Source organism: Maniola jurtina, chromosome 4 (genome assembly GCF_905333055.1).
Source record: "Maniola jurtina chromosome 4, ilManJurt1.1, whole genome shotgun sequence".
Lineage (NCBI taxonomy): Eukaryota > Metazoa > Arthropoda > Insecta > Lepidoptera > Nymphalidae > Maniola > Maniola jurtina.
Genome location: NC_060032.1, coordinates 2,154,917 through 2,227,005, shown reverse-complemented (window position 1 = coordinate 2,227,005; position 72,089 = coordinate 2,154,917). Strand labels below are relative to the sequence as shown.

The window sequence follows — 72,089 nt, the reverse complement described above, 5'->3', positions numbered from 1 at the left end:
TGTTCTTAGCTATTATCTAAAAAAATTGGTTCAGCCGTTTAAGAGTTATCAGCTCTTTTCTAGTTTTCTTGTAGAAAAGAAGGTTAGATAACCGTTAGGTTCATAATATTATGTCAATAGACAAATGTCAAGCTGTCAAGATGGACGTTGCCTAAATACATAATTATTTATTTGAAAATGATGTTTTGGAAAACTCAAATACTTTGGAACGTCGGGGGGGGGGGGGGGGTTATAAATTTTTATTAACCCCCGACCCAAAAAGAGGGGTGTTATAAGTTTGACGTGTGTATCTGTGTATCTGTGTGTCTGTGTATCTGTGTATCTGTGTATCTGTGTATCTGTTTGTGGCATCGTAGCGCCTAAACGAATGAACCGATTTTAATTTAGTTTTTTTTTGTTTGAAAGGTGGCTTGATCGAGAGTGTTCTTAGCTATTATCTAAAAAAATTGGTTCAGCCGTTTAAGAGTTATCAGGTCTTTTCTAGTTTTCTTGTAGAAAAGAAGGTTAGATAACCGTTAGGTTCATAATATTATGTCAATAGACAAATGTCAAGCTGTCAAGATGGACGTTGCCTAAATACATAATTATTTATTTGAAAATGATGTTTTGGAAAACTCAAATACTTTGGAACGTCGGGGGGGGGGGGGGTATAAATTTTTAATTTACACTTGTTGTAAAATAAGATGATGAGATGAAACGTACTTTAAAAGTGGAGTAGGTGCGACAACAATAAAAACCAAAGCATAATTTACTTATTTATTGAAATGCGCCTTGCGGCTTTCGGAGGCATTCGAATTTCGAATGCACAAGCGAGCAGCGAGTGGGTAAGCTGGAGTTGGGTTATGACTCTAGGTCGGACTCTATGTGAACTTAAAACGCGCGAATTTTCAAATTAGTCCTAGAAACTTTTTTTGGTGTGGTTTTGGTGACGTGAGAGTGAGACGTGATGCCCTAAGGACGGATTTTTTTGTGCTTCGTCTGGTGCCCCCTCAGACGTGATGCACTAGGCAATTGCTTAATTTGATTAAGAGGGCTCTCTCCGTCACTCGTTTCATACAATCGTAGTTCCAATTTCATTTGAATGTTAAGCAACCAAAGTCCATGAAATTTTGCAGACATATTCTAGAAACTAATATCTATGTCTGTGGTTTTCCAGATTTCTGTTAAAATATTCGGTTTCAAAGTTACGCCGTCTTAAAAAATTTCATACAAATCTTTGAGTCCCTGTAATTTTAAAACTACATATATTTAGAAAAATCTAAAACACCACAGACACAGATATTAGTTTCTAGAATATGTCTGCAAAATTTCATGGACTTTGGTTGCTTAATATTCAAATGAAATTGGAACTACGATTGTATGAAACGAGCAGAAACGAGTGACGGAGAGAGCCCTGTTAAGGGTTAATCCGTCACTGACAACAATACGTGCAAAGTGCAAACCTGCGCACGTCAAGACAGTCGTGTTTGCACAAAATCAGAGCCCGCACGAAACCCAATAGTACAATGGCACATAGCAATAAATTCACGGAAAGCAAAGTTGCGCTTGTTGGCGCAGCTGCGCATTCGGGAACTATAAACTTGCTTCCTAATTGGAACTAGATAACAGTTATTTCTGATCAAATATTAAATTTGTGCAACGCTTGTGTACCGAGCTTTGTTTGAACACAACGCTCCCATTGTAATTTCTAATTATAAATAGTAATTTATAGTATGTAACTAGACGGCAAACGTGTATTTAGATTTTCAAACATTACTTGGCAAATCTTTAATTTCCCAGAATAAAAAGTATTCTTTAATATACGGTTCAATGGTGCAAGCTATTTTCTCTATTTACCTATTTATTTCATTTAATAGTGATCAGCAGACAAACTTACTGCATTCTGCCTATTCTGCCATAATAAACATGTTCTATACAATGTTTATAATGTTCTCAAAGACGAAATCTAACAATCCGTACTTGGCCTGGGTGGATTATGGCCAAAACCCTACTTATTCTGAGAGAAGACTCGTGCTCTGTAGTGAGCCGTAACATGTCAATGGAAAGCGAATGACCCTGAGCAATGAGCACTATAAGGTTGATAGAGAACTCTGTATATCCCTGCACCGAGTTAATTAGTTCAACTCAACTGATAAACTGATAACTGCGCGCAACGCTAACGATCGCGAATCGCTAATTATTTAATGTGACGACGTATCCTGTCGCACGATGCAGTTCATTGCTAATTAATAAATATGTATTTCGACGGTCCCTACGTACATAAAGACATGTCAAAAACCGAGGTTTACAGGAGAGCGTTATTTATGTTCAAACCGCTCTAGAAATAATTCTATGTACAATTATAATTATTATTTTTCTATAATGTTTTATTAGCTTTAGGAACTTTATAATGGTATTTCTACATATTTTCTTTTATTATATTTTCTTGGAAAAACTGATAGATGACTGTTTCTACGCTGATATTAAAATAAAAGCATGTCAGACATGTCTATGATACCTTTTTATACGCAGGAAAGAAGAAAACAGTTAATAAAATGTACAAACATGTAGGACATGACTTCATATACTTCGATAACAATAAAATCTTTGTTTTCTTTGTAATAATTATTTAGGAAATCATATTTTAAACAAGCATGTAACAGTATAATTATTTGTGAAATAATTATATTTTCATGACTATATCATAGTATAAGCGGATATGTCTGATATGACCGCTTTTACACTGATATTCTACTGGTCTAGGTTAGAAAAACAATAAAAATATTGATTTATATCGGTTTTGTATTTCATTGAGCTGGTAATGGGGACCCGTCTTATTGGGGAACTCCCGCCGTGAATGACGTTATGTCAGACAAGGCCGCGTCCGCACCGAGTGGTGCGCATTTTAAAACACCGTACAAAACGATACGTATAGAATATAGATATCCGCATCTACGACACTTATTCGTTGTAAATATAATACTTGTTCTCATATACGATTTGTAAATGACGTTAAATACGTAATATTAAAAAAAATATATACAGGTATGTGCATAAGGAAAATCTAAAGCCAATTGTGCAATAAAAAAAAAATGCCATTTTCGACATGTCTTTATGTACGTAGGGACCGTCGATTTATTATTACCTACGTATATTTCCGTTCCATACATAAATACGAAAGCTAAGGTGGTCCATGCGGTTTTTTGTATGGGTAGGTATGGAAGTAACAGCCTGGAGAATGACATAATATAGGATTTTGTTTCGGAAAGTCAAAGTGTTCCACTAGAATTTATAAAAACCTAAATCCACGCGGACGAATTCGTGGACATCAGCTAAAGTCTGAAAGGAAAAGCTGACTGACTGACTGATCTTCTCGTAACAACGCACAGCTCAAACTACTGGACGGATCGTGCTGAAAGGCATGCAGAATGCAGATACAAGTAGCTATTATGATATAGACGTCCGCTACGAAAGGATATTTGAAAATTCAACCCCTAAGGGCTGAAATAGGGGTTTTAGAATTACGTAGCTCATGCGGAATAAGTTGCGGGCTGACAGGAGTAATATATTGGCACTGTATTTTCGGCTGGCGTTAATAAAATAACTGTAAAACATGAAATTATAAGTCGCGAGAATCATCTTGAACAATATATTAATATTACGTTTTTTTTGGCTGGTGTGCATTCATGAATATGTTGAAAAATAACATTGGAACTGTAAAACATGAAATTGTAATCTCCAGGCAACATTTTATTTTTCCCTCGCTCCAGATCTCGCGGAAGGTCAAGGTCTATATTAATGCAGCCTAGATTTGCGCACAATAACTCATCCGGCTAACAAAGAAGGCGCCTTGCTCCCAAATTGGTTATTTATGTACTCATTTCTCGGATACAAACAACATCCATCATCGCAGTCTAGATGAAACGCTGGAACTACAACAACAGAAAATAATGTAAGGGATTGTTTTGACAAATAGGTACCAAAGCAATTGTATTCATCTATTATCAAAATTTTACTGCTAAAAAAGTTGTAACTTTTGTATGGTCTATTACATTATTGTCATACTTGTATGTCCACGGCTGGGCATAGGTCTGTTGCATGGATCTCCATCATAGAAATCATATTATTATGATTTTATTTAATTTGTAGACTTGCGGTATGATTGCTTGGATCTCAATATAAAACAGTCTTATGCCCGTGCCAGTGCCAGACCAGTAAAAATGACCTTAACTGTTTATTTTTGCTTGCGGTTTTTATTCGTATCCTACCCATCGGGAGTCAAACTAAAACCTTTTTGTTGACATTGATGCTAATTCGGCTACACAATCCTTTAAATTCAAAGGTCTGTTAGTAGGTATAACATTCTTAGACTTTTATAATTTAGGTACCCTGCAGAAAAGGATAGCACTATTTTAGACTTATTTAGTTTACATTTGAGTAGGTATAAAAAATAAGAACCTTTGTGAATGAAACTGGAAAATGTGTTTGAAGTTTTGAACAAAGTTGAAAAGATTTATTTACTTGCAAAAAAAATTTAAAGCCATACTAGCGCGTGAATGAAACTTTAGACAGTTCATTTGTCTGAATTAGCCGAGCCGGATAAAAAAAAAAAACAAAACTCCTAGTAGGTAGGTAAAGTGTAATCCATACTAATATTATAAATGCGAAAGTGTGTCTGTCTGTCTGTTTGTCTGCTACCTTTTCACGGCCCAACAGTTTAAGCGATTCTGACGAAAGGTACAAAGTTAGCTTATATCCCGGGGACGGACATAGGCTACATTTTATCCCGGAAAATCAAACAGTTCCCACTTGATTTTTAAAAACCTAAATCCACGCGGACGTAGTCGCGTGCATCCTCTAGTGGAAGTATAATGTTCCTTTTCCTTTTGAAATCGCATCAATTTGCCGGTGCGCCTAAAAATGTAAGCATTCATATTTTACAGTTGGACATATTGTATCCTCCTTAAGTAGCCTGTAAATCGTGCCCGGTTCTATTTCCACTTCTAGCACAGATAAGAGGAGTAAATAGACGGAGCTTTTGAGAATATAAAGATACAATTGGGTACAATTATTTTAAACTGCAATGTTATGCAATTTTCTAAGTTAACCTATCTCCATCATTGTCTCACTACTAAGTATAATAGCTCCAGGCTAAAAAACAACCAGGCTTTTTCATCGAATAACAAGTGTAAATTAAAAATTCATAACACCCCCGACAAGTGAAGGTTACAGTAACTAGAAAAGAGCTGATAACTTTCAAACGGCTGAACCGATTTTCTTGGATTATAGCTAAGAACACTCTCGATCAAGCCACCTTTCAAACAAAAAAAAAACTAAATTAAAATCGGTTCATTAGTTTAGGAGCTACGATGCCACAGACAGTTACACAGATACACACGTCAAACTTATAACACCCCTCTTTTTGGGTCGGGGGTTAAAAAAATGAGTTTCGCCACTGCTGGCCAAAGGTCTTTCATCTTCCGCATCACCGCAGCTTCTGCGACAGATATTCTGGCTAGAAAATTGGAAAAAGAAACAACACAGTTTCTACACCTATGACTTAATAGCTTATCTTGAGTTTCAGTTCAGTTTTATCTGATTAATGCTTACCCGTTCTCTTCTTGCCACCCATATCTGATTTCAGGTAAAATAAATCGAGTATTGTACCGATTTAATTTTCACTATGGATTTTCACCCTTTCATTTTTCGGCTCTTCCAAAATTGTTTCATGTAAGTATTAATGGAGACCGCGTATCAGCAAGCGCAGTGTGGGACGACCATTGAGCCGCTGGACTGATGACCTTAAGAGAATAGCGGGAAGTGGGTGGATGAGGAAGGCGGAGGATCGTGTGTGGTGGCGCGCTCTTGGGAAGGCCTGTGTCCAGCAATGGACGTAAACAGGCTGATTGATTGATTGAAGTATTAATGAAAACTTGACCATCTATATTTTTTCTTCAGTCCATGATTTCTGAAGCCAACGCCTCCCAAGGCGTATTTTAAGTGCCGCGGCATTTACGCTGGTGCTGGGCCAAGAGTCGCTTCATACCAGTTCGTATGTCTACAATTCCTAGACGTTTAGACTGAGCTGGATTACGAAATTACTACGCGCCAGAAATGCTTGCCATGCTTTTGATATATTTTTGCTGTTTAAATTAAGCGTGAAGTCGTTAAAATTGAATGAATTGCATCTGCAGCACGCATAAAATTACTTAAGTACATAATTTATTCAAGTAGGCCTTCGTTATAAGAACTTTTGTTATTGTGGTATATTTGGTAGTTATTTTGTTGTATACACATATTGTATGTTACCTCCTATTATAATTTTCATGAATGCAAACTTTTTCATAGTAAGGTGTTTGCAAGGAGAATCTACCTGCTGGGACAAAACTCTGAATGTAACCAATCTGACTCTCTTTTGACTGAAACTCTTTTGGAATCGTATTATAAAAGCGAGTCAACTTTAATGATGTTGTAATGTGAGATATTCCTTTTCAGCATCCATGATTTCCCTACATATTTCACAGGCAGGCATCTTGCACCCCACACACGTAGCTCGTAATTCGCACCCTGTTCTAAATACGACGCAGGCCTGAATTGAGGCTAGATGGATTAACAAAATTACTGACCTGGAATGCCTGTGATCTCGCTGAAATTCCAGTTTATTCCATTTTACATTTCCATTTTTTTCCAGCTTATTTCCACCTCGTTTTTCTTTCCCAATTTTTATTTTCACATAACCTTGTCCATTTTTACGTGTTTGCATAATTTTCCAAGGTCTGCATGGTTTTTCTAAGCCAAAAGCAAGAAAAATAAACTGAAGCTTTTGAGTTAATTAAAATTAGACTTAACGATTATAATATACTTACGTCATGTTTTTAAGTATATTAGGTACATCTATGGAACAGTAATTGTAATACATTTTTACTTTTATATTTTTTCAAATAGCCTTTTTTTTCATTCGTTGATTCGCTTTCAGATTATTATGAACATAAAATCATATTTTATCTCATCTTTTACGTATTTTTGCTTCGATTGTATTGCCTGCCATTTTGGATTTATAATCTCAGTGCCAAATTCCCTTAAGAACAGACAGACAGACAAAGACACTTTTGCATTCATAATTATTATAAATAGGATAGATAAGTAAATAACAGGTATAATTGTACCTTTTTTATAATCGTAACAGGTATTATTGTATAGAGTGCTAGAACAACCTTTAAATAATTTACTGAAGATCTTTTTAATAAAAATAGTAAAAGAATTTAGGGACAGCAGGTAAGGGCCTAGGGGTCTGATGTATACGACCTTTCTGTCGCTTTTCACATAGCTTAGCGTAAGAAAAGAATTATTTAGGATGACCAATTCCAGAAGACGAGGGACCGGTCAAGTGTCGAATCTTACAATATACGAATGGTAAAACATTTTATTACCATTTGACATTTTTAGAAAACGAATAGGTATCTGTACTTTAATTATTATGATGAATAAAATTTATTACAGCTACTACGGATTCTATGATTAAGAGATTTTGTCAAAATGTGGGCATCCACTAACCAATAGTTAGTGCCCATCTTTTTTTTACTCCGTTAAAGTTAGTCCTTGACTGCGATCTTATCTGATGGTAAGTGATGATGCAGTCTAAGATGGTAACTGGCTAACTTGGAAGGGGTGTGGTGGTATTAATTACACCTATAATTGGTACCTCTTATTAGTCGCCAGTGCCACAGTTTTACGATGTACTATCCCGCAATGGATTAGCGCGGAGGCGGTCCGCCTGTGCGTCTGTGTGTGTCCCCTCGCCTCATATTCCGATTGCCATCTCGATCTGTCGCGTTCTATACCTATCTATTTGTACAGTTGTATAAATAGGTAATTAGTATTGTGATCGATTTAAATGTCAAATTTGTTAGTAAGACTTCCGAATATTCCCTATAGTAATTGTTTAGTGCAAGACCAATACAACGTTGCACTGGAAGCGTGTGCAAACTAACCTTAGGGTCGATTCACACTGACACAGTGTCGAAGCGAATTGAAGTGACAGGCAAAATTTGTCTTCGACTCTGTCAGCCAGGGACCGAATTACACCGGTATTTTTTTCGTAGCGTTACAAAAGTAGCTTTGTGTTAACGTGATGATGCAGATAATGTACTTAAACTAAAAAACAAATAGGTACCACTCTTCACACCACTGTCCTCAACTAGAGCATTGACCAGACTAAAATAATAATATACCGAAGCCTTTTTTAACGACGAAAATGTAGTAACGGTAGTCAGACATCAGTGTGTATCGACCCTTAGTTGCAAGGACGGGGTGGGACCTGCATTTCAAGTCGAACAATTGTCTGTTCAAGTGAAGCAACTTCAGTACTGTAGTGCGGAATACGGGGCGGAATCACGTACGGGACTCGAGGTGCAGTTTCGTTAGCGATTCACCAAGTTTTCGTCTAAAGTAAAGTGGATTTGTGTGGACTTTGGGATTTGTTGAAATTATTTTTGTACCTGGTATCATGATAATCTTTTGTTTTCTCAGGATAAAAACTATCTTTTGCCCCACTGGCTTGGAAACTGCTTCATAATAATAGCTGACATTTGACTTGAAATATAATATACATAAATATTGACTTTAAAGTATTTAAGAGGGGTCTCTCCGTCACTCGCTTCATACAAACGTAGTTCCAATTTCATTTGAATATTAAGCAACCAAAGTCCATGAAATTTTGCAGACATATTCTAGAAACTAATATCTATGTCTGTGGTTTCCCAGATTTCCTGTTAAAATATTCGGTTTCAAAGTTACGCGGTCTTAAAAATTTACATACAAATCTTTGAGCCCCTGTAATTTTAAAACTACATTTTTTTAGAAAAATCTAAAACACCACACCAGACTTTGGCTGCTTGATATTCAAATGAAATAGGAACTACGATTGTATGAAGCGAGTGACGGAGAGCCCTTTTAATTATATGATACGCTTATTAAAAATCAAATACATAACGCCCACTCTCCTGTAACCACGAGTATAACTATTACCTCCAGTATGCCTTTTTTTCTTGATTTTTTTTTCGAAAATTACGAAAATTTCTTTAGGAATTACTTATACCTACCTAATTATTTATTATGACTATTTTATGGTCAGTCAAAGCTTTGTCTACAAGTAACAAAACTCCTTCACTTTGTTACTAAGAACTTTAAAGGACAATGAACTTTAGAAGCGCCGAAACTAAGCGCCGAAATTTAAATTCCCTCCCCCACAAGTAGTTACAAACCGCAGTTTAATTACCATCAGCTTCACACTTCCCGCAAACTGTAAACTACAACGCCCACTCTCCTGTAACCACGAGTATAACTACCCCCGGTACGCTTTTGTACTTGGATTTTTTTTTTTCGAAAATTACGAAGATTTCTTTTCAAATTCAAATTCAAGATATTATTTTTATTCAATTAAACTTTTACAAGTGCTTTTGAATCGTCAAAATAATCTACCACTGGTTCGGAATGCCGTTCTTACCGAGAAGAACCAGCAAGAAACTTTAGAAATTGCTTATACCTACCTATCTAAATATAGTACTAAACCGGGGGACACTAAATCTTGAAGGGATTATTAGTGGGCATACTAAATGTAGTGACAATAAAGGGTATATTTGTCCTTTGACGTAAGCCGTAAAAGCCGCCCTTGAGGGTAATAAAGGAAAGTGCCCAAAGCACTTCGTGAGGCCTTGTATGTGCTCATACCAAATCTGCCATGCCTATACCAGAATTCGTTAAGTAACTCAGTTATTACTGAATGAAAGCTGAATGAAAGCCACCAAGTTCATTTGACACTTATTTTTAATCTATTGAAGGCTTGCTGCGATGTATTACTTTTATATCTATATCTATACTAATATTATAAAGAGGAAACCTTTGTATTTTTGTATTTTTGTATGTTTGTATTTTTGTATTTTTGTATGTTTGTATTGAATAGGCTCAAAAACTACTGGACCGATTTCAAAATTTCTTTTACCATTACTTAGAGGGATTCTTCCGAATCCGTATAGGCTATATTTTATCCCGGAAAATAGATAGGATTTTTCGTGGTAGTGAAAATTGTGGAGTAAGGCGTCGAAAAAACTGCCGTACGTTAGCGATTCTCGCGAACGCTGCCTAAATGGTTAGAGATGAACGTTTGTATGAAACGAGTGACGGAGAGAGCCCTGTTAACCTTCAAACACTGGCACTATATCTTTTCGAACTGTATTTTATTTGTCATGGGAGGAAACTCGAATTGCATACGTCTAACGGCGTATCAGAAAAGTTTGAAACTTATACAGTTTTAAACTTGTTTGTACTTGAGAATTTCTTTCATCCTTTCACGTGAGTTTTATACAAATAATCTTTATTTTGTTTGGGAAATCGAGTCCTTGAAAGAAAAATTTTCCATTCGGGTCGTCTCATACTAAGGAAGCCCTCTTGGAAACCTTTATCTGTTTGACCCGTATATCGAAACTTTGGGATCTTTTTAACCCCCGACCAAAAAAGAGGGGTGTCATAAGTTTGACGTGTGTATCTGTGTATCTGTCTGTGGCATCGTAGCTCCTAAACTAATGAACCGATTTTAATTTAGTTTTTTTGTTTGAAAGGTGGCTTGATCGAGAGTGTTCTTAGCCATAATTCAAGAAAATCGGTGCAGTCGTTTGAAAGTTATCAGCTCTTTTCTAGTTATTACTGTAACCTTCACTTGTCGGGGGTGTTATAAATTTTTAATTTACACTTGTTACATCTGTTACAACCTCCGAATTGCTGATTTTTTTAATTGTTAAAAAAAGGTGCAAAGGTGCTAGCACCTTTTTTAACACAAACAAGTTTTTTTATTAACTCGGTTTCTTAACGGTCTGTTTGTTTATTTGTTCAGCACAAATATTGCAATCGATTTTAAACTAACTTCCCGATGAACTAGACGCTTGAAATTTTGAACATAAGTTGGAACTGGATGGCAATGCAACATTAACTTGTTTTCTTGTCTGTCTGTCTGTTAGTTTTTCGTGTCAGTCAGTTCGTCGAAAAGTTTGCGACGAGATAGACGTTTGAAATTTTAAACATAGATAAAAACTTTAAGACAATGCAATATTAATTCGCATTTTTGTTTTTATTTTACTTTATTTTAGACTAGACAGACTGAAAACTTTCATAAATAAATATATCTCTGTGTGTGTTATTTTGTTTGCTTGTTTGTCCGTTTGTCTGCCCCACCGAGTGTACCGGGAAATAACCCACAGTTGAATATTGTGTACCTAAGGTTGAAAGCACTTTTTTTTCTCTCTCGTCTGGCTTTACAAATATTAGCCAATGTCAAGTTTGTAGTTATTTACAAGTATGGGAAACTATATAAGTATGGACTCCGACCTCCGTCTGTGCCGGCGGCGCTCGTCGACATATACGTGCGGCACCCCTTTAGAGCGCTTCCCAGTCAGTTCCACCACCGAAAACACCAGTAAAACACAAAACCCGGTCACTTTTAACAAAAAAAGCACGCCAAAAAGGCAGAGCACGTGCGCTAGCAAACACCAACATAGACAAAGTCTCTTGAAAGCACTTTGACTTTGCTTAGACTTAAGTTTCAGTTAAAACGAGACAGATACATGCCAGCGGTATACCGTTGTCTCGTTTTAACAGTGTGTTAAGTCTGAGCAAACTCAAAGATCAAAGAGCGTTTTATAGGTAAGAACCCGCGACCTATGCATATCGAGTATGTCACGCCATAAAAATAAAATCGAGTTTAATATACTTGAGTGCCACGTGGTTACAGCTCTTGCAATTTTAATGTGCCTTTAAAAAATACGATTTTCATCCATTGGTTGAGACCATTATAAAAATTTTATTCCGTTTTTATGAGCCGTTTAATGTAAATATTACGAGGTCAATCGCTGCAATTTGAAAATATTGACTAAAGTATAAAATTTACATTACTATATTAGATCCTATATCAAAATAAATATAATACTTAACTAATATATAAAACAGTATAATGATTGATTGACAGAAAATAACATATTATAGCCTAAATCGTGGACCTAGGTACTAGGAATTTCGAAAACATAATTATAATATTGTAATACTTAACTGCTTAAAACGCATATTATTGCTTCGGTGACGATTAGTTAGAGGTGTCTGCCTGGGATCAAACCCTGGACCCCTCCAGCTAGGTCACCACCACAACGCTATGCTATCACGGCAAATTTTTAGGGTTCCGTACCTCAAAAGGAAAAACGGAACCCTTATAGGATCACTTTGTTGTCTGTCTGTCTTTCTGTCCGTCCACCGTGTCTGCCAAGAAAACCTATAGGGTACTACCCGTTGACCTAGAATAATGAATTTGACAGGTAGATAGGTCTTATAGCACAAGTAAAGAAATAAATTCGAAAACCGTAAATTTGTGGTCACATCACAGAAGAAAAAAATTAAAATGTGTTTCAATTTTCAAGTAAGATTATTATACCAAGTGGGGTATCATATGAAAGGGCTTTACTTGTACATTCTAAAATAGATTTTTATTTATTTTTAAGCATAATGATTTTCGATTTATCGTGTAAAATGTCGGAAAAAATACCCGAGTACGGAACCCTCGGTGCGCGAGCGTGACTCGCACTTGGCCGGTTTTTTAATTATTGTCTGGTATGTTTAAAAAATGAGTTGTGTAGCTACAAATTTTTCGCTCATTTAACTTTTATCCAAGAAAATTTCGCCAAATAATAGTGATTGTGAGCTTCCGCAATTTACATGCAAAGGCTCGCACCGCTTCGGTAAACGGGGTAAAGGAGCGAGACGTGATTGGGCTTAAACTAACGCTTCTTGGAGCGTTACAGGCTTGCCTTAAAACGGCTTAGCTTCATTTGTTCCACATTATGCACCACGCTGCGCTAGTTCCAATGTATCACGTAGTCCTGGCTTGATGATCAACCAATATCTTCAGTAAAATCTTTGCAATTGGGCAATTATACATCTTGAAACGCTAAAGGCTCACTCGGAGACGGCTTAGCTTCATTTGTTCCACATTATGCACCACGCCGCGCTAGTTCCAATGTATCACGTAGTCCTGGCTTGACGATCAACCAATATCTTCAGTAAAACCTTTGCAATTGGGCAATTATACATCTTGAAACGCTAAAGGCTCTCTTGGAGATGGTTCAGCTTCATTTGTTTCCCATTATGCACCACGCCGCGCTAGCTCCAACCTTATATGTACTTTACTATGTGATAATGACGTAGTCCTGTCTTGATGATCAACTAATATTTTAGTAACCTTCACAATTGGGCAACTTTGCATCTTGAAACGCTAAAAGCTAACTTTAAGACGGCTTAGCTTCATTTGTTCCCTGTTAGAATGTTTTACATTGTTATTATAACGAAGTCCTGTCTTGATGGTCTACCAACATCTTCGGTAAAGTGATTGAGCTTAAAGTTATATGCCAAACATTTTTAAATAACGTATAATGGTTGTCTTATTGGGCAACTGTAATATTAAACCAATAATACAATAGTAAAAACTTATAAAAATAAACTTTATACATAAATCTATGCAATATTTAAGACTCAGAAACCCTTTTTCATAGTACCATAATAACATTTTTCTTCCAGTCCAGTTTCTTGTTGGATAATAAAAGACAGATAAAACCTCGAAATGGTCAGAAGAAGTGAAATGATTTCTTATTTTTAAACGACACAATCAAATCGAACGGAGCCTCTCTGAAACGACGTAGCTCTCAAGAAAATTAAACACAATATTATTTTTCCTGAGATACTATCGGCTCGGAAAGTCGGGGTCATTTTATATGAAATATTATAGAAACTTAGGGGGTGGGGGCGTCTGTGCCCCTATAAAAGTTGCAGTTTCCATCCTAGATTGCATTATCATTTTCTTCGTTGTTGGAAATAAGTTTCACAATGAGACGTACCTATTTAACTTAAACAAAGTACGTTTCTCGTGGTTTAGAATAATTTCATGTTATAATTATTAAAACCTATATACCAGAAGATGGTTTATAAAAATGGCGTGGGAAATCTTAGATTTTCCGGGATAAAAAGATGCCAATGTCAAATTCTGGGATGCAAGCTACATCTGCACCAAACATCAAAATCGATTAAACTGTTGGACCGTGAAAAACTAGCAGACAGACAGACACACTTTCGCATTTATAATATCAGTATGGATCACTTGCTTTAACGGTGAAGGAAAACATCGTGAGAAAAGCTGCATGTCTGAAGAGTTCTTCATAATGTTCTCGAAGGTTCTCAAATCCGCACTTGACCAGCGGCCAAATCCTTCTAGAGGAGATAATTATGTGCTCAGTAGTGAGTCGACGATGGGTTGATTATGACGAAGAAGAAGTTATTCATAAGCATATTACTAACATGTGTAAATTAAAAATTTTTAACACCCCCGACAAGTGAAGGTTCAGCTACTAGAAAAGAGCTGATAACTTTCAAACGGCTGAACCGATTTTCTTGGATTATAGCTAAGAACACTTTCAATTAAGCCACCTTTCAAACAAAAAAAAAACTAAATTAAAATCGGTTCATTCGTTTAGGCGCTACGATGCCACAGACAGAATACAGATACACAGATACACACGTCAAACTTATAACACCCCTCTTTTTGGGTCGCGGGTTAAAAAGAAAGAATGGAAAAAATACAATAACGACAACTGAATATTGGCATAGCACATAAAAATATAAAATAAAAGAAAATAAAGTACCATATTGGGAGTCTCAGTAGTATTTTGCTACATACCTATAGAGCATTTATTGGATCTTTCTCTTCGGTCGTTTGGATAAATTGGTTAGTTATTTGGATTGTCATAATATTATTGTGATGAACATACTTGGGCTAGTGTTACCAAGACATAGTTTTTTTAGGGTTTCGTACGTCCGAATGAAAAAAGAGAACTCTTGTAGGATCACTCGTGTGTCTGTCTGTCTGTCTATCCGTTTATCACAGCCAATTTGATCCGAATCTACTAAACGGAATTTGGTACGTACCTAAATGATTTTTTTAACTGGCCACAGACTTGCAACGTAAATGAGTTCGTAAATACTTAGTAGTCATTCACGTTGACTCGCGGGCGCGGTGGCGGGCGCGGTCACGAAATATCAAACATATGGCGTAATATCCAAGTGTTCACATACGAAACGCACGTGCGGTCTAAGTAGCGGGCAAGCTAGCGACTGGCGCGCGCGCGCCGCTCGCGGCAATATCAAACGCGTGAGATGTTTGTGTGTGTTTACGTCGAACTAGCGGCGGAGCGCGCGATTCACTCGCGACGTCAGGTAAGTTCAACCAGTATGAACTTGTCGCTAGAAACGGTAGCACGTCTCCATCATGTCTTTCAATACAGAAGAGTTTATTAGTGCTGTTCAGGCTAGAACTCCGATTTGGCAAAGCAAACACAGGCATCATATGAACAGAAATATTCTCAATAAGCTATGGAAGGAAATTGCGGAATTGTTTCCTGAAATGGAGGGTGAGTAAATGAAATATTGTGGGTACCTATTTTTAACTTTTTATTTTTCTAAAGGAATATTATGACAGACTACAAAAGATACAAAAATATATTACAAAGATGGCGACGTATATATTAAACGATTGTTCTCCCAAAAATATTTCGTGAATAAACTCCGAATTTGTTTAGCTCGATTTGATGGATTGTTGTTTCTTCCAGTTTGTCAATGAAATTTCAACATGTGTTGGGAGGAAGACAAATTTGCAAGAAGCCAGAGCGGCTGTTTTCTTTCTAATTAAAAAAAAAAAAAACCTGTAACGTATTGTAACCAAGAAACATTTATACTGTTTTTTGTGTAACTGACATGTAGAATAAAAGACTTGTCGCCAAACCGTTTCTTAATTCTTTTATTGTATAGAATTTTCCGACTTACGTGTTTGTGCCTGGTGTAAAACAAATAATCAAAGTGAAAGTTGTAAGAGCCCCAGCTGCTGCGAGGACCTGTGGGCCGAGGACACCCATTCCTGATGGAGCGGAGGCCCTTAGAGCCCACCGAATTTGTACATGGCCCTTCAGAACCGGATTGGATGGCTCAATGAACCAGATCGCAGCAGCTCTTGGCAAAATTTAAGTGTAACCTTTGTTTAATTTATTGACAATTTAGTGAATTTTAACGGTTTTGTCGGTTATACATGCAGTTGTAATAGTTTTTTTTGTCATTGTTTGATATGATTTTACATTAATTTGACTTATTTTACATTAATTTGACTGATTTTATATGTTATTGAATAGTGTTGACATGTATGTATGATTAATGAAATAATTTGATGATAAAGTAATGAAATTAATGAATATTGATGACATAATGATTGTTTTTGATACTAAGAGACATTATTTTATATGAATAATAATGCTATCTCTGTAAATTAATGAATTTGTTGATTTGACTTTAAAGTCTTTCACGGTAGCCTTTTGACTGTAATTTAATATAAGAATTTGACTTTAATTTGTTTAATAGTAACTGTTTGGTGGCACTAGACATTGTTTTGTTGTTAAATTTAACCATTGGACTTGTATAATTGAATTAGAAAAAGGTATAATTTAGATTGTTTCAGGGGCAGACTTACTGCATATTTTGTTAATAGAATTAAAGCGTACTTACTGTATCAATTTCAGGCCTACTCGTGCTTCCCAGAGGAACATTAAAATGAGTGAGAAAACAGAGAAAGAACTAATCAAAACTCGAGCTAGCTTCAAGGGGCGTTTGACAGCGTTCTGTAATCACCTCAAGAGTATAGGAGACTCATTGAACCCGGTGCAGGTAACTGAACTGCAGCTGCGTCTTGGTAAGTTAGATAATTTATATCAACAATTTGACGAGGTGCAGTTGAGGATAGAATGTTTGGTTGATGACATAGATACCGTGTTACCCGAGCGAATTGAATTTGAATCTACCTATTTTAAAGTCCTTGCGAGAGCACAAGATCTTATCGCTCAGAATACTGAGACAGCTAATGAGGGTTTATGTAGTGAAAAGGGCTCGTCAAAGCGTGGCAGCCAATTAGTTAAGTTACCTACCATTGCTTTACCAAAGTTCAGCGGCTCTTTTAATAATTGGTTAGAATTTCGTGACACATTCTCTAGCCTTGTGCACTCGAACGAGGACATCAGTGATATTAATAAATTTCATTATCTCCGGGCATCGCTAGAAGGGACTGCGGCTATTGTCATTCAGTCTATTGAACTAAGTGCGGCCAATTACTCTGTGGCATGGAGTTTACTATGTGAGCGGTTTGATAACAAGCGCCTTCTAATTCAAAACCATGTACTCACATGGTTTTGAATTAGAAGGCGCTTGAAAGAGCACTCGCTCTTTTTAACATTGAATCAGTAAGTCAAGAATCTTCAGAAAACTTAAAGCGTTTAATAGACTCGGTGAATAAGAATATTAGGGCATTGGAATCGTTGGGTGAGCCAACATTACATTGGGATACCCTACTTATTCACATGTTAAGTAAGAAACTTGACTCAAAAACGTTCCGTGAGTGGGAAGAATTTAAAGGTAGGTTACCGAAGGATACTTACATTAAGTTGGATTCATTGTTAGAATTTCTGCGGAACCGTGCAGATTTACTTCAAAATATTGAAACGTCCCGTGTGAAACACAGTCCTAATAAACCTAAGTCCAATTTTACAAAACATAAGAGTTTAGTGTCTAGTGTGGAACCGAAATCTGAAAACAGTGTGCAGTCAAGGTCCTGTCCTAAATGTCAAGGCGATCATTTTCTGCAGAATTGCAGACAATTTCAGGCTCTGAGTGAGCAAGAACGACGGAAGATATTACCACAGTTTAAAATTTGCTTCTGCTGTTTCAGGCCCGGGCACCTGTCAACTCGGTGCTGGGGCCAGCGCTGCAGGAAGTGTGGACGCCGTCATAACATCATGATTTGTACAGCTGGAAGTCAGAGGACTCCGAGTGGCTCACATAGTCAAGATGATAAGAGTCCAACCGGAGCTATGCCTAATGTTGAGGTGTGGAGCAACCCACCATTATGACTACTGTCATCTCATGATGAGAGCATAAAGAAAGACAACTCAAGGCATGATGTATTTTTATCAACGGCACTCGTGAAGATTTATGATATCCGGGGTTGTGATCGGATAGTGCGAGTGCTACTTGACCCTGGGAGTACAACTTCTTATATGACAGAGAAACTGTGCAGCTTACTTAATCTGCCTTTTTTAAGTGTGAATGAGCCTATATTTGGAATAAATAATTCAATGTCCCTGTCATCCAAGTTGTGTCGAGTATCCGTCAAGTCTCTTAATGAGAGTTTTTCTACGGATTTGGTTTGCTATGTTCTGCCTGCTATTACAGATAATGTACCTGGTCGTGAGATAGATATTTCTAGTCTGAGGATTCCAAGTGATATCTTGCTAGCAGATCCCCACTTTTATAAACCTGCGGGTGTGGACCTTTGTATAGGTTCCGATGTTTTTTGGGATTTGTTAGGTTCAAGAAGTTATAGGCAAGGTTATGATAAACCTGTTCTTTGGGAATCCAGATTAGGCTGGTTAGTTGGTGGACGACTTGTAAATAGGCATAACTCAAATAATCGATTTAACAAGGTATGTTGCTTATCTACAGATGTTTCCGGGATGTCAACTTCTCTCAATGATGACATCAATGCAGCTTTGTGTCGGTTTTGGCAACTTGAGGAAGTTAGCTGTCAGTCATCATATTCTGCGGAAGAGAGAGTGGCCGAGGAACACTTTGTGAGGAATATGTCGCGTTTGAAAGATGGTCGGTTTTGCGTCAGAATTCCTTTGAAAAAATCACGTGACATGCTTGGTGACTCTTTCGAACGCGCCAAACGTTCTCTCTTTGCTATTGAGCGAAAGTTTAGAGGTCAACCATTGTTTAAGCAACGTTATATCGATTTCATGTCTGAGTACCTTTCGCTTGGTCACATGACAGAATGTGACTTTAGCCAGGCTCAGTCAGGGAACTTTATACCCCACCATGGTGTTATGCGTGAAACTAGTTGCACAACTAAGTTAAGGGTTGTTTTCAATGCCAGCAGCCCCACGACGTCCGGCGTGTCCCTGAATGATCTTCAGATGGTGGGACCGACGGTTCAGGATGATCTTTTGTCAATTTTGTTGAGATTTCGAACTCATAAAATTGTATTAGCAGCAGATGTTGAGAAAATGTACCGGCAAATTGTTGTACACCCAGAGGATAGAAACCTGCAATTGATTGTATGGCGGACGAGTCCCTTGGAGCCTATTAAGACGTACCAGTTGAACACAGTCACATATGGAACAGCTAGTGCGCCATTTCTGGCGACTAGGTGTCTCAAGCAAATTGGTCTGGAATGCAATGATGCTGAGGCAAGAGAGATTATTCTCCACGACTTTTATGTAGATGACCTTCTAACTGGTGCGAACTCATTAGAAGAAGTTATGGAAATACGAAAAAAGGTTTCTGAAGCCCTTTCTTTGGCTGGAATGCCTTTACGAAAATGGAAGTCAAATGACGCTCGTGTTGTTTCATCCCAAAATGAAGAACCACCAGTTTGTCTGAACATGGGAGACTCAGAAGTCAGCAAGACGTTAGGTCTCAATTGGCAGGCTAGGTCTGATGATCTTCGTTTCTCAATCGATTCTGCACCGTCGAATGTGCTTACGAAACGGGGATTGCTTTCAGTCATCGCACAGATATTTGATCCATTAGGGCTTTTGTCTCCATGTGTTATTACCATGAAAATGTTGTTGCAAAAACTGTGGTTGCATAAGCTTGCTTGGGATGATCAGTTGCCATTAGATATTGCTAAGACATGGTGTGAGATTCTTGAAACCTTACCAGTGCTAAACACTATAAGGATCCCTCGTCTCATTCTTGGCCATTCATATACGAGCGTAGATCTGCATATATTTTCGGATGCCTCAGAAGGTGCTTATGGTGCTTGCTTATACGTGAGAAGTATCGACGCGGAGAATAATACCTGTGTTCGTTTGTTAGCAGCGAAGAGCAAAGTCGCTCCATTGAAGCCGAAAACCATACCACAACTTGAGCTCTGTGGCGCTTTAGTGGGAGTGCGGCTTTATGAAAAGGTGAAATCGTCTCTGAGAGTTAAGATAAGGCATTCAACATTCTGGACAGATTCTACAATTGTTTTAGGCTGGCTTAAAATGCTGCCCAGCAGACTTACCACCTTTGTTCGCAATCGCGTGGGCGAGATTTTGGAAAGGACTCAAGACTGCTCATGGAGGCATGTTCCGACAGACAAGAATCCAGCAGATCATTTGTCGCGTGGTGTCAAAAATACATCCATTCCCTCGCTTGAGTTATGGTGGTCAGGTCCAAGTTTCTTGAGACAGGATATGTCACAATGGCCTTCACAAATTGTAACAGTCGAATCTTTGCCGGAAGTGCGATCCGAAATATCATTGCTTTCAACTGTAAATGTGAAAGGTGACACGGATTTTATACGTTTCGATCGCTTTTCGAATTTTCTTAGATTGCAACGTTGTATGGTGTACGTGATACGGTTCATTAAGGCTTGTAAAAGGCAAGCAAATAATGATTTTATTTCAGAGGATGAACTCCAAAATGCCTTGAATGTGATGATTAGGATATCTCAAAAGGAATCATTTTCAGAATATGACGTATTGATGCGAAAGCAAAAACTACCTTCTAAGAGTCAGCTTCTGAAGCTTAACGTTTTTATGGACGATCAAAACATAATGCGTGTTGGCGGTCGGTTAGAAAATTCTTCATTTGCTTACGAAAAGAAACATCCTATTTTACTACAGTCCACACATAAATTTACAAAACTTTTGTTTGATTTTGAGCATAAAAAATTAATGCATGCCGGGCCGCAGTTACTTTTAGCGTCTATTCGAGAGAATTATTGGCCAATTGGGGGACGTAATTTAGCTAGGTTGTGCTACCATCAGTGCATACTGTGTAAACGCATGCAAGGCAAAGTGATTGCGCCTCTTATGGGTAACTTACCATCATCGCGGTTGCTTCCTGGGGGTTATCCGTTCGAGTGTACAGGGGTAGATTATGCGGGTCCTATTATGTGCGCTAATCGTCAAGGTAGAGGATGTCGCCTCGTTAAAGTGTACATTGCGATTTTTGTTTGTTTTACAACCAAGGCACTTCACGTGGAGCTGGTAGGTGACTTATCGAGTGCTAACTTTTTGTCCGCGCTGCGCAGATTTATTTCTCGCAGGGGAAAACCAAAGCACATCTACTCTGACAACGGCACCTCGTTTGTTGGCGCCTATAAAGAAATAGGCAAATTTTTAAAGGACAGCTGCATTTCGGTATCCGAATCCGTTGCCAATGAAGGTATTGCATTTCACTTCATACCTCCTTATTCTCCTCATTTTGGCGGTCTTTGGGAAGCAGGAGTAAAGTCTGTTAAGTATCATTTGCGCCGCGTCTTAGGTAATAGTAATTTTACGTATGAACAGTTAAATACAGTGTTAGTGCAAATTGAAGGCTTATTAAATTCGCGTCCTCTTACGCCGCTATCGTCTGATCCCAACGACTTGCAACCCTTGACACCGGCACACTTTCTCATTGGGCGACCACTCACTGCTCTTCCTGTACCCAATTATGAAAATCAACCAGTGAATCGTTTAAATAGATATCAACGTATTGAACAAGTACGCCAGCATTTCTGGACCAGATGGAGTAAAGAATACATTAGTGAGCTGCAACACAGATCGAAATGGCAAGTACCTACCTCTTCACTAAACCTAGGTGATCTTGTTGCTATCAAAGAAGATGGACTTCCGCCATTGAAATGGAAATTAGGAAGAGTTGTAGCTGTGTATCCAGGTTCTGATGGAATAGCTCGAGTGGCGGATATCAGGACAGCCAGTGGAGTGGTCAGCAGATCGTTTAGTAAAATTTGCCCACTTCGAGAAGAATCTTCTGGTTGAAAGACAAGCTTTCAACGCGCGGGGGCATGTTGGGAGGAGGACAAATTTGCAAGAAGCCAGAGCGGCTGTTTTCTTTCTAATTAAAAAAAAAAAAACCTGTAACGTATTGTAACCAAGAAACATTTATACTGTTTTTTGTGTAACTGACATGTAGAATAAAAGACTTGTCGCCAAACCGTTTCTTAATTCTTTTATTGTATAGAATTTTCCGACTTACGTGTTTGTGCCTGGTGTAAAACAAATAATCAAAGTGAAAGTTGTAAGAGCCCCAGCTGCTGCGAGGACCTGTGGGCCGAGGACACCCATTCCTGATGGAGCGGAGGCCCTTAGAGCCCACCGAATTTGTACAACATGGAAGTCACTTTTAGGCGGCAAATTAGAACTTGTGTGACATAATCAGATATGATAATATCTAATAAAGGGTTTTTTTGTGATAGTCTCAAATATATATTTTTTTTTAAATTATAAAACATTTTTAAAGTTGTTTGAGAAAAAAGAAGAAAATTGACCATTCCCCGGGATGTAAGCTAACGCTGCACCAAATTTGGTCAAAATCGGTGAAACTGTTGGGCCCTGAAAAGCCAGAAGACAGACAGACAGACACACAGTCGCATTTATAGTATGGAAGTATGGATATTATGGATTTGGAGAGGCAAAGTTATGAACTTAGCGGAGAGAGAACTTGAACCTGCATAACCGAGTTTATAACATAAGGATAGCGTAATAACTATATGTATAGGGTGACAAAACTTAATTCCCCTCATACTACGATCTCGCTCCAGCAGACTTAGCTCAAAGTTCAAAGGTGCAAGCTTCACGCTCCGTTAATTTCCTAATACTGCTGGTGACATACGGGTAAACGTGCTTGTCATAATCACTGTGAAATAATAGAAAATTAGGTTGCAGTATCAAGACGATGTGGTTAAAGAATTTATTCTCAAAAGAAATTATACAAATTTCACTTAATGAGAAATTACAGTAACAAACTTAAGCAGTGGATTAAACCAAGGAGTAACATATTACTCCTTGGTTAATCCTCTACTTGTCTGTAAAAGTCCCGTCAAAATAGGTTTAGCTATTCCGAAAACTATCCCGTTCAAACAGACACGACACTTCAATTTTATTTATTAGTATAGATTCTCTTTAATAATGAATTCTAGCCCCATAATCTACCGCTTTACAAAACATAACATCATTTTATTTCTACAGTCCAAGACGCTATTGTGGCAGAAATAGTTTTGAACCCCCGACCCAAAAGAGGGGTGTTATAAGTTTGACGTGTGTATCTGTGTATCTGTCTGTGGCATCGTAGCTCCTAAACTAATGAACCGATTTTAATTTAGTTTTTTTTGTTTGAAAGGTGACTCGATCGAGAGTGTTCTAAGCTATAATCCAAGAAAATCGGTTCAGCAGTTTGAAAGTTATTAGCTCTTTTCTAGTTACTGTAACCTTCACTTGTCGGGGGTGTTATAAAATTTTAATTTAAACTTGTTATTTGAAGTACCTTTACTTTAAAGTATCCGCGAGAGGTTCCCAATACAACTAAATAGGTGTGTAATTTCAGGACTACGAGGCAACAAATCTCCCCACAATGGCCAGCGAAACAAGGGGCATGTGAGGCAGGTAATCCGAGGGACACCTTTTGTGAGCCCGCCACGTGACGCCACAACAAAGACATTTCACTAACTAATTGTTGTACAACCGATGATATATTAAAAACTATGTACAGAATAATCGATTTGTGTCAATTTCTTCCCTGGCACAGTGAGAACTGTGGTCTTATTAGTGGGAGGGCCCGGGTTCGATTTCTGGCAGGGGCAGTTTGGAATTTTATAATTTCTAAGTTTTCCCTGGTCTGGGTCGTGTGGGAGGCTTCGGCCGTGGCTAGTTACCACCCTTCCGGTCAAGCCGTGCCGCCAAGCGATTTTTCGTTCCGGTACGATGCCGCGTAGAAAGCAAAGGGGTATATGGGTTTAATAAAACTACCATACCTTTTCCAGGTTAACCCTCTTTCATCTTAGACTGCATCATCACTTACCACCAGGTGAGATTGCAGTCAAGGGCTCACTTGTATCTGAATTTAAAAACCCATCAGCCTGTTTGGAAAAGTCTTCAATTCGTCGATACCCCAAAATCTCAAGACGAAAGTCTTTAATGAGTGTGTCCTACCTGTGATGTCCACAATTTCAAAGTCGCTCAGAGTGCTATGGAGTGGGCTATGTTAGGGTCTCTTTGAGGGATAAAATACGTAACGAGGAAAACCGTAGGAGAACGTAATTCAACGAATTAGTCATCTAAAGGGACAGTCATGTCTGTCGTAGAACCGATAGCCGCTGGGGCAGACGTGTTCTGAAGTGGAAACAAGCGCAGTGTGGGACGACCTCCAACCCGCTGGACTGACGACCTTAAGAAGGTAGTGGGAAGTGGGTGGATGAGGAAGGCGGAGGACCGTGTTTGGTGGTCTTGTAAAAGGGTTCGGCCGTGGCTAGAAACCACCCTACAGGCATAGCCGTACCGGCAAGCGATTTAGTGTTCCAGTACGATACATACCCCCTCAAAGTTAGCCCGCTTCCATCTTAGACTGCATCATCACTTATCATCAGGTATGATTGCAGTCGAGAGCTAACTTGTATGTAAAAAAAAGCTCTTGGAGTGTATATTTATGTGATATAGTATCAATGGCAAAACTACGCGTGAAGACGTCATACCGCGCCGCTATTTAGTTTTAATCACGGCCCTACACCTTATAGCTGGGAGAAGGTCGACGTGAATATGAAACGGGGGGTTTGTGTTCACTAACTAGAAAGTAGACACCCTGTATGATTAACCGTAAGAGCAGTTAAGCGACTTATAGTAGGTAGGTAACGACTTTTTGTCTTGTACGTGAAAAATGTATCTTAAGTGTGAGCGATACGATATAAAAGTAGGAAAAAATTATCCTATCTAAAGGAACTATTTACTGAATTAAGAATTATTAGATTATTTAAATAAAATAATACTTTATGACAGACAGCAATTTATTCGGATGTAGCCAACAAGAGAAAAGATTGACAGTTGCCACAGAACATATTTAATACAATGACATTGTCACAGAGTAGGTACTATGCGTTCACACTTCATCACTATCTTTGTGTCGATAAGACATAAAACCTTTTGTCGTTTTTTCGACAGAAAGAGTCGCAAATGTGATCTTACTATTAGTACAAAACGGGGTTTTAAGTCGCTAACTAGACACTGCAGATTAAAATTGCCCCGTGATAGACAAATTTTAGGTAATTACAAGGGATAATGAAGTCCTTGACGAATAAAATTAAGTTTATTAGTGTCTTGGATGTTTAAATTTTAGTGGTTACAGGACTAAGTTGTTGTACTTTCTCGTTTAAGGCCTGGACACATGTACGACGGGAAGAACCCTAAAGCAAGTTACATAAAATTATATTACTAGCTGATTCCCGGGACTTTGTCCGCGTGGATTTAGGGTTTCGAAATCTTGTGGGAACCCTTTGATTTTTCGGGATAAAAAGTAGCTTATGTGTTAGTACAGGATATTATCTATCTCCAATTCAAATTTCAGACAAATCCGTCTAGTAGTTTTTGCGTGAAGGAGTAACAAGCATTCACACATAGGTACATACATACATACACACAAACTTTCGTCTTTATAATATTAGTGTGAAGTGTGATGATAGTGTGAAGTGTGATGCATCTGTATACTTCAGGACTTTTGCTCGTCCACAGTTTAAGTTAGTCTGCTCCGATTTCTCATGAGCCTAGAGTCGTTACAAACAGTCAACTTCGCTAAAGTCCATAAAGCGATCTTCACACGACACTAAGTTTAGTGCAAACTCTACGAAGAGTGCTAACTTACTGATAGTGTTGTTGACGGAAACGTGTTTACTTAGAATTGGATCACCTAAAAGGAGAAAAACCTTTTGAAAAATTCAATTTTGGAAAATATATATTTTTGAAGTAAAGTTTCTGTCCGTCCATCCGTCCGTCCGTTCGTCCGTCTGTCCGTCCATCCGTCCCTCCATCCGTCCGTCCGCCCGTCCATCCGGTGAACGTCTGTCCGTCTGTCCGACCGTCCGTCCGTTCATCTGTCCTCTGTCCGTCTGTCGAATCAGAAAACTAGGGTGCTTCCCGTTTACCTAGAATCATGAAATTTGGCAGGTAGCTAGGTCTTACAGCACAAGTAAAGGAAAAAATCTGAAAACCGTAAATTTGTGGTTACATCACATAAAAAAAATTAAAATGTGTTCATGAATAAATAACTAGTATGTATTTTCAATTTCCACAGTAAGATAATACCAAGTTGCATATCATAAACTTCTAGGCAAGCGCGCTCCATCTTAGGCTGCATCATCACTTGCTAGCAGGTCTGATTGCAGCCAAGCGCTAGTCTATATAATTTAAAAAAAAAAAAACGGGTTTTACCAATACAATATACAGTATACACTTTAGAAACAGATTTTTATTTATTTTTAGAGTATGAAAGCCTCGGTGCACGAGTCTGACTCGCTCCTGGTTTACAATATAATTGTATATTATAATTTATTAAAAGGAACCACGGATCGTCGTTTCAATTAACAGTATCCACTCTAAAAACTAATTTACTAAAATATCCTTGAATAATACTCCATAATGTTACGTATTTGCAAAACACACCCCTAATCCTTCAGGCAGGCTCGGACACAAGATTTAACTTTGCTTTGAAAATACTGCTAATTAATATTCAGCCTTATTGCATACATAATTAAGATTAAATTTGGCTCACAAACTTCTTGTATATGGAGTAAACATTTCTAGTAAAGGCCTTAATTAGTAGTAGTTGGGTACACATACGTCAGAGATGTTTACCTCATAAATTATATCTACTAATAATGGTGCGTTCTCACATGGCTAGGTCATTTAACTCGGCCTAAGAGGAGACCAAAGACAACCTATAATAACAATTATTGTAATTTATCATCACTTATTAGGGCTTAGGTTTAAGCTGGTTAGGTTAAAGGCTGGTTTACGGATAGAAATTCAGCTTGTTTGCTACCTTGGTTGTTCTTCTTTCAGCGATTAGGTATTTTTTGACCACGTTGCAAATTATCAAAATAATAATTCTTAGCGGTGATCTACTTTTATGTCCCGGCTACATTAACGGCCAAAAAGGCGATATTCAACGACGTTTCCCGTTAAACGTAGATGTACCTAACTACGATCAACGTACACGGCATTCACAATGGCGTTTGGCGTTTGACGATTTTAATCCCAATTCAATTGGCATTAGACGTTAACCGTCTCACGATTATTGCGATAATTATGGCGTTGTTGAACATTAACGTTAACCTACTGTGACCCGAGCATCATAGAGAAAAGTAACTACAAGTACAACTTATTGTAACTATTTAAGATTTAACATGTGACAGGGTTAACACCTTTGACTGTGCTCTCACTTGGTGGTAAGTAATAATACAGTGTAAGGTGGTATCGGTTTACTTAGACTAGCGCTTGCAACCAGACCTGCTGGCTGCTGGAAGATGCAGCATATGATGGATTGCGCTTGCCTAGAAGATGCCTATTCACTCTTGACTTAGAGGTACTTACCACCCATATTGAAATTGAAGGACAAAACTGGCTATGGCTAGTTACCACCCTATTGGCAAAGATGTGCCACCAAGTGATTTCGTACTATCTCGCAACGTGAGAAGCTACCTTAAAGGGCAAAACTTAATATTATTCAGATACGGGGATTGCTTCAGGGTTTCGTACGCAGGTGTTTTGTTTAGAAGTCATAACATAAGACCTTTGTAGTCGAAATGGATTTCTAGGACAAAAAGTTAAACTTCAGATAAGGACGTAATTATATACCTACCTAATCCGAATCTATCTATACCTACTTATGTATACTTACTAATAAATAAAATTGGAGTGTCTGTCTGTAATTTCAAAATAGCTACCTCATATTAAGTGTTTTTCTTCCTATGTATATGCACCGAAAATAAGTCGGTTAGAAAAAGGAACAAGTTCCCATGGGATTTTTACAAACTTTAGTCTACGCGGGCGAAGTTGCGAGCATCAGCTAGTTTTTAGTATTATACTCTATCCGCGGTTAGAAGTTAGTATATAGCGCTTTCTCTGTTACGTATTCCCATACAAATGATAGAAACAAAAATCCCAGTGGGTGCTAGCCATTTTGAGTCATCAACCAATCACAAACGAAATTTATGTTATCTAATTCAGTTTCGAATGATTTTTGAAAACATTTTCGAATGTTTTTAAAAACATGTTTTTGATTAGTTGGTGACTCAAAATGGTTAACACCCGCTGAGATTATTGCCAAAGACAGACATAAATTACTTTAATTTAAGAGTACAAAATTCTACTTGGATTAATTAACAAATTAAATTAATATTTTCCATAGATTTTCAAGCAATTTTCTTTACTTTTATTATAAAAGCTTGTTCTTGAAATAACACAAATCCTTTCTCATTTAAATCCGAACAAAGAGCACTTTGTTTGCTCAAATTAGTTGAAGACTCGTTGTCTAGATTCGAGTGCAGTACTAATTATTTTGTTCAAGTTCATTTTGTTAAAATGTCCAAAATGATAAAGATTTTATTTTTCACCCGACTACGGCAAAGCCGAAAGGAAGGGTTATGATTTTTGCAGTCTATTTATGTAATACACGCGAACTGGCGATAGATAGCAATAAATGTAGTAAAATTGTTTTTCTATCGTTCTGTGTATTTTAACATTGGACTTTATTAATTATACTTATGAACTCAGAATTTTTTTATTATCCCGCTCGATAGCAAAAGAATATTTTGGACCCCTCCACTTTTTTTGGATGTAACATCCGTCAGGTCAGTTTTTTTCATGTTGCCTATGTCACCCGGAGCAAGATAATAAATTGATTAACAACTCATTCATCAAAATAGACCCAGTAATTTAGGCACTATGTTGGAATATCACACTTCACACTGATATTATAAAGGCGAAAGTTTGTGTGTATGTGTGTAGGTGTGTGTATGTGTGTAGGTGTGTGTATGTGCGTGTGTGTGTATGTGTGTGTGTGTGTGTGTATGTTTGTTACTCCTTCACGCAAAAACTACTAGACGGATTTGACTGAAATTTGAAATGGAGATAGATAATATCCTGGATTCGCACATATGCTACTTTTTATCCCGGAAAATCAAAGAGTTCCCACGGGATTTCGGAAAAACTTAAATCCACGCTGGTGAAGTCGCGGGCATCGGCTAGTACAGAATATGAAATAAACATACATAGACTGCTAAAAGCATAACCCTTCCTTTTGGTTTTGCCGTAGTCGGGTAAAAATAGTATATCGCAAAAGTGCACAATACATTACATCTATTTTCTTTTATTTCTTATTACTACAAACGTCGCTCGACAAGTTTAAATTTTCATCGCAAACCGCAAATTCCCGCGGGCGGGCGGGCTGGGCGGGCAGGCTGAAATAAATACACTTGTCTCATGCAATTTTCATTTATTCTAGATCTTGTAGAAGTGAATCATAAGATATTAAATTTCGTATGATTAGATGTTCTTCTTGATTTAGTGTAATACCAGGTTATTGTTATGACTGAAATCCATACTAACATTATAATTCTGAAAATGTGTTGGTCTTTCTGCCTGTTAGCTTTTTAATGACCAACAGTTCAACCGATTTTAATGAAAGGTATAGAGTTAGCTTGCATCCCGGAAATTTACATGGGCAACTTTTATCCCGGAAAATCAAAGAGTTACCGCAGGATTAAAAAAAATACTTAATCTACGCAGACGTAGTTGTGGGCATCATCTAGTTAATATTAACCACAATCTTTAGCGGTTAGCTTTTTAAAAATCCCGCGGGAACTTTTTGATATTCCGGTATAAAAAGTAGCCTATGCCATTCTCCAGGTCTTCAAATATACCCATGCAAATAATCTGAAGACAAACAGACAAACAACTTACGTAGTGACATTTAGAAGGTACCCTGGAAATTTTTCTTTTCAAAATTGTGGTAATAATGTGCCTTTATATGTAACGCTAACAGTTTTCTGTAACTTTGCTCAATTTCAACTTTACTGGTTTATTGCAAAATGGCAGAAACATACAAACACACATACAGGGAGATAGACAGACAGATGGACTGGATGAAACTACTTTAGTAATATGATGTATACGTATTCCTTGTTTTACACATGGAATTCAAAAAAGGTAGATAGATACATATTTTATCAGCCAAACCTAGATCTTTTTGTATTTAATTATTATTTATCTTTACAGCAAAACAGAACGGAACAAAAAACACGAAACATTTCAAAAGTAATTGGCCATTACATAAAACATTCATTTTAAATTCAAAATTCTTAGAATGTTTTCCCTAAATATTGAGTAAAATAAAAAAGAAACGTTAAATGAGGACTAAAAAAAAGAATTGCTGTAGCCTCTAGGTATTAGGGTCCCACGCATTTGTTTTATCAAAGGGAAATCCCTCTATAAAATGGAACACGTGCTTAATTTTCCTCAGTGCTTTTAGACCAATTTTTTTATAAAGTGCGTGTTTCCATATCGAGAGCCTTAATATTTACGTCAACTCTCACCTTCCGCAACCCACGCTCCACTTCACAAACCGTCTTAGTAAAAGGGTGAAGTCTTATGTCCACGCGAAATTAGTGCGCGCCTCATCTATAGATAGATAGAACACTTTATTGTACACAAAAACACATGTAAAGGAACACAACAAAGAAAGAAGAAAACAGAAAAAACGATTGTGTGCAAAGGCGGCCTTATTGCTTGGAGCAATCTCTACCAGGCAACCTTTGTTAATAATAATATACTACTTGACTGAGATAGTTCGTGGGATTGAGTGTGGGTTGCGCGATGGTGACAGCGTCGTTGATCTTTACGTCAACTGTCACCCTCCGCAATCCACGCTATACTTAACCGTCTAAGTGAAATGGTATACTTATAGCATTTTATATACTACGGAACCCATACCATAAGATTTGAGGCATTGCGCTGTTACCAAGCTCTTTCGTTTCAAACATGAACTGGCCATTAGGCACGTTGGGGGCCAGTCCAGGCTTCCAAGGATCAATTGGACGGGTTTATGCAAAATAGAAGCAATCCAGAAAATATCACTTTTCAACTATGGTCATAAACGGGATAAACTTTTCATTTTAAGTATGCATCAATGATACAGGGAAGTGGGTGGATGAGGAAGGCGGAGGATCGTGTGTGGTGGCGCGCTCTTTGGAAGGCCACTGTCCAGCAGTGGACGCAAACAGACTGATTGATTGATTGATACGTCAAACTAATATTTGAAACAATACTGTACAGGAAGAAGATAAATTAACCGCCAAAATGATAAGTCTATTTGTAATCCATCGTCAATAATTTACTTAGCAACGTTGTTTTTTGCAAGACAAAAATTTTCAAAAGAAAAATAAAACCGACTTCAAAAACCAAAAATACTAAAAAGTAGAAAATAATTTTTGTTTAGCTACACATGTAATGTACCTAGGTATGAAGTCGAACGAGCATATTATAAAACAAAATTAGAAATCCAAGAGTGAAGCTCGCCCGACTTCATACCTAGGTACATTACATGTGTAGCTAAACAAAAATTATTTTCTACTTTTTAGTATTTTTGGTTTTTGAAGTCGGTTTTATTTTTCTTTTGAAAATTTTTTATTTCACAATTTTTAGTGGCCCCACTGTACTATAATATGCTATGCCCAGTTAAAACCCTACTGTTTACTAAGCTATTACAGTGATCGCGAGCAATTTGCTCTTATCCATTGAGGAGTTCTGTTCTCCATCTCCGAAGATATTCATCAGATCTTCACCAAATTTATATGGGACCACCTGCACAGTATACCCTTTCAAACAAAAAAAAAATTTTCCAAATCGGTCCAGGGGTCTTTGAGTAATCGGGGAACATACATAAAAAAAAAAAAAAAAAAAAAAAAAGATCCCGACGAATTGAGAACCTCCTCCTTTTTTGGAAGTCGGTTAAAAAACCACAGATAATACCAACGTTTCTCAATAATTTATCGACATTACAAAATACAGATTGGTTTTAAGTTATTAAGTTCAGTCGTCAGCCATTATCTATTTGAGGAGCATGTCAAATCAAACGTGTTATTTTACTATATTAATCTTACTGAAACTTCAGCTGTCTCAAAACTGATCGTGCCGGGTGGATCTATTTTGCATAACTACGTCCAATTGCGTATCGCACTACTGCATGTATTATTCACAATCCTTTACCCTTGACGTATGAAATGTATGAAATGTTGGCACACTTTGATCGATGTGATAGTTATTCTTATAACTTGGTATAGCTATAGAACTTTAGATGGAGAAATAGGACACTGATGTCTTAAGCACTAGGTCATCACGGCATTAATAGTATGAACTCGCTGATGCTAATTTTTAACCCCCGACCCAAAAAGAGGGATGTTATAAGTTTGACGTGTGTATCTGTGTATCTGTCTGTGGCATCGTAGCTCCTAAACTAATGAACCGGTTTAATTTTGTTTTTTTTTTTTGTTTGAAAGGTTGCTTGATCGAAAGTGTTCTTAGCTATAATCCAAGAAAATCGGTTCAGCCGTTTGAAAGTTATCAGCTCTTTTCTAGTTACTGTAACCTTCACTTGTCAGGGGTGTTATTTTACACTTGTATTCCAAAGCACCGCAAGTTGTGCCATCTTTCGTCTCGAAATGTCAATGCGACATGATAATTGAGTCCTTACCACTGCTTTAAGTAGTACTCGTAGAAGTACCAATTAATCCACCCTCAATATAATATTGAAAACGACCATCAGGAAGGCAATAAACAAATTATTCGATAAATTGCTCCTCGCGATGTACATTAAAAGTTTTAAATTCAATTAAACCCTTAAATAAAGCATCTGATTCGGACGAAAATTCGTGTCATTTAACATTGGACTCAATTCACAGTAGCTTAAGCTCCAATTTACTGTACACTGATTCACGAGGACAGAAATAAATAGCTGGCCTTATTATTTATGTCGTAATAAGGAAGCGTTTCAACTCTTGTTTTACTGTCAGTACTGTACCCCTGTTCTTTCTAAAGTTTCAAGTCATAAGCGGAAGCGGGTGCTAATAAACCAGCCAAGTGCGAGTCAGACTCGTGCACTGAAGGTTCCGTACTCGGGTATTCTTTCCAACATTTTGCACGATAAATCAAAAACTATCATACATAAAAATAAATAAAAGTCTGTTTTAGAATGGACAGGTAAATCCCTTTCATATGACATCCCACGTAGTATAGTTATCTTTCTTTGAAAATTGAAACATATTTAATTTTTTTTTAATAATGCAAACACAAATTCACGGTTTTCAGATTTATTCCTGTATTTGTGCTATAAGACCTATATTTACCTGCCAAATTTCATGATTATAGGTCAACGGGAAGTAGTCTATAGGTTTTCTTGACAGACACGGCGGACAGCAAGCCCAAATCATATGCTATAAATCTTGCAGAAGTTACCTTTGGCAATCACTTACACTGGGTAAACACTCGCAATAAGTCATATTAGGTTAATTTTAGCAGAAAACACTTGCAGAAATTGATTTTGACATGACAATGAGATCGACATCTGCGTTTTATTGCTATGGACACGTCTTAGTTGTAGAACTTTTGTGCTACACCATATATCTTATAACTTGGGCCAGACAATAAAGCACACAGCTACTCAGAAAGCTTCACGAAATAGCGCAATACAATTGCTCCGTAATAAGTAGAGTTCTCGCTAATTATACAATATTATAGCTATTTAGGAAAATATATTGCTCGAACATTATTTTGATTGATCATTTTATGAAATTTTTGCTAGCAATGTTAAAACTTATTGCGAATTGTTTTGCTGTGTATTTAACAGGGCTCTCTCCGTCACTTACTCCATACAATCGTAGTTCCAATTTCATTTGAATATTTAGCAACCAAAGTCCATGAAATTTTGCAGACATATTCTAGAAACTAATATCTGTGCCAGTGGTGTTTTAGATTTTTATAAAAATACTAGCTGATACCCGCGACTTCGTTCGCGTGGATGTAGGTTTTTTAAAATTCCCGTGGGAACTCTTTAATTTTCCGGGATAAAAAGTAGCCTATGTGCTAATCCAGGGTATAATCTATCTCCATTCTAAATTTCAGCCCAATCCGTCCAGTAGTTTTTGCGTGAAGGAGTAACAAACATACACACACACACACACACACACACACACACACACACACACACACACACACACACACATACAAACTTTCGCCTTTATAATATTAGTGTGATAGTGTGATGTGGTTTTAAAATTACAGGGGTTCCAAGATTTGTATGTGAATTTTTAAGACCGCGTAACTTTGAAACCGAATATTTTAACGGAAATCTGGAACATCACAGGCATAGATATTAGTTTCCGGAATGTTTCTACAAAATTCCATTGAGTAGTATTCTAATGAGAGACGAACTACGTTTGTATGGAGCGAGTGACGGAGAGACCCCTCTAGCCGTGCCTCCAATCAATTTAGCGTTCTGGTACGATGCCGTGTCGAAACCGATAAGTGGTATATGGGTGTAACAAAAATTTCCATAGTCCAAGTCAAAGTCAAATCATTTATTAAAAAGGTAACATTGTACACTTTTTGATTTTCAATTGTTGGATTTGTAAGAAAATGATGTAAGGTGATAATATTATTACGTAAACTTAAAGCTAATCTTAGACTGCATCATCACTTACCACTAGGTGAGATCGCAGTTAAGGGCTAGTTTTTATCAGGCAAAAAATATCTCTTAACTTGGCGGTTTAAACAATGTTTCATCCATAATTTTAGAAATTGTTTTTACGTAGCCGAATTTTAAGGATTTCGAATAATTGTTTAGCAGTCAAATCACAATACAACCATTAATAAACGCACTGATATTTCATTAGTTATTTGCGTTGCGTTACGATATGGAAATATCACGCGTCTTTACCATTTCTGTTTCTATTTTAAATTCTGTGATCTAAACGGCCTGTATGATGACGGTCAGAGTATATTAATGTGCAGCACGTACACTCCTGTAAAGGAAACTCTGTAATATTTTCTTCATAACACTGTAATCTCTGGGAAAGAACTGGAAAAATCTGTCTCCATCGTTCACTGTTGCCGTGAAATCGACCGTCTTTAAAGTTTAAACACGTGCATCTACGAGTAAAACTCTGTGTGCATGTTTCCATTGTTAGAAGGCGGAGAATTTTCATTTGCACCACCTTTAAATTTTGAGTTTGGAGAAATTTTGATGCGACCGGGGGTCAGAGGGCTGTTGTGCCCATCTGATGACAATTGTATGGTTCTTGGGCTGGGCAAGGTACCAGAACAGTATTAATCCCCCAACCCAGTTCCTAGATCACTTATTTAAATGACAATTAATAAACAAATGTAAATTAAAAATTTATAACACTCCCGAAAAGTGAAGGTCACAGTAACTAGAAAAGAACTGATAACTTTCAAACGGCTGAACCGATTTTCTTGGATTAGGTATAGCTAAGAGCACTCTTGATTGAGCCACTTTTCAAATAAAAAAAAAAAAAACTAAATTAAAATCGGCTCATTAGTTTAGGAGCTACGATCCCACAGGCAGATACATAGATACACACGTCAAACTTATAGCAGCCCTCTTTTTGGGTCGGGGGTAAAAAACAGACAACTACGTGATTGTTTTATTGAAACCAACCGGTGACCCCGCCGTACAAACGAAGGAAGCACAACTATCGACCCACTATCGACCAAATCTCTGTAATTACACGTCACGCACACAAACTCAACATAAATTCTACGAAACTGGCCACTTAACACCTTCCGATACGCATTTGACACAACGTAGTGATTATATTTTTTTGTTTGACAGTTCAATGAAATAATTTAATTTTAAATCGTATCGTAATCGTGCTGTGCAAATTACACAACTTCAAATTGAAGTCTAGGGTTGTCAGAAAATAAATGGGGTAATTTTGCCTAAAAATGAGCAATTTTTTTTTCATTATATTTAGACAAATTTATATTTTATTTTTGATGAAAATCATAATATAACTAAGCGAAAAAGGCTGTTTTGTTAATTAAAAGATTTTAAATTGATATTGAAATTTAACTAAAACAAAACTTATTACTAAATTGTAGTACATTTAATATACCAGTCTCCGTCATAATAGCTGCATGCCAAATTTATCATGAAGTACCTAGGTACCTACGTAATTGGTGTACGTACACCAATGTACTTACCATGTTGTCTTCTATGTTTTTGTAAATGTATATGTTTGTGTGTGCAATAAAGAAATAAATAAATAGGTAATCAAAATCTTACTACATTAATAATATTATTTAGTTATAGTTAGTCCATGATAGGTAGTAGGCACCCACCAAAACAACCTTAGCGACGAACGGAGGACTCGTCACGCGTGATGTGGTCAAAGATGGGACGCTATACGGATAGCTAGAATATTTATCTTTATTTAGGTATTTTTTAAGGTCATAAATGTCAGAAAACACAAGACAAATAAAATATGAACCCATTTTGAATAAATAACTTTGAATTTGGCTTAGAGAAAAAAAAAACCGCTACCCAAGAGCCGCTTTGTGTAATTTGGTAAGAGATCTACGATATAGGGATGTAAACTTGCCCGGTGTATAACACCAAAAGTAGTGAATAGTCTACTAACCCTGCGAGATACGCTAAATAAAATCGCTAACTGGTACATACTTGGATTATTATTAAATATTTTTAGTGAATATATTGCGTTTTTATATTTGACTTTTTAACTTTTTTATTTTTAACTGTCAGGATACGATTATATAGTAAACATGGTGATGGGCACCCTGTTAAGCAGAGATTTTCAATAAGGCCAGAGGCCCTATACTGTAATTAATCAAAATTATGTAAAAACAGAGTAGGTAAATTTTAATACGTTGCAATCGATAAATTATTATTTTCTAGCATCGAACATCCATCGATTTGTAACTATCATAATAAAGACTAATCTAATGAGATCTCATTTTAAATAATCATCGTGAAAGGGAAAAATAGGGAAAAATAGGAAAATAGGCAAATTTTCATATGTGAATGGTATCATTCCATAACGCACACATACTCATCAACTGACAGTTCCCCTGCTTCATTTGACTTTTCGGAGCATACCATCCTGAGTATTTATTCATCCAAGATTGAAACATGATTTTTCTAACATGCTCTACAAAAGTTCGTCCGAGATCTGTGTACAAAATAATGCGTGTTTCTTTATCTATGATGTCAATCCTAATACCTCCAGTTTATTTCATTGATGGTACCTAGGCCAAAACTCCTTTGTCGAGTGGGCATTTCCATTTCAACCCGATCTGCGCAGTAGTTTGAGTTGAGCTGCGCGTTTATATACCAGTCAGTCAGTCACTCAGCTTTTCCTTTTATATATTACTAGCTGATGCCTGCGACTTCGTCCACGTGGATTTACATTTTTCAAAATCCCTCGGGAACTCTTTGATTTTCCGGGATAAAATATGTGTTAATCCAGGGTATAATCTATCTCCATTCCAAATTTCATCCAAATTCGTTAAGTCGTTTTTGCGTGATTGAGTAACAAACATCCAAACATCCACACTTTCACATCACACTAATATTATAAATACTAATATTATAGAGTGTGTGTGTGTGTGTGTGTGTGTGCGTGTGTGTGTGTGTGTATGTTTGTTACTCCTTCACGCAAAAACTACTGGACGGATTAGGTTGAGAATGGAGATAGATTATACCCTGAATTAGCACATAGGCTAAATTTTATTGCGGAAAATCAAAGAGTTCCCATGGGATTTTTAAAAACCTACATCCACGCGAACGAAGTCGTGGGCATCAGCTAGTTATTATTATTTTATATATTAGTAGCTATATTAGTAGGATTTAGATGACCCATCTGATGCTTAAATAGTAAATAGTGGTCGATGATGTGAGTACACTTTCTGGTATTAACAAAAACGCGGCGTCGCCATGGAAACAGATTTCCAATATTTATAGCTCAGAACTTAAGTGCCGGGATTGTTTGCTCCACTTTATAAACTTGTGATGGAAGGAATTTGTCGGAGGGTTATCGCGGAGCTCCGGACTCGTGTCAATGTTGTCGCGAGTTTCTTTTTAAGTCCGACAAAATTACCGACTTGTTTTTCATTGGACATTTTTTACCCGACTGCGGCAAAGCCAAAAGAAAGGTTTAAGATTTTAGCAGGCTATGAATGTATGTATGTATGTATGTTTGTATCCAGATTCTGTTTGTTCCACAGTAGCGCCTAAACTACTAAGCCGATTTTGATGAGTGAGGTGTCAATCGATTTGTCGTAAAAGTCCGTGTGACATAGGCTACACTTTATACGAAAAAAATGACCTAACGGATGGTACATGAAAAAAGTGGGGGTCGTCACAAATTTTTTTTTGCTATTGTATCGATTGGGATGTCAAATGAAAGAGAAAAAATTCTGAGTTCATAAATGTAAATGTACTACAACATTAAAATATACCAAGCAACAAAAAAACAATTTTACTATAGTATTTCAGCGTTTATTAAGACGATCGCAGTCGCTTGTTATTCTATTGAAATTGAAAGATTTTTTAACAAAGTAAACTTTTCATCATCATCAACTCATTGCTGGGTCACTACTATTGGCGTCACTCAGAAAAGCAGGTATTATTTGAATATTTTTATCGAATTATTGGAATGTCCTCTCCAAAACCAACACAAAAAAACACAAGTTTAATGTGTAAGGTTATCCGAGAGTTTTAATCTAAACAAACTAATGCCAAAATAAATAATTTAATTAGAGCGTGATTGCTATCACAACATCTAATTATTCAGTTCACAATCCAAATACCGAAAATATGCGATATCGCTCCGAATCTCAGAAGGAGACTGAACTAAAACCTTCGAAACACCCGTATTTATGCAAGTTCAATCTTGTTGGCCTCCTAGCAACAGATTGTATGACATCGAATGAGCCAAATATCGATTTTATCAAACTACCTGCATTAGATAAATTAATAATTTTATATTATTTTTGACAACTCAAATCAACTTTTTAAAAATAACCTTACACTACTGAGAACAAGTCTCCTCTCCTCAGAACTTAAGTGCCTTTTTGTACACTAACTTTTTATTCGATACAAATAGAAATATTTTTATTATAGTAAACTTTTCATCATCATCATCATCCCATCGTTGGCTCACTACTGAGCACGAGCCTGAATGAGAAGGCTGTAGGCCATGGGTTTAGACAGTCCACAACGCTAACCCAGTGCGGGGATTAGCAGACTTATTCAGACGATATCTTAGATCGAAGACAGTCTTCTTGAATCTAAAATTCCCTAGTGTGAACACACCCTTATTTTCTGAGTAGTACCCATAATGCGTGCATTACGCTCCGGCATATAATTTACGTCGTAATGAGAAAGGCGTACCAGTCATGTACTGTTCCTGTTTTGCTGTCAGTACGTACGTTTTACTCTTAGTACAAGTTATGAGAGACAGCGATAAAAATTAGAAAGTTACCTAATGTGATCACACCCTTATTTTCCCGGTAGTAGATACCTATACCAATGCATTTATTATACAACGGCATATAATTAACGTCCTAATGAGACAGGCGTTCCAGTCAAGTAGTTTTCCTTTTTTGCTGTCCAGATATTTGACTCTGTTCGCCTGTTTGTAAAGTTACACCTTCAAAGATGAGTTTGAGTTATGTAAGGCAGAAGCGCGTTTGCCTAGAAAATGCGTATCTTACTCTACCTTTGAAGGTATTTAGATTGTACAATGTACATGATAGGAAACACAGAAACCGGAATGGCAGTCTACACCTTAGCGGTTCGTATCAGAAACGTTGAGCAAAAACGTTTTGTGCGTGTGGATTGGATGTTGACCACATAAGGTTCAACGTTTACGGTTTCTCACTGTTCTGTGGTAGAATGTTGAGAGGATTTCCGCTAACTTCTGTATCTTGTACCAAACGTACATGTTTGTAATATAGCTCACGTAATGAAGAGCTTCTTGAGACTCACAATACATCTTTTACAAGCGCGTTAATGTACTGAGATGTTGAGATTTTATAACGCAGAGATCGTAATAATTTTATTTTGATATCGCTATTATTTTAAAAGTGAAGATAAAACAGATCAGTGCTCTACAAGTGTAAATTAAAAATTTATAACACCCCCGACCGACAAGTGAAGGTTACAGTAACTAGAAAAGAGCTGATAACTTTCAAACGGCTGGACCGATTTTCTTGGACTATTCCGCGCCTACGATCCAAAGTATCTGAGTTTTCCAAAACATCATTTTCAAATAAATAATTATGTATATCTAGGCAACGTCCATCTTGACAGCTTGATATTTGTCAATTGACATAATATTATGAACCTAACGGTTATTTAACCTTCTTTTCTACAAGAAAACTAGAAAAGAGCTGATAACTTTTAAACGGCTGAACCAATTTTTTTTTGGATTATAGCTAAGAACACTCTCGATCAAGCCACCTTTCAAACAAAAAAAAGTAAATTCAAATCGGTTCATTCGTTTAGGCGCTACGATGCCACAGACAGATACACAGGATACACACGTCAAACTTATAACACCCCTCTTTTTGGGTCGGGGGTTAATAATAATAGTACAAATAAACCCTGAATAGGGATGATGACTACTAGTCAAATCAGCGACTTTTTATCAAACGTCAAAATGCACGGTTAGCAAGGGAGCTTGTATGAAATTCACAGATGTGACATTATACACATTCGACGTGCATATTTTAGTTAAATCGATAATTTGAAATGGTTAGCAAACTTAAAACTAGCATCGAATGTGAATTTTACTAATTTCGGAAGACACTCTATGCAATAATTAATCCTCAATAGCTCAGCGGTTATAGGAGCGGACTGAAATCTGAATGGTCGGCGGTTCAAATCTCACCCGTGGCACTATTGTCGTACCCACTCCTAGCACAAGCTTTACGCTTAGTTGGAGGGGAAAGGGGAATATTAGTCATCATTAAAATGACTAATATTCTTTATTAAAAAAAAAATACTGAGAATCATTTATTTTTGACATAGACATCGTCCCCATTCTTTAGAATAGAGCAAAGAAAGTCTGGTCTCATTATTTCATTGTCGAGACCTTTTCAAACTTAGCAAAATTCTGCCTTAGATTAACAAATGTAAGAAACGATTGTCTGTGTTTTAAAAGTTCTTTTAATTAATCATTTATTAAGCCTTTTCAACTTATTCCGAAGTAGTGATGCTTTCCTAATTAAGTCTTGTCTTGAAATAAAAGACTTCGCAAATACTGTCCTATTTCTTTTTAAGACTTTCTTAAAGTACTCTTGAATTCTTGTTTTTTCAAGTATTTGGCCAATTAGGTTTGGAGTGTTCTTTGTAACAGAGAATTTGTATGTTATTATTCCATTAATGATAAATGTATAGGTATATACGCTACGTATGTGCCTCATAAGAAATCTTAGAGTCACTCATAGGCTGATGGATCTTTCCATCGGCCTATGAGTGACTCTAAGCTATACTTGTAGTTTCTTTACGTGATAAGTGACGTTAGTCTTATGCTCCGTCGAAGAAATATTGAGCATCCGACTAGTAGGTAGTACCTAGTAGTACAGGTTAGGTACGCAATAAAAATGACAGAGCACAGCAAATAATGAATACATATCACTGGCTAAAACGACGTCATTATTTTTATACGGAGGCTCGCGCATTCGTCTCGTAAATCCTGCCGTTTAATCATACGGCCATTTTGATGTGCCTTCGTCGACGACAATCATTCTTCCTGCTTTAGTTATTCTATTTAAATTGTGTATGCCTACATCTGTGCGAACCTAAATATTTAAGTAAAAGGTGACTGATTGATCTATCAACACACTCAAACTCTTGGACGGATCGGGTTGTGGCATGCAGATGCCACACCCCGAGACACCCCGAGAACGAACGAATCTTCGAATGCCCAGGTTGTGCCGACCTAAGGGCAGAAGCGCTAGGATTGACTGATGCGGAGGGCGTGAATGCCCAAAATCTTATAGCGTGCATGCTGTCGAGCGAAGACGCCTGGAAACGATATAGTCCAATGCTGAGGGCTATCATGATGCGAAGGGAAGAGAAAGAAAAAGAAGAAAAGAAGAAGATAGAGATTTAAGAGGTCAGTATGAAGTAATGCCACGCAGTTCCGTGCTCACCTTGGTAGATATGGCTTGGTAGTGGTGTAAGACGGACACACCCTGCCAGCAGGTAGAAGTCCGTAGGGATTTTTTCCTCTCCCGAAGAAAAAAAAAAGCCATTACGCAATGCAAACCTACCAAAGGGTATGCAACATTTTTGCACTTTACTTATAATAATCTATACTTAACTTTAATCTATCCTTATAGTAAAATCAATATTTGCATACGTTCTTAACGCTCTTATGCCTTGTCGGTTTACCTGGGTAAAACTTTGGCGTAAAAGGATTTTGTTGGGATAATAAAGAGGTGGGCTGCCAGGTCGGAAATGAGATTTTTACAAAACCGTAAGAATGTGCGCTAAATTATAAAAATAGGTGGGAGTGTGACTTATTTTGGAATTATATACAAAACATTGTAAATAAAACACTTTAATATTATATATTTTACTTCTTTTATACCATAGGGCATCTATCCGTCTTGGCATTTTCATGGTGGGGCGTCTATCCTTTCAACAGGCATCTATCCCCAAAAAAATGGTTCTGCAATAACTCACTTTATGCAAAACCACTAATTGTAAGGTCAACAAAAACTAGTCGTAACGTTACATGAAAGATTGAACTAGCTATACTAACAGAAATTATTCAAAATAATATAATTATTTCAATATACATACTAAAATAATAGTTTTCAAATAGGAACACTTTTTCAAAATGTGGGGCATCTATCCTTACTTTACCCTAGATTAAAAGCGTTTGTCTCCATTATCATTAACCCTTCCCATTTCACAAGCTAAACCATACAAAACACTCGTAGGTACAGATTTGTTTACAAAGCCGCGAGCCTGGATGTCTTCCGATCGCAATAAATCAGTATCTACCTATAGTAGAATGTTGATTCATCCCTAACATAAAGGAAGAGAACACCATAATGACAATCGGATATTATTTTCGCGCAAAAAATAAGGAAAAATAATACGCATTGATGCTCCCAACGATATTGGTTTTACTCAGTACGTTGGATGAAAAGTGCGTTTCTTGGAAACAGAATATCGAACATTTTGTACATACTTTACATATTTCTCCTAATAAACAATTTTTCTTTATTAAGCGAGAGTTGCAAATATCTACTAGAACAAATGTAAATTAAAAATTTATAACGCCCCCGACAAGTGAAGGTTACAGTAACTAGACAAGAGCTGATAACTTTCAAACGGCTGAACCGATTTTTTTGGATTATAGCTAAGAACACTCTCGATCAAGCCAAGCCACCTTTCAAACAAAAAAAAAACTAAATTAAAATCGATTCATTAGTTTAGGAGCTACGATGCCACAGACAGATAGACAGATAGATACACGCGTCAATCTTATAACACCCCTCTTTTTGGGTCGGGGGTTAAAAACGCCCTTCTTCCTCCTGTATTTTTGTATAATATTCATATATTAGTAAAACTGCGATAAAGAATACAAGTGTAAATTAAAAATTTATAACACCCCCGACGATCCAAAGTATCTGAGTTTTCAAAACATCATTTTCAAATAAATAATTATGTATTTAGGCAACGTCCATCTTGACAGCTTGACATTTGTCTATTGACATAATATTATGAACCTAACGGTTATCTAACCTTTTCTACAAGAAAACTAGGAAAGAGCTGATAACTCTTAAACGGCTGAACCAATTTTTTTAGATTATAGCTAAGAACACTCTCGATCAAGCCACCTTTCAAACAAAAAAAAACTAAATTAAAATCGGTTCATTCGTTTAGGCGCTACGATGCCACAGACAGATACACAGATACACAGAAACACAGATACACAGATACACAGAAACACAGATACACAGATACACACGTCAAACTTATAACACCCCTCTTTTTGGGTCGGGGGTTAAAAATGATCATTGACAACATTGTTCCGTGATAACTGATTAGTTGATAACTAACACCCGTTTGCAAAATTCAAAAAGCTATTTCAACAAAAACTTTGGTGGCAAATACAGTAAAAATTTCTTAGTATAATTACTATTCTTATATTACTATAAGAATTAATATTCTTATCTTATAGATACCTTAATATTATCGCTGGTACCTAACTGTTAGGTCGAATTGCAAGAAATAACCTAGTGCATATGATTCAGTATAGAGTATAGCCATTTTTAATATTCTTTAAAACAATTTACTAATTAAGTTATCTTTATTATTTACAATTTCAATTATTACTAATTAGGCCCTAGCAATCAAGTCATACCGCGCCTTTGAATCTCGAAGCCCAAAGAAATTTGGTTCAAAGCATTTCGAGGTATAATTGTATCCTTTTATTGTGTATCTCCGTAATAACCAAGCCAGAGCTGTCTTAATTTGCAGATGTGCGAATCGGGTCCCTGAAAATAAACATAATTGTAATGTTACCATTTTCTCTTAAAGGTACATTGACTTCTGTAGAAATTGTCTCTCATTCCAATATTATTTTGATAACCGATCATTTTGCCAAAATCAACGATACACAACTAATCTTTTTAATTAACATTAAACATTTAAGGGTGAATACAGGACTTATTTCATATTCTTTACTTGAACTTACCTATACAAATACGATTTCCTTCACCAAATGGTATGTAACTCAATTTTACTATTTTTGAAACGTTTTCAGTACTAAATCTCTCTGGATCAAATTCTTCGGGCTTAGGAAAATATTTTTCGTCTCTTTGTATTCCGTAAATTGGGATTACTACAAAAGTATTTTTTTCAATTTTTATATTTCTCGACGGTAGAACGGTATCTTTCATGCACATTCGTTGCATTAATCCTATTGGTGGATACTTTCTCATCGACTCATTTATTACCATTTCTAAGTACTCCATTTTTTGTATATCCTTATAGGTTATTTTTTCGGAACAATTCTCAAAAATTGTGTCTATTTCATTATGAAGCCGATTCAAGATCACTGGATTATTGGATAGTTCGAGTAGTGCAAAGTTGATCACATTGGCTGATGTATCCACTCCAGCCATGAAGAATGAAAATGCTTGTGCAGCTAGAACTTCATCAGTAACTTTTAACTCAAAACCAGTTAAAGGATCATGCATGATTTCTTGGTTTAGTAAATCCAGACAAGTGTCTATGAAATCATACCTCTTTTCTTTACTACAACGACGGTTATTTAACACTTTTTTTAGTATACCAACAACAAAATCGTTGTGCTCACCAAAAGTCTTTAAATTGAGAAAATTGAACAATTTCGGGAAGATATTTGTCATAGCAAACTTGATGTTAAAAACGTTTACGGATTCCGTAGAACTCCAACCAAAGTCTAATATTGGATTTGTCATAGTATTTGAAGATTCAGCATTGATCCCAAATACAGATGCACTAATAGAAGCTGAAGTGTAAGTATGGAGTGCTTCAAAGACGTTTTCTTTCGCATGGGGATTCAATTTTATAAACTCTGCAAAATCCGATGCACATCGTTCCAATATGCTGAACATATTTTTAAGTTTCGTTGCAGTAAAAACTGGTGATATTTTTTGTCTCAATAGTCTCCATCTGGCGTAGTCATCTATCAAAAGCAGATTATTGGCCAAAGTGTCTTTAGGATTCGTTTTATATCCACGACCGTAAAAACTTTGAAAGTCACTTTGTAGAACCACTTGTATATCTTCCAGATTTTTCAAAATCAGCACTGGTTTGTATCCAACGAAAGTCCCAACGCAATCTTGGGTGGGGTGGCTGTCATATATATGTTTATATATTTCTGATAGTGAACATTTACCTAACATAAAGTGCCAAGCGTTTGAGTTTACTTGCACAATTCCACGCTTCTTCCAATAATGTCTATTTTTGGTTTTCATTATCAATAGTACCACAACGACACAACAAGCCAATAATATTATAACGAACACCATTTTCACCGATTTTATCAGGAGTCATTGTAACACTGATGTATTTTAAAACTGTATCTTAAATTGTCTAATCCATTTATAGGCACTGCTTCGAATTGCATTTTAATGACGCCGAATTATATCAAGGTAATTTATTTTGAGGTAATCTTTATTATTGAAGTACTTTAAAAGCAAATCATAGCATCAAATATGGAAACGACACTTCGCACGGATTTTTCCAACTTAACTCACATATCATAATACTGATAACAGATTTTCGTAAAATGATCATACATTATGCCATTTTAGGTAAGCCTTTTTTTATTAGCAATAAGTGTGAATTAAAAATTTATAACACCCCCGACAAGTGAAGGTGATAGTAACTAGAAAAGAGCTTATAACTTTCAAACGGCTCAACCGATTTTCTTGGATTATAGCTAAGAACACTCTCGATCAAGATTTTTTTCAAACAAAAAAAAAACTAAATTAAAATCGGTTCATTAGTTTAGGAGCTACGATGCCACAGCCAGATACACAGATAAACACGTCAAACTTATAACACCCCTCTTTTGGGTCGGGGGTTAAAAACCCGCATGAAAATCTGTATAGTAGTTTCTGAAATTAGCGTGAACTAACACAAACTCAGCACAGTTGGGACTTTATAGTATTGCGTAGAGATTTATATTTCTCTACTTAGTAATAATAATTATATTATTAACTAGCTGATACCCACGACTTCGTTCGCGTCGAAGTAGGTTTTTTAAAATTCCCGTGGGAGCTCTTTCATTTTCCGTGATAAAAAGTAGCCTATGTGCTAATCCAGGGTATAATCTATCTCCATTCTAAATTTCAGCCCAATCCGTCCAGTAGTTTTTGCGTGAAGGAGTAACAAACATACACACACACACACACACACACACACACACACACACATACAAACTTTCTCCTTTATAATATTAGTGTGAAGTGTGATGTGTATCTGACTAGCTTTCCCGCCGACTTTGTCCGTGTGGATATAGTTTTTTAAAGATCCCTTAGGGATTTCTCAAAAATCCTTTAATACAGGAACTCTTTCTTATAACAAGAACCTGCATATAAAATATTTATGTTTCAGCTGCGTGTTGCTATTGTCTGTTAGTTGCTTTCTCCTTAACCCCCGACCCAAAAAGAGGGATGTTATAAGTTTGACGTGTGTATCTGTGTATCTGTTTGTGGCATCGTAGCTCCTAAACTAATGAACCGATTTTAATTTAGTTTTTTTGTTTGAGATGTGGCTTGATCGAGAGTGTTCTTAGCTATAATCCAAGAAAATCGGTTCAGGCGTTTGAAAGTTATCAGCTCTTTTCTAGTTACTGTAACCTTCACTTGTCGCGGCTGTTATACATTTTTAATTTAGACTTGTATACTTATTGTAAGAATAGAATATTTTTATTCAAATAAAAATCAGTTTGTAGAATTTCTATTTACAATATACCTAATACAGTATGTGACTGACTGACTGACAGGCATCCGGATCAAGAATTATTTGAAACTAGCTGATGCCTGCGACTTCGTTCGCGTGGATGTAGGTTTTTTTAAAATTCCGTGGGAACTCTTTGATTTTCCGGGATAAAAAGTAGCCTATGTGCTAATCCAGGGTATAATCTATCTCCATTCTAAATTTCAGTCCAATCCGTCCAGTAGTTTTTGCGTGAAGGAGTAACAAACATACACACACACACACACACACACACATACAAACTTTCTCCTTTATAATATTAGTGTGATTTTGCGTGAAGATTCTCTTTATAACGTCGTAGGTACGAAAGAAAAAATTTTGGGAACCTCTAACGTACCTAGATGTTTTTTTTATTATTTTTGTTGTTTGTAATGCTAAACATGATAAGATACGTGTTTTATATCTCACCGTAGTAATAAAGTATATACTTACGTCTTCCATATTTTATTGCAAAGGATTTTAAATTTTTTTTCGCTTGGATTATGTTAAATTGATGTTTGGCTAAGTTGATTAGTTGGAATCAACTTTTAGTGGACGAATCGGTATACAGGGAGAATTTCGCAACTTATCCTAATCTCGAGCTTCAGGGCGAGTTTCGTGCGTAAAGAGTTATTTAGGGCGGCCAATTTACTCTGATAAGGGTTGATCACGTGTCCCTCTTATTGCTAGTATAAAATTACAACTGTAATCCGCTGATATGAAATTACGATTGTAATACGGTAATAAATTACCATTGTAATGATAATAATGCCCTTTCAGTCGAATTTCGGCCACGGAGGCTAATCTGCACACAGACTTTTTCCAAAGTTCTAATATAGTAAAAGTAATAGGAGTTTTTTTAATTAGTTATTTATGTTTTGCGGTGCAATATACTATATACACACATACATACATACATAGTACCTATTGTTTTTGGTAGCGGTAACAGGTTTCTGTAACTGCGCTTTTCTATTATAAGTATAGATTGTTATGGCTATACTGATGAGCTCAGTCGGTGTAAGGTCCTTTTACATAGGGACTCTTATATAGGGACTCCTATGAAAAAGGACCCCAGATAGTTTCGAAATTAGTCGGGCTTACATCGACTAAATACGTGAGTATAGCCGTGGTATAGCCGTAACAATACTTACTTATAATGGAAATCACTTACGATAGTTTCAACGGTAAAATGCGTTTTTCTACTTTACAGCTCTAATAGCTAGATTCTTTCTTAATAGCTTTGAAACATAGACCTTCAATTCGAAGATGGGTGGGCTCAAGGTAATAATAAAATTGTAAGGGTCCCTTGCGGGACCCTAGAAAGTAGTTTAATTTCAATAATTTTCCGTAATGATCAAGTTTATTTTAAATTGCTCAACGCAGCGCGAGGCTCTCAATCACAACTCAATTATGCTCAACGGACGTAGCATGCGACGCTGATAAATGCCCGATATAAAAGTTATTACTTTCAATAAATAAAAAATATTATGTCGGTAATTTCCTCTTTGCTTTTGTATTTTTTTTTCTCCGGTACTTAACACATAAACGTATTTTATTATTAACTAGTTGATGCCCGCGGCTTCGCCCGCGTGGATTTAGGTTTTTGAAAATTCCCGTAGGAGATCTTTGATTTTCCGGGATAAAAAAGTAGCCTATGTCACTCTTTTCGTCTTTAACTATAGGTTTTATTTATTTATTTACTATAGTACCGCCCACAGAGTTACACATTTTAATTATACATGTTGTTTCTTACTTTCTATTGCTCTTATGCAACTCCACTTACGGGCAGGTTAGAGTGAGATGAAACACGGGCGTCAGCTAGACTATTATAAATACAGGGTGTAACCAGAACGCTAGCAAAAATGAAGACAGGTGATAGTACCTACTGATGATTACTGAAAAGATACCATAAAAAATACGAAAAACCTGTATTTTTTAAAAGTGCACAATATATTGCAAATAAAACATGTGACTAGCGCTAGAGGTCAACAAACGTTCCGTAAATAGGTCACTCGAAGTCAATGACGCGTCGTAGGTGGGGCATTGACCCGAGTTTTGCACGCTACACAATGCGGGTTTGAAAAATACTAAATCACTAAAACTACAAGCTAAGGCAAATGGTTATTGGCATCGGATTGTATTAAGGTAGTATAACGCTAAGTTTTTGCTAGCGTTCTAGTAACACCCTGTATAGCTAATAACTTGTAGTTTCTCGGAATTCCGCAAAGTACCGCTTTCGATCAACCAATCTGCCGAAGTTAATGTAGATGGCTCGTAGAATATAAATAGAGCTCGTTTCAGAACCTAATTAGGCTAGAAGGATAAATTGCCGCTCGGGGTGCTATGTGCTCGCCTAACGAACGCCAGTACAAAATATTTTATAGGTAAAAATAAACTCCCAAAAGGACGCGGCCAAAAAACGTGTAAAAACAGCGTCTCGTATTTGGGGGTACGAACGTTAAAATATTTATTTTACGCTCCACTACGTTAACTCTTTTTGATTGAAAACTAAAAATTTCTAATGAAAATACGGCCCCCAACTCCAACATTTTCCCTTATATATATAACTAGCTGATACCCGCGACTTCGTTCGCGTGGATGTAGGTTTTTTAAAATTCCCGTGGGAACTCTTTGATTTTCCGGGATAAAAAGTAGCCTATGTGCTAATCCAGGGTATAATCTATCTCCATTCTAAATTTCAGCCCAATCCGTCCAGTAGTTTTTGCGTGAAGGAGTAACAAACATACACACACACACACACACACATACAAACTTTCTCCTTTATAATATTAGTGTGATAGTTATTTGTTATAAAAGGCTGCGAAGTTGCTATTTTGTTGCGAGAGTTAAAAAATAGAATCCTGAGCGTAGCGAGGAATTCATAGGCTCGAGTGCAAATAAATTTGAAGCCGTGCAAATTGCTATGTAAGATGATAAGATATTATCAAAAACAATATGAATTAATAATTCAGTAGATTCGTCGTCAGACATAACTTCGTCTCGCGAGGCACAAAGCAATTTATTGTTGTTATCATAATATATCATTCTAATGAGCTGCTACTTTATGCAGATGCCATCAAGTTTATGTCTGTCTGCATAAATTTATGTTCGAGAAAGCTGTTGTAACTTCATATTTTATTAAATGCGAGCAGCAAAATTAAAACTACATTAATAATTTCTGACGAGGACACGATATGAGAGTGAGCTAGAGTGAAGGACTCGGTTGGATCCTGAATCCACGATATGCCAAAACGATATGACCTAAAGCATTCGTATAAAGACAAGTGTAAATTAAAAATTTATAACACCCCCGACAAGTGAAGGTTACAGTAACTAGAAAAGAGCTGATAACTGTCAAACGGCTGAAGCGATTTTCTTAGATTATAGCTAAGAACACCCTCGATCAAGCCACCTTTCAAACAAAAAAAAACTAAATTAAAATCTGTTCAATAGTTTAGGAGCTTCGATGCCACAGACAGATACACAGATACACACGTCAAACTTATAACACTCCTCTTTTTGGGTTGGGGGTTAAAAACCTTCACCATTTCATAATTGATGGGAGGTATAACAACCCTTAACACTGAGTAAAATGAGGGGAGAACGACAGATGGTACCTACTTAATAAATCCGAAAGTGTGTCTGTGTGTCTTCTAGATTTTTAGCACTACCCAACACCCACTACCCAACCAACTAGCACGGCCCACCAGTTTATTCGATTTTTATTAGCTACAGAGTTAGCTTACATCCCGGGAAAAGACATAACCTACTTTTTATCCCGGAGAATCGAAGAGTTCCCCCGGTATACTTAAAGGCCCATCCGTTTAATATGAAAGATCCTACAGAGGTAGCTTGCATATACCGGTATACTTCGAAAAGTTAAAGATGCGTGCCCGGGATCGAACCCTGTACTTCCCGATAATCTTAACCACTAGTTTATCACCACTAAGTTAGCCAAGAAAAACTATGATATACTTACGATAATGCGTTACTGCACAAATGAATTTGTTTTTTATTTTTCCTAATAAAACCTTGTAACGGATTCTAGGTTGTTATAGATAACGAATCATTTTAAAGATAAGTAATGATTTCCAGATAAATCAGATCATTAAATAATAATCTTGACCTTCATTATATTACAGATAAAACCTGTTAGAAATCTAATTTTATTGATTTATTTAATACATTAGGTAAATAGCTGAGTCGCTTTTATTTCGCACGGGTGTTTTTATGTTCGAGAATGTTCGTTTTATATCCAGAAACATTCTAATTCTGTAATAATTAGGGTGTGTTTACATAATATAATAGATAATAATAATTCTATTTCTCGGAGAAGAACTAGATACCTACTTATTGAAATAATTCGTTTTAAACCCCCGACTCAAAAAGAGGGGTGTTATAAGTTTGACGTGTGTATCTGTGTATGTCTGTGGCATCGTAGCTCCTAAACTAATGAACCGATTTTAATGTGGTTTTTTTTTTTGTTTAAAAGGTGGCTTGATCGAGAGTGTTCTTAGTTTTAATCTAAGAAAACCGGTTCAGCCGTTTGATGATGATATGTATATGATTTGTGATATGAATAGCACAGTTGCTCAAAATACTTATTCAAGCTTTTTTTTGGGGTTCCGTCCCTCAAAAGGAAAAACGGAAACCTTATAGGATCACTTTGTTGTCTGTCTGTCAAGAAAACATGTATGTACTTCCTGTTGCCCTAGAATCATATAATTTGGTAGGTAGGTAGGTAGGTCTTATAGAACAAGTAAAGGAATAAATCTGAAAACAGTGAATTTACAGTTACATCACACAAAAAATACTTAAAATGCGTTTACGAAAAAAAAAATTACTAAATCACATAGGTAATAATAGATGGCACTGTTCATGACTGTTGCCACTAACTTGCAGTGTTGCACATAAAAATGTTAAAATAATATATTGTTTGTACCTACGATGGTACGGAACCCTTCATATATGCGAGTCAAAGTCAAAGTCAAAATCATTTATTCAAAATAGGTACATATTTAGTACTCCTTTTGATGGTCTAAATAGTTAAATTTGACCGGTTTTTTCTTTCGAGCCGTGTTATATTGCTGGCCCTAATTCGAAATTTTATTCTTATATTAGTGTATCGCGAACGATGCACTTGCAAAAATAATGCGAAACGAAGGGTAAGTTTCGCTGTATGTTACCTATGTATCTGTGTGCTTTATCACGTTCAGTGACATTGGTTTATCTGTGCCACACCCTTACACTTTAGCGTGAAAGATAAAACATGTGGTGCCATCTAGTTTGTGAGCATGTACTAAATTTTAGTTTGTGACTCGGCATTGTTGATGCTATTTCAATGTATATTATTTGGATTCCTTGTCCGAAGGCTGCCAAAAAGATTTACTAAACCTGCGTTATCCGTCCGTCGCGTCCGTTCGTCCATCCGGCCGTACGACTATCAGCGGGCTGTATCTCACGAGATACTGTAATAGATAGATAGAGAGTCGTTTCTTTCTATTGCCGCTATAACTTAAGGAGAAAAACAAGTAAAAAAACAACGAATTTTAAAATTTCAATAAAATATTTATTCATAAACGCGTATATCCAAACTCTCACGATTAATGAAGCCACGTATTCGTTCGAGTGTAAAGGGATCTTCATTAAAACGTAATTGGAGACGTATTCTGTTTACACGTTTTTGTGGAAATTCGTTAGCGTGAGTGTTTGTATCATTATTTGTAATAACCACTCTCTTTGCAGTTTTCATTCCTTATTAAGTCTGTACTCAAGTTTTTATAGAGCAACTAGGTGATACCCGCGACTTCGTCCACGTGGATTTAGGTTTTCCAAATTCCCGTGCGATCTCTTTCATTTTCCAGGGTACAAAGTAGCCTATGTCAACTATACCCATGCAAAAATCACATCGATCAATAATTGTTCTGTTGTGACGTGTTTGAAGCAAACAAACAATCATAAAATTATAATACCTACCCCACTTGGTAGTTGTCTTACTTGGAAAATTGAAAATACTTATTAGGTATTTGTTTACATTTTATTTTTTTGTGATGTAACCACAAATTCACGGTTTTCGAATTTTTCCTTTACCTACTTGTCCACTAAGACCTACCTACTTGCTTTTCATGATTCTAAATCACCAGGAAGTCGGTAGGGTACCCTATAGGTTTCTTGACAGACACGACAGACGGACAGATGGACAGACAAACAACAAAGTCATCCTATAAATTACCTTTTGAGGTGCAGAACTCTCAAAAGGACTAATTTACAAGTTATCAAGTTCAAATCTGCCATTGGCAAATAAAAAATGGGGCTTGGTCTCGTCGGCGGCCATTGTTCTTACTTAACGACGTGTTAACTGAATTCATGGCCGACCTCTGCCTCGCCAGTGTAACGCGCCGTATTTTTAGATAATACCTGCGAAAAAAGGCGTTTCAGATGAATACTCTAGCGGAAAAACAATGTGCCTAGTGGGAGATATTCCACCTATTCGATCACGCAAAAGTTAACTACTATTTGTATGGAATTGAAACAGCGCCATCTAGTGACAAGTAGGGAAATTATAATTTGTGAGTGCGAGGTTTTTACGTCCTCGGGACCGACTATTGTTTACCGACTGACTTGATTGCAACAGTACGCTCTCACGCTTGACTAGGACTTAGGAGCAACTATAGAATCATAGAGAAAGCACTCTTAAAGCTTCACAATAATATAGATTTACTGAAATTCAACAATAACTGGGAAAGTAATCCTATGGGCTCCGATCAAACTCAAACAAAAACTAAACAATAAAGATGAAGCTCACAAAATGTTCAATCGAAATAACAAGTTATTCGCTTCCAGAAGTTTTCATTAAACTGTGGAGTGATTTATTTATCTGTGCCGTAAACTTTCTCTAAAATAAACATCCGTATTCTCAAATGAAAGCTAGAGAGTAGAATTTAATGAAATTCGTCCGAAAAAACTTTTTGAATACTTTCGTAAAAAATGTAATGGCCGAAGAGACCATAAAATGGGGTTTTTACACTACTGGTCAAAAAATGGAATGCAATGTTTTCAAGGTTCATGTATATTTAAATATTAATATGTATACTTAGATGTATGAGTTTCTTTATTCCATCATAACTTCTAAATGCTTGAACAGGTTTGGATGTATCGAATCCTTACTTCATCCCGAGTGACCTGGCTATAAATTTTGTGGAAAAAATTCATGTGCGACGCCATTTTAAAATGAGAAAAATTTTACTTATCATTTTTTTTTGGTAAAAAATTTGCGTATTTCCCAAGATGCAAGTACACAAACGTTGCGGACTGACTTTATAAGGGTTCCGTTCCTCAAAAGGAAAAACGGAACCCTTATAGGATCACTTTGTTGTCTGTCTTTCTGTCTGTCTGTCTGTCAAGAAACCAATAGTGTACTTCCCGTTGACCTAGAATCATGAATTTGGCAGGTAGGTAGGTTATATAGCACAAATACAGGAATAAATCTGAAAACCGCGACTTTGTGGTTACATCATTTAAAAAAAAAGTTAAAACGTATTTCAATTTTCAAAGTAAGATAACTAAGTATACCAAGTGGGGTATCATATGAAAGGGCTTTACCTGTACATTCTAAAACAGATATTTATTTATTTTTATGTATGTATAATAGTTTTTGATTTATCGTGCAAAATGTTGGAAAAAATACCCGAGTACGGAACCCTCAGGGCGCGAGTCTGACTCGCACTTGGCCGGTTTTTTACTATCTAGTGCGACCGAGGTTTCCCGGTCCGTAATGTACTAAAAGGATTTGTTTTTTCCGCATAATTTAATTCTTCTGCAAAGTTTTAATGAAACGCTCGGCGCGCGAAGTTGTCGCCTGGCAGTTTTTCTTGTTGCTTACATCTTCAGCTAAGTACCGCGCCGGCCGTGGGCGGCGACTTTGTTTTGCTACAAGCTTAGCGTTAGCATAAGGGTGATTGCACACGGTGGCAAGATCTCAATTATACTATCTACACTAATATTATAAAGAGGATATCCGGAAATACCTGTGATGACGTGTGGAGCGGAAACGTGGACATTTACAGTTGGCCTCGTCCACAAACTAAAAGTCACTCAGCGCGCTATGGAGCTTGCTATGTAGGGTATCACTCTCAGGGATAAAATTCGGAACGAGGAAATTTGCAGAAGAACAAAGCGACCGATATAGCTCAAAGACCACCTCCAGGATGACCTGAAGAAGGCGGCGGGGAGCGGGTGGATGAGGAATGCGGAGGACCGTGTTTGGTGGCGCGCTCTTGGATAGGCATAATTAAGACAGGCTGATGGAATGTAAATGGGGGAAAAAATATTGTAGTTGATCGTAACTTATTCTTTGCGATAATAATCAATAGATAATTGACATAGATAATTTCTATGAGTGAAATCAAGGAAGTACCTTTAACTACCAACAAATAAGACGTACCTACATTATGCAATCCTCGCAATGAATAGCTAATTAAATGTTTAGGTTCAAAAGAACTAGCACATTTTTCTTTTTCACAGCTTTCGAGCTTTCAATCCCTGCGCGAATTCTTGCGCTGCCATTCAGCGGTTCCTTAATATAATTAACCATGTCGTTAGCTCCATTTCCTTCTGCGGATTTCTTTTGAAATATGCAAGATTTTCTTTTCCTTATTGAGTACGGTTGGGTTTTTGCTTTTAGAATTTGAAGTTACGAGTAAATAAAGTTGAAGTTCTACTTCATAATCTGTACAAATGAGGTATTTTAAAACTAACAAGTGTAAATTAAAAATTTATAACACCCCCGACAAGTGAAGGTTACAGTAACTAGAAAAGAGCTGATAATTTTCAAACGGCTGAACCGATTTTCTTGGATTATAGCTAAGAACACTCTCGATCAAGCCATCTTTCAAACAAAAAAAAACTAAATTAAAATCGGTTTATTAGTTTAAGCGCTACGGTGCCACAGACAGATACACAGACACACAGATACACACGTCAAACTTATAACACCCCTCTTTTTGGGTCGGGGGTTAAAAATACGCTTCTGATCGCTTGCCACCTACTTTACTAACAACTCTCAAAATAAGAAGGGCTTAGGTCATAGTCTGCCACGCTGGCTCAGTGCAGTTTGATAGACTTCACAAGCCTAAACTAGCCTTGAGTAAAAGCCATTTTCTACCTTTCCATCATACTATTATTACAGTGAACAACATAAACAATCATAATAAGTATGAACTGTTAATTATTTAAGTATTACAAGATTATAAACACAAAATTTTACTCTTTTAGATTTAAATTCATTAAGATTAAAGCTGTAAGCCAACAGTAAAGTATTTACTGCTGGATTCACTGAAATAATGAACGTTGACCTATGCCATTAAAAACAGAGACGTAAAAATGCTGAACAAATAACCGTAAGGGGCGACGTTTAACGCTGTATATTTTCAAAATAATTGTGATAAATGTTGACTATTTTAAGGTTATTGTCTTTGGAAAATTATTTAAATAGTTTTTAGGTTTCCGTACCCGAAGTGTGCAAACAGGACTCTATTACTAAGCCTCCGCTGTCCGTCCGTCCGTCTGTTGGCGTTATCTTATGAACTGTATACGTAATAGGTAGAGAGTTGAATGTTTTATAAAGTTTATTCCTATTGCCGCGATAACAACAAATAATAAAAATTAAAAAATAATTAAAAAGTGCATAAGGAACGGAACCCTTCGTATGTGACACCGACTTGCACTTGACCGATTTTTATTATTAATTAATACCAACTCATATATTAAGTAAACAAGTTATCCGTCCCGCCTTTGCTCGGCGAAAATTCTGAAAATCCTTTTAATAGTGGGGATCTACATTATATAAAAAACTAGCCGATGCCCGCGACTTCGCCCGCGTGGATTTAGGTTTTTTGAAATCCCGTGGGAACTCTTTGATTTTCCGGGATAAAAAGTAGCCTATGTGCTAATCCAGGATATTATCTATCTCCATTCCAAATTTCAGCCAAATCCGTCCAGTAGTTTTTGCGTGAAGGAGTAACAAACATACACACACACACACACACACACACATACAAACTTTCTCCTTTATAATATTAGTGTGATACCTAGCATACCGACATGCAAAACTTCAAGTTTCACGACTAAGTGGTTAAGCTATACGTCTTGTTAGTCATGTCAGTTAGTCAATTTCTCCTTTTATTAGAAAAGATAAGTTCAAAGAAATGAGATAATCGCCGAGCGCAAAGCTGTAAACAATAAAAAAAATTGGATTACTTTATATTATGTAAAGTAAGTGTCATACTTAAATTTAGGACTCCGGTGGGGGTGGAGATTTATGACGTATACGCGGGGTGTTTTCTAAAGCCGGCAAACTGTTACCTTAGTATGAGATTTTACTTCTCACTAACTATCATAAAATTCGAACATCGAAAACTTTTGCTTTTAAACTAAAATGGACTATAACTGTTATGTGCGTTCATACAACAACACGCAGCTCTCCAAAATTCCAAACCCAAACTAAACCAAACTCCAAAAACCCGGTCAAGTTATAAGTCGTTACAAGATTATGTACTTTTTATTTTATTTTTCATTTGTATGGCAGCCATTTTGAAATTTGGTACACCTTCATTTTTTATTATTTGTTGTTATAATTACAATAGTAATAGGTACATTTTGTGAAAATTTCAACTCTCTACCTGTTACGGTTCATGAGATATAGTCCGCTGACAGACAGAATCAAAAACAAAATAAGACGGATGAACAGCGGAAGCTTAGTAATACGTGGGCAAAGTAAAAAGCGGAAACTTTTTTTTTCAGAATTTTCGATTGTAGATTGAGCAATTTTGGTTCTTTTTACAGTAACGCATAGAATATAACTATATTAGTGCTTCGTTATAGTGTTTAAAGATTCGAAATCTATCATCGTTAGTGAGGTATAAAATCTCATACTAACCCTATCAGGCTAAAGTAGGATACAAGAGAGATTTGCTTTGGGATAACTTGTAAGTAACTTTGATTTTTACGGCTTCAGTTTTGATTAGCACCAAGTAATGGCGGTGCGAAAGAAAACAGGAAAATTTCAACTTGCTAGTCTTCTCACTGCATCGTATTATATTTTGCTGATGATCGTGACCTAGTTATATTATTACTTACATAATGGTAGATTTGGTCATCTTAGGGTAGAAATAGTTTTTGTGATCTGACGCTGTGGTTTGATAAACGGGAGGACCCGGGTTCGATTCGCGGCAGGGGCAATTTGGGAATTTATCACACTTATATTATAAAGGCGAAAGTTTGTCAGTAAGTGTGTGTGTGTATATTTGTTACTCCTTCACGCAAAAACTACAAGACGGATTTGGCTGTTAATGGAGATAGATAATATCCTGGATTAGCACATAGGCTACTTTTTATCCCGGAAAATCAAAGAGTTCCCACGGGATTTCGAAAAACCTAAATCTATGCGGGCGAAGTCGCGGGCATCGGCTAGTAATTTCTAAATTGTCTTTAGTCTGGTCTGGTGGGAGGCTTCTACCGTAACTAGTTACCACCATACCAGCAAAGCCGCGCCGCCAAGCGATTTAGCGTTCCGGTACGATGCCGTGTAGAATCCAAAGGGATATGGGTTTAATAAAAACTGCCATACCCCTTCTAGGTTAACCTACTTCCATCTTACATTGCATCATCACTTACCAACAGATAAGATTGCAGTCAAGGGCTAGCTTGTATGTGAATTAAAAAAGAACCCAAGGAACCAAAAGTTTGATTTGCTATAATCCGCCAAACCAATGAAATGAATTTGTGTGGTACGCAGCACCACACAAATTCCAACACCACTCGACGCGTGTTTTGCCCCGACACCGGGAGCATCCTCAGGAGATGTAGACGTTACAATGTCTAATTGCAAAGAGATATAATACATTTACAATGTCTAATTGCAAAGATAATATTATAATACATTTAAAAAACAACCCGTCTGTTTATTGTGGACTTCTCGGGTTTGGTTCTTCAAAAGGGAAGGTAAGCTACCGACCTAATAATGTTCATGTAGGTTTAAGAACATTATCCAAGTAGTACCTAGCTATAGTGAATCTTCATTATTCATCATTCCCATATCTAACGCGACGAAGGTAAGGGAGCATATCACGAGTACTTGTTGGATAGTCTAAGAGCCAGACACTAAAGTCTACACTTTATTATCACCTAGTGAAGCAGCAATGTATAACCAACCAATGTCAAATGATTTGGTGGCTATCATTGAGTGTTGATCACTGAGTTAACTAATCACCCCGTTGTACACTGAATTAACGAATCACATCACTATTTAGTTGTAGGACGCGTCCACAAAATTTTATTGAGTAAAAAGAAAAGTGCTGATTCACAGAGAGCCTTTGGATTTAGATAGCTGAAATTTTGCATAAAGATTCCCTCTATACTAAGAAGGATTTTTTTTAATTCCCACGGGATAGGGAATGAAGAGAATTTATATTTTCAACTAAACCCTCCTCCTAGATGGACAAACGACATCAAACGAATCCCAGGGAGTCTGGGACTCTGGGACTGGGCAACTGTGGCGTGTTAAACTCCCTACGAGAGACCTATCTCCAGCTGTGGACGTCTATCCGATGATAAAGATGTTGATATAATGTGATGATATAAAGAGATCGATCCATGAACTGTTAAAAACCGAAAATATACTCGTACATAACTAAGAAAGGGGTACGCTCTTTGCGTATTGTCTACATCTTCATCTCGGGCCATTAATCTAGCTGTGCGAGCGATATTTCTCGCTTTAGGCATGGACACACAAGGACAGTGACTGGATATAGTGACTGCTTGGCGTGTGGCCTAGTTGTAGCATGCATATTGTATAATGTATATTATTCACTAGCTGATGCCCGCGACATAGGTTTTTTAAAAATTCCGTAGGAACTCCTTAAGTGTCCGGGATAAAAAGTAACCTATGTGTTAATCCAGGGTATAATCTATCTCCCTTCTAAATATCAGCCAAATCCGCCGAGTAGTTTTTGCGTGAAAAAGTAACAAAAATACACCCATACACATACACACAAACTTTCGCCTATATTATAATATAAGTGTGAAAGTGTGATGTGATAATAATAATAATTAGTATGAGTGTGATCACTATCATCATCTTCCCTAACCCTTTCCAGAAATTCATGATAAAGATCCACAAGCTTAATTCGCTTTAATCCGCCAAATCAGACAAATATTTGTATGGTACAAGTTACAACAACGTGCCACATGTGATAGGTAATATGCACCAAGCGCCCTTCCACTACCAAACAAGCAGGAAAAGCAAGTAATACACGATACCACACAAATCTAAAACACACTCAATATCTTTTTCACTCTGACACCGGAGCATCCACAGGAGTTGTAGACTTACTTAAGTCTCAAAAACCGGAAAAGTACAGAAATAAGGAAGAGGCAAGCTCTCTGTGTATTGTCTACATCTTCATCTCGGGCCATTAATCTAGCTATGCGAGCGATATTTCTCGCTAACTGTAGTTTTATTCCTCGCACGGCTCACATAGTGAAATACCAAATATTTTATCTGTGTTCTCGCTTCGCTTGCTCTTGGTCTATCAATGATATTTTCTTTTAAACTGTGACCATATAAATGTTTATCCATACTGAATATATTAATGGTTTTGGCACCTTCAAACTCAAACTAGAATGCTACTAGTACTAGCTACTGCCTACTTTTTAGAGTTCCGAAATCCAAAGGAAAAATGGAACCCTTATAGGATCACTTTGTTGTCTGTCTGTCTGTCCGTCCGTTCATCCGTCGTGTCTGTCAAGAAAACCTATAGAGTATTTCCCGTTGATCTAGAATCATGTTTGGCAGGTAGATATAGGTCTTATAGCACAAGTAAAGGAATAAATCTGAAAATATAAATCGCGAGACTGACTCGCACTTGGCCGGTTTTTTTCTTATCGTGAGGAAAATCCACGGCCACGGGGAGTACAGTGGTTATGTCGGACTCCTACCGACTAAAAACCTCACAAAACTCCATCGAGGTGTTGTTGGTCCCTTGAGCTTCGTCGTCAGCAGTGGGATGGAACTTCGTGAGATTTTTAGTCGGTAGGAGTCCGACATAACCACCGTGCTCTCCCGTGGCGTGGTATCTATGACGGATTTTCTTCACAAAAAAAAAACGGAGTCAAACAGTGAAACAGTCATCCCCTCCGTCAATAATAATATATTTATCTCGCGAATAAAATAGAATAGAATAGAATAGAATAGAATAGAATAGAATAGAATAGATTAGAATAGATTAGAATAAAATAGATTTTTATTCAAATAGACTTTTACAAGTGCTTTTGAATCGTCAAATAATTTACCGGTTTGGAATGCCGATCCTAACCGAGAAGAACCAGCAAGAAACTCGGCGGTTGCTCTTTTCAATTCTTCAATTTATAGATTAGTTCCTTTACTATAGTAATATTATAGGTAATATATAGTATTTATAACCAAATCAGTCTGCGTTAAGAGTTGTATTAACTAAGTACGAAATTCAATTAAGCTGAAATTCTAGCTAATATCTCCTTTCAAGATGACATAGGGAGGGAACAGTATATTTTATCATGGCACCCAACGATCTCCCTAACACCTAATATCCTTATGCAAATGCAAATTCGATCTCAATTGAAATCGCTTCAATTATAACTGAAATATAAATTAGAGAGTGACAATGGGAATCGAAATGCGGAATAATCGCTCCTTCCGATAAGAGAATCCAATTTCTATAACGAGAAATTAATAAGAATGTGATTCCATTTAATAGGAAACCTGTGATTTACGAGTAGATTAATGAGTGAATATTTAAATTATCACAATATGAAGTTGCAGTATTTTCTCTCACTCTGATTCATTCTTCTTTCTCTTGCTCCATTTCATTTGAAGCCGGGCCTCCTTATACTATAAGACGTGTCAGGATTTCCCATCCTGGGTTGTGATTGGCAAGATGTTAAGGCTAAAATTTATTTAATAATACTATGACAAAGAATAAAAATATAGGATGGACTTAAAAAGAGTTAAAAACAAAGGGCGACTTTATCACTACAGTTATCTTTTCCAGGCAACCTATACTTAAGAACTTATAGTTAACTTACCATGTGGCCGGGGATCTTCTTCGCCCTCGTGGTTTGGTTTATAATCATAGTTGATATTATTCAGTACTTTCTTTATTAGATAGTTTCATTTATTCGCATCATAAGCCCGTACCATCAGAGCCTACTCAGAAGAAAGCTAAAAGCCAATCGGATATCCAAATTCGGTCACCCACCCATATGCTGACTTAGGTCAACGTTGCTTAACTAGCACAATTTATTGGTATGCGTTGTTGTAAATATGTCATATCGAAATGAATTGCATAGAATAGGTAGTTCTGAATTTATTGAACAGGCCAGTTAACAAAATATATTGCTGATTAATTTTCTAGAAAATGTCTCACCGGCGAGGCCGAAGGGTAACTTCCCCGGATATAATGTTATTAGCTCCCGGGCATAATTATTCACGGCACCATATTGCCCGGGTGTATTAGAAACTGCTAAACGTGCTTGAGAATATTAAATTGCAGTTGCTTTTTTTCATTTTGAATCTGAAAAAATTTGGCCACGCATTGCCGGTTCCTCTTATTGGCGTCACTCAGAAAAGCAGGTATTATTTAAATATTTTTATAATATTATAATATTATTTTTGACAACTCAAATCAATTTTTAAAAATAACCTTACACTCTGGTATTGCGAATGTTCATGGGCGACGGTAATCACTAACTAGTGACCCGCCCAGCTTTTTCGCTATTGCTTACTTACTACTATTACTATTATTTACTTACAAGATAAAGTTGAAAACTAAAACCCGACTGCGATCGTCTTAATAAACGCTGAAATATTAGACTAACATTGTTTTTCTACTGTATATTTTATTGTTATTGTATATTCATGAGCTCAGAATTTCCTCCTCTTTCATTTGACACCCCACTCGATGCAATAGCAAAGAAAAAATTTTGGAGACCTCCACTTTTTTTGATGTAGCATCCGATAGGCCAAATTTTTTTTCGTATAAAATACAAAATATAGCTATGTCACCCGGACGTTTACAACGAATCAATTGACACCTCATACATTAAAATCGGCCTAGTAATTTAGGAACTATGGTAGAACACACAGAATCTGGATACAAACATACATAGGTACATAGTACATACGTACATACATAGACTGCTAAACTGCTAAAATCATAACCCTTCCTTTTGGCTTTGCTGCAGTCGGGTAAAAAAAAAAACTATGGCATGACAGTATGGTATATGGTGGAGCTAATGATTTGTTGTGGTGTCTTGCCGACAAAATGATGACTTCATAGACGACCATCACATCACACCAATATTATAAAGGCGAAAGTTTGTATGTGTGTGTGTGTGTGTGTGTGTGTGTGTGTGTGTGTGTGTGTGTGTGTGTGTGTGTGTGTGTGTGTGTGTGTGTGTGTGTGTGTGTGTGTGTGTGTGTGTGTGTGTGTGTGTGTGTGTGTGTGTGTGTGTGTGTGTGTGTGTGTGTGTGTGTGTGTGTGTGTGTGTGTGTGTGTGCTTGTTACTCTTTCACGCAAAAACTACTGGACGGATTTGGCTGAAATTCGGAATGGAGCTAGATAATATCCTGGATTAGCACATAGGCTACTTTTTATCCCGGAAAACCAAAGAGTTCCCACGGGATTTCGAAAAACCTAAATCCACGCGGACGAAGTTGCGGGCGTCAGCTAGTTCCGACATAAAACTAACACAACGTTAGACGACGTGCGTCATGTAGGCAGAGCCTTAATATCGTACGAAGCCTTTGTGGGGCAGTAAAAAGGCTTTTAAACGCGTAGGTTAATACTGAGAATGCACGAAAACCCCGTTTATTAAGGTCTGCCTTCACATAAACATCTGTTTCAGTTTTAAAGTCCTTACATACCTCTTCACTCCAAAATGGCACATAAAGGTATCTGTAAGGAAGATGCCACACTGGCAGCAGAGTAGGGCATTTGATACTTTTAAAGGTGTACTTAAGTATATTTTTAGAGTTCCGTACCTCAAAAGAAAAACCAAATCCTTATAGGATCACTTTGCTGTCTGTCTGTCCGTCCGTCCGTCCGTCCGTCGTGTCTGTCAAGAAACCTATAAGCAGGTAGGTAGCACAAGTACAGGAATAAATCTGAAAACCGCGAATTTGTGGTCACATCATTTAAAAAAATTTTAAATATGTTTCAATTTTCAAAGTAAGATAACTATACCAAGTGGGGTGTCATATGAAAGGGCTTTACCTGTACATTCTAAAACAGGTTTTCATTTATTTTCATGCATAATAATTTTTGATTTATCGTGCAAAATGTTGGAAAAAAACCCCAGTACAAAACCCTCAGTGCGCGAGTCTGACTCGCACTTGGCCGGTTTTTTTTTCACAGTGATTTTGTAGACGATTTTTCATGAAAAGTTAAATTTTCGCTTTTTAGAATTATATTATTTTGCTACCTACATTTTAAGTATAAATTGGCTTCACTGGCTATAATTTTTTTTTAATTTCAATATGGAGGCGTGATTTTACTTTTTATTTCGTTTTTTGGCTGGGCAATCGTGTTTTAAATTATCCTACTTGTTTAAAATCAATGTTTGAAGTCTGAAATCAAAGTACCGTCTATAGAAATCAGCCAGAATGAGGCTAAGTAAGATTCGGCGAAGTTTGCCCGATAATATTGTTTTGATTACATTTAGTCCTTTGCTAACTCAATATAAGTGTCTAGTAACGGTAAATGGGTTAACTTAATTAATTTCAAGTGCCAACAGCTATTACAACCAGATAACTAGACGCTTACAGTGACGGTTGATTCAGTTTAAGCACGGTAATGGTATGTATACAGTATTCCAACTTCATACAAACGGGCGAAATGCAAGCTATACCTACGCACCTCGATGTCGGCAGGCGCTCGACACGCAGACAGTCGCGACTGTGCCGCAGTGACGAACGGGCGGTGTTTTGTTTTTCTAACAATAACCGCGCGATTTTTTCGTTGTATGTGAAACCCGATCAAAGAAGCCACAATTTCAGCTCAGAATGTTGGTATTTAAGGTACCGGGACTACAATAAGATTAATTCGCAAACTTTTTTGATTGTACCCAGCGATGATTTTATGAAATATATGCAAAAAATGGAGAAAATATTCCGAACTTCATTTAAAACCAAATATATAAATTGTAAAGTAACTGCAGGTATCTATAACCAAGGAAAAGATATTCCATTTTCTCCATCTTGTCCATGTCACCCAAAACAATTTTTGATTAAAAGCTTTATACTAGAATGCGGATTTTTTAAACTTTAAAATTTAATAATTCGTAACGTTCGTTTAATTTCCTACATCTCAGTCGAGGCGCAAATATTTTTCGGTCTCGAATGTATAAAACCGATTTGTTATTCAATCATAAACATGATTTTTTAATTAAATCTACCAATCAAAAAACAACACGCATTTTTATTGGACATTTCCTATGCAATTCACAAAGTATTTTATTTGTTTATATAAAAAAGTATATTTACAATCACAAAACTAGATGGAAACACAAAGTAGGCAAAAATTAAAATGCTGGCGGCAGGCAGCCCTATCGCATGTTTACGTACCGCGCAGCTGTAGGTATTTATTTCAAAGAAACGGCCGAGTTAAAATACTGTATAGATAATATTACCGTGGTTTAAGTCTCTTGGGTACAAAATAACTACCTAGATTGGGCACGCAGTACGCTCGAATGAAGTTCCCCTCGTACGTGGGTTTACCTGTTTGCTTTTCACCTAGCTTTTCATCAAGTGCGCGAAAAGGGTTGAACAGTCGTTTGAGAAAAGTATTTTTGAGAAAAAACTACTAAATAAATGTTTGCAAAGTAAAGTTATTTCAACGAATAAATAAATAAACTATGTCTTATGTTAAATTGTTTTAGAATTATCATACTCTAAATCTTATTTATTTACGCACAAAGTTGTCATTTTAGTGTTAACAAGTGTAAATTAAAAATTTATAACACCCCCGACAAGTGAAGGTTACAGTAACTAGAAAAGACCGAAAAGACCTGATAACTTTCAAACGGCTGAACTGATTTTCTTGGACTATTCCGCGCCTACGATCTAAAGTATCTGAGTTTTCCAAAACATCATTTTCAAATAAATAATTATGTATTTAGGCAACGTCCATCTTGACAGCTTGACATTTGTCAATTGACATAATATTATGAACCTAACGGTTATCTAACCTTCTTTTCTACAAGAAAACTAGAAAAAAGCTGATAACTCTTAAACGGCTGAACAAATTTTTTTGGATTATAGCTAAGAACACTCTCGATCAAGCCACCTTTCAAACAAAAAAAACTAAATTAAAATCGGTTCATTCGTTTAGGCGCTACGATGCCACAGACAGATACACAGATACACAGATACACAGATACACAGACACACAGATACACAGATACACACGTCAAACTTATAACACCCCTCCCCTTTTTGGGTCGGGGGTTAAAAAGAAATCTTTCGAGGCTCGTAACTTTTAAATCAATGTTTTTTTTTTATGTTTTATATATCAATAAACCTAGATAATCATGAGAAAAATCGATATAATACTTAGTTTTTAGCGTTTTACTTTAATTTGTTTGTGTGGAATGCGTTACCTTAAACCTGCCAACCCAAATGGGTGATTCTTCGAACGAAACAGTTACAGTAATCAGTACCTAGTTTTGCCAAACATAAAACAAACTAAAATTCTCAGGAGCTTGCAGCTTGCATTTTCACTGGAAAGTACTTAGAGGAGAAATTTTCATTAACGAACAATGAAGTCATTTGCGCTTGACGGCTGCACTCCGAATATTCTTGCGTCTTTAATAATAATTCCTTAGAAACTGTCGCTGCCTTTCCGTTCCAACTCGGCGTCCATTATGTTGGGTCACAGAGGTGTTCTGTGTGTTGGGTAGTGTATGAGACACTTAACGATAAGTAGACGGAATGACATACATCATGTAAACCTTAGTGGTTTTTCGCTGTCGAAAGCAGACTTGCTACTCATTCCCTGTTTTGATAATTCAAAAAAACACTACCAAACCAATTAGGTACCTACTTCTAAGTAAACTGGATTTCCTGTGTTGTAATAATATCTGGCCTTATTTTTGTAAAATAATATTAGCTTTAACGCTGTTAATTGCAAATAAATGAACAAAATAAAATAAAAATGAAATGATAATATCTAGATAATGTTATATCACACTAATATTATAAAGCCGAAAGTTTGTATGTGTGTGTATGTGTGTGTGTGTGTGTGTATGTTTGTTACTCCTTCACGCAAAAACTACCAGATGGATTTGGCTGAAATTTGGAATGGAGATAGATAATATCCTGAATTAGCACATAGGCTACTTTTATCTCGGAAAATCAAAGCGTTTCCACGGGATTTCGAAAAACCTAAATCCACGCGGGTGAAGCCGCGGGCATCGGCTAGTAGGTAAATAAATTCTATTTCACAAATGATGTCAATAAAACACACCCAATGCGTAAATGGATACACATGATTTTGATTGAGAAATACGTTTTGAATTTTAAATTCACCCGACGAGGACGCCTTGGTCGATCTCCGGAATATATTTCCTATCCTGTCCTTTGGGGGTTGTTACCACAACCAAATATTTTAACAATTTAGGATATTGTTTTTGGTTTTTCATAAATAAATTTTGAATATTTTGTATCTATTTACAATTTTATATCGAGACGCAAGCTACCTCTATAGCAAAATTCGTAAGAACCCCGTGGGAACTCTTTGATTTTCCGGAATGATAAAAACTGGTCAAGTGCGAGTCGGACTCACATGCGAAGGGTTCCGTACCATTGTATAAGATATACCTAACACCTTTGTGTAGAACTCTGCAAGTTAATAACGGTCTGCGCCATCTATACGTGATTTAGTGAATTAATTTTTTTGTGAATACATTTTAACAGATATTTGTGTGATATAACCACGGTTTTCGCATTTTTTCCTTTACTTGTGCTATAAGACCTACCTGCCTGCCAAATTTCATGATTCTAGGTCAACGGGAAGTGCCCTATAGGTTTTGTTGACGGACAAGACAGACAGACAGACGGACAGACATACAACAGAGTGATCCTATTACCAAATTTCACTAAAATCCGTTAAACCGTGAAAAGCTAGCAGACAGTCAGAGAGACACACTTACTCATCTATAACATTAAGTTTGGATATGTCTTGAAAACACCGGTCATCTGGTAACCCTACTCCCGTGGGAGTTAAGTGGTTTCGTGCAGATTTACTTAGTTAATATTTACGGTGTAAGTCGTATAGGGAAATGAAGGGACTTTAATAGTAATGATACATCTTCATCGTCTTAGTTCCTTGGGGTTTTCGAAGTATCAAACATGATCTGCTGATCAGTTTAAATAATAAATAAAATAAAATAAATAAATAAAGGTTTATTCAGCTCTCATATACAGAATCACACACAAAAACAAAAAAAAGAACAAGAATAACAACAAAGATAAAATCAAACTCGAATATAAATCAAACTCAAAACTAGAAAACACCATTATCCTATTGCTGTGTCTGTGAGCTAAAAGGGCTCTGCCTCAGCAAGATGCTGCAGTATTTGACTACTGCAGCGCTGATTTTCAGGCAGAGCCCTGGTGTCACGACCTGACAACGAAACAGTGCATATTAGATTTAATCACAGATATAAAAAGCAACCAAAAAAGAAAAAAGAATTATTAGTAGGGTAGAAAAGATATTATATATATATTATCATTTATTGTATATACATATATATATATATATATATATATATATAAATCGAGTTAAGGCTTGGTCAGACACTAAAGTACGACAGCAAAGAGTTAAATGCCGCTTCTAGTAGTAAGCCCTTGAATTCACGACCTACATGGCGCATTGGTGAGCGCTGTACTCTTATTAGCGGGAGGGCCCGCGTTAGATTCCCGGCAGGGAAAAACTAGCAAGGAACCACCGAGGTTGCTCTTTGAATAGAGCATCCTCCGAGTTTCTTGCTGATTCTTCTCGGTAAGAAAGGCATTCCAAACCAGTGGTAGATGCATTTGACGATTCAGAAGTAGGTACCTACTTGTAAAAGTTTAATTGAATAAAAATAGTTTTGATGTTGATTTTGACTGATGGCAGTCGACCTCTAGTGGTCTCAGTAATTTGTCTCCTTCAGAATGTGAAGTGTGTGTCTGTGACTGTGACAAGCCGTCCCTACTCATACCACTAGTATAACAGTTTCTATATTGCTAGCGAACATCCCCTGACTTCGCCCGGATCACTCTAAGTATTAATGATTAATCTCTCATGTAAGAACAGTCGACCTTAATCATTAGTCTCAGTAATTTGTCTCCTTCAGAGTGCGGAGTGCGTGTCTGTGACTGTGACAAGCGGTCCCTATGTAATAGTTTCTACAATAGGGCTAACTAGGACGCCCTGACTTTACTCGGTTTGCTCTATAACGTTCCTAAGTAACTTATCGACGGAGTACAGATAGATTAATAATTCTTGATTTCGGCTGAGTCTGCACTTATAAGCATATCGATTACATTTTCCATTGTTTTAATATTTATAGTACTTTTCTATCTATTAATATAAATGAAACATAAAGGTGTTTTTCTAACAAATAAGTACTTTTATTTAGAAATAGTTTTCTAAAGTTCCTAAAAAGCTTTTCTACAGTTATGTATCAACAAGTCAATGCTCAGTGAACCGAATAGCGTATTGAACCGTGAACCAGCGTGGCCGGACTGACCGAACGAATTAGAGTGAATGAACTATGAACTTTGACATTTTTAACCCTAATTTAGTATCCTTATAACCGACTATACTCTCATGATCAACCCATTCCCGGCCCACTACTCAGAACGGCTCTCTTCTCAGAGTGAGAAGGGTTTAGGCCATAGTCTGCTACCCTGGCCCAATGCTGATGGGTAGACTTCACACCTTTGAGAACATGGAAAACTCTTAAGTATGTAGGTTTCCTCACGATCATTTCCTTCACCGTTAAAGCAATTTATATTATTTAATTGCTTACAACGCACAAAACTGATTTAGAGGTGCGTGCCCGGGATCGAACCCTCGACTTCCGATTAGGAGCCGGACGTCCTAACCACTAGGCTTGTACTATGACTAGGCTATTACAGTTTGACCATTTGACTATACTTTCGTTTTCCTTAAAAGTAGCTTCACGCTGAAATGCCTAAGAGGTGCAATATACGCGGCCCATACAATATTAAAGCAAACTGACAATAAAATCATCATACAAGTAAAAACCTCACTCGAGAAGGTCTAAAGCGCCGGCCAAATCGCGTCACTTGCGCTTTTCTCCGAGAAGGTTTCCATTCCCAGGTATCGCTTGCATTTCCTGCATCTTTAATAGATGTAGGGCGGATTTGTGTGTTTTGGTGGTGTATAGCAAATTAATCCTGTTGTTCCCTGTAGTTTATGGGCAAAAAGCCTCGATAGCTCAATGGTTGAGGATGCGGACTGAATTCCGTAAAGGTCGGCGGTTCGACCCCACCCGTTGCATTATTGTTGTACCCACTCCTGGCACAAGCTTTACGCTTGATTGGAGGGGAAAGGAGGGTATTAGTCATGATTAGCATGGCTAATATTCTTTAAAAAAAAAACTGTAAAAAAACCAACGAAATGAAACTGTGAAAGAAACTTAACTAGGGATCAAAGTACTTTACTTTAAAAATATACTTTGTTTATTCTGTAAATTATAAATTTATAAGCTGCAAGGATAGTCCTTGTACATTAAAGTTATCTATTTTTAACCCGACATGGCGGCGCATAGACGGCGAGACAAACATAATAATCCATTGGAAAATCCGTGCAGCGTCAGATTACAGGCTGTCTATTACACCGTGGTGCCACAGATAACGACAGTTTGGGAACTTGTAACAAAACGTTGGGGCTTCAGATACACTGGCAGACGTCAAATGTCACCTCCATAGGATGATAGGTAGACTATGTATCTTAGATTTCAGGTCATCCTAGCCTAATATTTGACAGAATATGTCAATTCAGGATGAAAACCGAGAGTTTCCTCACTCTAGTTCACTATTGTAGTGTAGAAACAGCAAAATTTTGAGTTCATTAGTAAGGCCGTGATAGCCTAGTAGTTAAGACGTCAGCCTGTTATTGGGGAGGTTGAGGGTTCGATCTCGGGCACGCATCGGGCTTTTCGGTGTAATGTTTGTATTAAGCAACTAAAATATTACTTGCATTAACGGTGGGGGAAAACATCGCAAGAAACCTGCATGCTTGAGAGTAATCCATTAATGTTCTCAAAGGTGTGTGAAGTCTTTCAATCTGCACTTGGCCACAGCGGTAGATTATGGTCAAAACCTTCTCATTCTGAAAGACCCGTGCTATGCTCTCACGTCGGTGTCGTAGTTCGAATTCAAGTTCGGTGTAGTTCGGTGTTTGGTGTAGTTGGTAGTATTAAACCTGGCCATACAAATACATGAATGCCGTACCAAGCACCCCCTTATATTATAATAA

General features: G+C 36.9%; 1 protein-coding gene across 1 annotated transcript; it reads right to left on the bottom strand.

Moving 5' to 3' along the window:
- Positions 1–44,312: 44,312 nt before the first annotated feature.
- Positions 44,313–46,070, bottom strand: LOC123864225 (cytochrome P450 6k1-like). The gene is made up of 2 exons (XM_045904511.1): positions 44,732–46,070; positions 44,313–44,531 (listed from the first exon to the last, which is right to left on the bottom strand). Exons 1-2 carry the CDS (start codon positions 46,050–46,052, stop codon positions 44,374–44,376), a joined length of 1,479 nt encoding a protein of 492 aa, XP_045760467.1. The 5' UTR covers positions 46,053–46,070; the 3' UTR covers positions 44,313–44,373.
- Between the last annotated feature and the right edge of the window lie 26,019 nt (positions 46,071–72,089).

Bases quoted from the DNA above. Each gene is read 5' to 3' on its own strand.
- LOC123864225 (XM_045904511.1), bottom strand. From the start codon at position 46,052: ATGGTGTTCGTTATAATATTATTGGCTTGTTGTGTCGTTGTGGTACTA. The intron at 44,532-44,731 runs GTAAGTTCAAGT...GTTTATTTTCAG, and splicing joins AGGAAATCGTATTTGTATAG to GGACCCGATTCGCACATCTG.